Source organism: Helianthus annuus, chromosome 10, assembly GCF_002127325.2.
Source record: "Helianthus annuus cultivar XRQ/B chromosome 10, HanXRQr2.0-SUNRISE, whole genome shotgun sequence".
Lineage (NCBI taxonomy): Eukaryota > Viridiplantae > Streptophyta > Magnoliopsida > Asterales > Asteraceae > Helianthus > Helianthus annuus.
In genome coordinates, this window is record NC_035442.2 from 141421066 (window position 1) to 141493154 (window position 72089).

The 72089-nt window shown below is 38.5% G+C and overlaps 1 long non-coding RNA gene across 1 annotated transcript; it reads left to right on the plus strand.

Annotated features, from left to right (window-relative positions):
* Positions 1 to 28769: 28769 nt before the first annotated feature.
* LOC110882598 lies at positions 28770 to 37801 on the plus strand. Its single transcript, XR_002560140.1, has 3 exons — positions 28770 to 28897; positions 37113 to 37197; positions 37719 to 37801. It is a non-coding gene; the product is annotated as an uncharacterized LOC110882598 (long non-coding RNA).
* The last annotated feature ends 34288 nt before the right edge of the window (positions 37802 to 72089 follow it).

Below are 72089 nucleotides of genomic sequence, written 5' to 3' on the forward strand. Positions count from 1 at the left end.
GGAGCTTATGTTAAGGGGGAGTTTGTTAACACACTTCCTACATGATACGGGTAGTTTGTTGATACACTCTCTGCTTTCAATACGTGAAGACTTTGAAGATCCTCCGGCATTGAAGATTCGAAAGGACATCAGAGTTTTGAGAACTCGAAGACCAAGGACCATCGAAGTTCGAGACGAGTCTACAACTATAGAAGATAAAGACAAAGCTACAGCCAAGGGGGAGTTTGTTGATGCACTTGTGTCTGTACTTTGTCTGTATTCGGTCACGATGTAAACGATGTCCTTGTCAGTCCTGTAAGTTGACCAAGTCAACCGTCCTCCTGGTTTGACTTGGCCAAACAGTTAGAAAATGTTTGTAAATGTTCTGTGTCGAAGGATAGCTCATCGAAGGATAATATAGATCCTTCGATGGCCTAGAAAGATATGTTACGAAGGATAATATTAGACTTCGAAGGATATGAAATCTTTCGAAGTATATGTAGATCCTTCGAACACATTGTCATCGATAGATGATCCTTCGATAATCTATCGGATCCTTCGGACAGGACATGTTGAGCTGGGTATATAAATACCCATGTAGTGTGTTGTGTGACAGGGACTTGAGAGGCTTGTGAGATAGATGCACACATAGAGAGAGTTTGAGAGCATTCTATCAAAACACACACACACACACACTAGAGAGTTTGCAAGTTAGATTTGTAAACATTGTGCTTGTAACCGGAACCTTCATTCGTATTAATACAGTGGTGTTAATCGGTGAACCCGTGTGTGTTTGTGTTTATGCTTGTCTCATCCCGGTTTGCTTGCTAGCTTGGATTCCGCACTCGCTAGTGGGTTTGTATAACAAGGTTTAGGTTCGTCATCCTCCGAAGAAGGGACCTACAATTTGTACATTCAATAACTCGTTATTTCATATATACTAGGGTATTTTTCCGTGCATTGCATGTGACACCCCAGGAAAACCATGAAACCAACGCAACATAACTAGCTTCCTCAGTAACCACGAGCTAAATTTCGGGACGAAATTTTCTTAACAGGGGGAGAATGTGACAACCCTCAAAATTACATGTATTTCGTACAACTTATTAATGATAATTAAAGTGTTTGATGACTGTGTGGAATTACTTAACTGCTTTCTGATTTCTGTGTTATACTTACATGTGCTTGTTAACATACTAGTAGTGTACGGAAAAGTTACTAAATAGTCCGGTATGCTTTCCTTAGGGTTGAGAAATAAATGTGTCACAAAAAGTATTATAAAAGACACCTTATGGATTAATTAAGCACTTTAACGAAACAACACCCAACCGAACAACCGGACTTTACCCGGAACACAAAAATATTGTCAAACAAATTGTTTTTATTTTTCTGAGCTAGTCAGGGTCCCCGAACACCATAACACACTATATATTTAATAATACACCATAATGCACTAACTAAGCACTTGATTTCTAACTAAATTAACTAACAACCCATTGCAAATCAACTAAGCCAACCCCCCCCCCCATAACCGGTTATAGTAGTGGCCCTACCCACTTGATTTTTCTTCATTTGTTTAATGGATTTGTTATGTACATGAGGAACATATGGACCAAAGGATTTAACAATGTTGGAAGACTTCTTTATAAACCTTTAGACTTCCACATTCTTATCATTCACTCAAACCCAACAAACTTCTTTCTCCCTTCTTCTCTCTTGTTCGGCCGAACCCAAACCCAACCACCATCAACATCATTCAAGCTTCCACTTCCATTTAACTTGCATACAAAGGTGTTGAAGGCCATATAAAGAAGCTAGGAGCTTTCGGATCACCAAGGACCTTCTCTACTTGCTTTTATCCACCACTTTTCTTCACTTGAACTCTCCTAGCTTTGAGCTAGTGGTAAGTCTTTTAGATCTACTCATTTTACAATCTATGAAGGTGGTTAAAGTATGAATCATAATGATAAATGAGAAGAACATCAAGAAGACTAAAGAATATAAAGATGAAACTTAAACATAAGCTTTAAATATAAAGAAATCATGCTGTTGTAGTGTTGATATGCTTGTTGATCATTGTTTGTTAGTAGAAATGATGTGTGTCACCATGTAGTCTTGCTAGATCATGATTGAAAACATGATCTAGCAAGATGAGAAAGTAAGAATGTTGTAGGATGATGGAATCATCCACACATAAACTATGAACTTGAATAAATAAATGTTTTCTTGAAAAATTAAGATCAAAGTAGGATTACAATCTTGTAGATCTAAAGATCCATGAGTGGTTTCTCAAAAGAACCGAGTGAAAAGTATAAGTTTCATTAAATATTGGGCCTTACAAAACTAATCACATTTTTGGTGGATAAACAAGTGTAGAAACACTTGTGTAACTAGAAACTTTCCTGAAGAAATATTTTTAGAAAATATGGTGGAAGTTGTAAACACTTAAAGTCTTTAAAAATAAAGTTTTTAAAGAACTAATCACATTTTGGAAGGTAACAAGACTTACTAAGTATGCTAGTAAGTTACTACATATTTTCATAAATATTCAAGTTCATGAGTTTATAGTTTATGTTTGTTTTTGACAAGTTTGGTAAATAGAGATTGTATGTTGATGATTGAGAATTGTTTGAATGAATTTTTGAAAAGAAAATGATATGCTAGTAAGGATGGACACCTCCATTTACAAAGGAAACTCTGGCGAAATTTTCTAAAATCCCAACACTTAGAAAATATTTTTCTAAAACAAGTATTACAAGTATATTTATAACTTGTGTTGCGAATATAAACTTCGCCATAATTTTTGTAATAAAACACCAACTATCGGAGGTTGACTTTCGTAAATAAAATTTGATAAATATATATTTAAAATATATATTGTATACTAAAACTCTAGTGTGAATATTTGTTTATTTTACCGATATATTATTTTAGGGTAAAATAATATATAACTTAACAAAGTGCGTTGACGTTTAAATTGTGTGATATGTGATAAAAGTAATGGGTAGATAAACCATACGTGTTGTGCATGAGAAATTGATTGTTATCTGTACCTTATTAGGACGTGCTTGATTTCCTGATTATTAGAGTAACTAATCTAACCGAGCAAACCGAGGTGAGTGCTACAAAGCATGGTAAATTCCCGGTGGGAATGGGAATGGGTTCAGGAATAGGGATTCCTCGTCCTTTGGGACGCGTTCAGGAATGTGAATTCCTCGTCCTTGGGACGTACTTAGACTTACTGGACTAGAACTCTATCAGCGAAGTCCCTCCCTTTTTGTATCGACTTAATCCACGAGGCTATGGTGAGCGGGTCATTAGCTAATAGCGCTATTAGGTTTAACAAACCGCACACCGTGCTAGTCGGACAGGTGTGTACTAATGGACTATGGCACGTCGGTGATGATAGACACCGACGCTAGGGCACACTTAATCTTCGTTAGTAGTCGATATGATAAATGAGTCCGGTAGTTTAAATAATGGGGTAGCCCCCACGGCCGGAGTGCCGGGCTCGATAGCCAGGGAAGGTGGACATGGGATGGTTAACTAATAAACGTTTTCGAACTATGGGGTAACCCCCACGACTGGATAGCTGATTAAGGTTAAACTACGTTTTTGGAAACAACTCTAAAATGGACAACCAACCTGAACTCACTAAACTTTGTTGTTGACTTGTTGTTACATGCTTTGCAGGTCGCTAGATGCTATGGGGCTTGCACATGGAGGTGGTCGTTGTGGGATGCGAACGGATATGTCCCGTACTTAATAAATAAACTTTATGAACTTATGAAACTTATGTTTTGGGTCTCTAAACTTATGAACTACGAACTTATGATTTGGTTTAACGTCTTATCCTTCCGCTGTTTAAATTAAACATGGTTAACTTCCTTTTGGTCACCAATTGTATTGTGGTTGGTTATATTTACTTAAATACGTTGTTCAATATGATTGGTGGCTCGATCCTAGTCATGTCACGCCTCCAAGCGGTGATACTCCGCATGGTGGATTTTGGGGGTGTGACAGATTGGTATCAAAGCCATTGGTTATAGTGAACTTGGTTTTAAAAAGAGTAAAGCTTTTCGATAAAACCAGACTATAACCGGTACAGTGCTCAACGATCCACAACGACGCTTCGCTCTACGTGCAAGACTCGACACAATAAGTGGTATGATCTATGTTATATTGTCGATTAGATAGTTCACACTGTGCTTACTCTCTCCTGTCGTCCCATACTTACGCACTTTCGCGACACTTTTCTCACTTACGTTGCTTCGTTGTGAAGATCATGAACGGACGCGGAGGACGTATCAACCTAATCAAGCCCAGTTGACGGCTTTGATCAATGAACGAGTTGCTGAGGAACTCGCAGCTGTTCCTGCAGGAGGTATAACCTGCCATATCAACCCATCTTAGGACGTTTAGATCCTACCTTCGCAAACCAACCCTCGTGCTTAACCTTGTCTTTTACTCTTGCGCAACAGGTCAGCATGCTCAGCCTCCTGTGTGTACGTTCAAAACCTTCATGGATTGCCGACCTAGTACTTTCAGCGGCACAGAAGGACCTGTAGGTCTTCTTCACTGGTTCGAGAAGCTCGAGTCTGTTTTGGAGATGTGTGAGTGCCCTGAAGATCGTAGGGTGAAATTTGCTACTGGAATGCTGGAAGGTGCTGCGTTAACGTGGTGGAAAGCACAGGTTCAACTGCTTGGGTTGGCGGTTGCTAATGCCACCCCTTGGAATGACTTCAAGGAACTGATCAAAGAAGAGTACTGCTGTCGTGACGACATCCACAAGCTGGAGGTGGAATTTTTCAATTTGAAGATGACGGGGTCTGAGATCGAGGCATACACGAAGAGGTCAAACGAGCTGGCCATCTTGTGTCCTACAATGGTGGACCCTCCCATCAAACGTATTGAGCTGTACCTCAAGGGTCTTGTACCAGAGATTCAGAGTCACGTAACCTCAGCTAATCTTGGCACCATTCAACAAATCATCAAGTTGGCTCATCGTCTCACCGAACAGGCAGTTGAGCAAAACATGCTGCCCAAACGTATTAGCGCTACTTCTTCTTATGCTCCCAATGATAATAAGCGCAGGATGGAAATTTGGGCAAAGGATCTACTTCAGCTCAGTCCCAGCAGCAAAAGACAGATGAGTACAGGAGCCCTGGTCAGCAGCCTTCTGGAAATCAAGGGCAGGGTGGATACAAGGGGAATCACCCCAAATTTAATCGCTGCAACTTGGGCCATGTAATAAAGGCAACTGGTCACATTGCAAGGGATTGCAGGAGTCAGCGTCCAGCGAATCAGAACCGGCAGCATCAACAAGCCCCACCAAATCAACGCCAGCAGCAGCAACCACAAGGTAACAACAAATGGTGCTTTCAATGTGGTGCTGAGGGCCATTTCAAGAAAGACTGCCCCCGGCTAAATCAGAACCAGAACAACAACAATCAGGGGAACGGAAACGGCAATGGGGGGAAACAACAATGGTAATGGGGCAAGGGGTCGTGCGTTCGTGATTGGTCAGGGTCATGCAAGGAACGATCCCAACGTTGTGATGGGTAAGTTTCCTCTGGATGATTTCTTTGTTACTGTTTTATTTGATTCGGGTGCCGATACTAGCTACGTGTCCTTAAAAGTTAGCCAGATGCTTAAGCGTACTCCAACACTTCTGAACACCAAACACACGGTAGAAATAGCCAACGGTAAAAGTCTTGAAGCCACACACATAGTTAAGGACTGTAACCTCGTCCTAGCTGGTCAGACCTTCTCTATCGACCTTATTCCTATTGTTCTGGGTAGTTTTGACGTCATTATTGGGATGGATTGGTTATCCCAACACCAAGCGAAGATTATTTACAAGGAGAAAATCGTCTGTATCCCTCGTTCTGGTAAAGAACCCCTTGTGATTCATGGCGACAAGGGTGGTGCTGTTGTAGGCATCATCTCTTTCCTTAAGGCCCAGAAGTGTTTGCGAAAAGGCCACACCGCTATTCTAGCCCTCGTTTCTGATTCATCCGCGGAAGAAAGGACGATAGAAGACATACCTATTGTACGCGACTTTCCTGAGGTATTTCCCGAGGAATTACTTGGTCTTCCGCCTCATCGCCAAGTTGAGTTTCAAATCGAGCTAGCTCCTGGAGCAGCACCAGTAGCTCGAGCACCATATCGTCTAGCTCCATCCGAACTCGAAGAACTGTCTACGCAACTACGAGAACTCCTGGAAAAGGGTTTCATACGTCCTAGCTCTTCGCCTTGGGGAGCTCCAGTGTTATTCGTAAAGAAGAAAGACTGTACCTTCAGAATGTGTATTGACTACCGCGAACTCAACAAGGTGACTGTGAAGAATCCTTATCCTCTTCCACGAATTGATGACTTGTTCGACCAGTTGCAAGGGTCGAGTTATTACTCTAAGATTGATTTAAGATCGGGATACCATCAGCTGAGAGTCCGAGAGGAGGACGTCTCCAAAACAACATTCAGAACTCGTTACGGCCAGTACGAGTTTCTTGTTATGCCTTTCGGATTAACGAATGCACCAGCAGTCTTCATGGATCTCATGAACCGAGTGTGCAAACCTTACCTAGATATCTGTCATAGTCTTCATCGACGACATCCTGATCTATTCTAAGAGTCAGGAGGAACACGAGCAACATCTGAGGCTTATTCTGGAACTTCTTCAAAAAGAGCAGTTGTATGCCAAGTTTTCGAAATGTGACTTCTGGCTTCACGAAGTCCATTTTCTAGGCCACGTAGTAAACAAGGATGGGATTCATGTTGATCCATCCAAGGTTGACTCGATCAAGAACTGGCCTGCACCCCGTACACCAACAGAAATCCGCCAATTGGGTTTGGTAGGATATTACAGAAGGTTTATCAAAGATTTCTCCAAGATTACGCAACCTCTCACTTCACTGACTCAGAAAGGTGTCACCTATCGTCGGGGTGATGCACAGGAGTCTGCATTTCAACACTTGAAAGATAGACTTTGTAGCGCGCCTATCCTCTCATTGCCCGAAGGCACAGATGATTTTGTGGTTTACTGCGACGCTTCCATCCAAGGACTTGGTTGCATGTTGATGCAACGTGACAAGGTCATTGCTTACGCATCACGCCAAATTAAAGTTCACGAAAGGAACTACACTACGCACGACTTGGAATTGGGAGCAGTTGTTTTCGCGCTTAAGATATGGAGACATTACCTGTACGGTACCAAGTGCACCATTTACACCGATCACAGGAGTCTCGGGCATATCTTCAAGCAAAAGGAGCTAAACATGCGACAACGCCGATGGGTCGAGCTATTGAACGATTATGAATGCGCTATCAAATACCATCTGGGCAAGGCCAATGTTGTGGTCGACGCCCTCAGTCGGAAGGATACTATACCTAAGCGTGTACGTGCGTTACAACTTACCATCCAATCCAACCTTCCCGCTCAGATTCGCGATGCTCAGGTTGAAGCATTGAAAGCAGAGAACATCAGGGCTGAGTCCTTACGAGGATCGAGGCAACGACTAGAACAAAAGGAAAACGACGCCTACTATGTTAACGGACGCATCTGGGTTCCACTTTATGGAGACTTACGCGAGCTCGTGATGGATGAAGCACATAAGTCTCGTTATTCAGTACATGAAACCATCAGGCCCACTTCAACAACCAGAGATACCTAAATGGAAATGGGAGCAAATTTCCATGGATTTCGTTACTGGCCTGCCCAGATCTCAAGGCGGAAACGATACCATTTGGGTGATCGTGGATCGACTGACCAAGTCTGCACATTTTCTGGCTATCAAGGAAATGGATAAGTTTTCTACTCTAGCAGAAATTTACCTAAAGGAAGTGGTATCAAGGCACGGAGTGCCAACCTCCATCATTTCTGATCGTGACGCGCGTTTTACCTTTGAACTGTGGCAAGCTATGCACAAGTCTTTTGGCTCACGTTTAGATATGAGCACCGCTTATCATCCACATACGGATGGGAAATTTGAACGCACCATCCAAACCCTTGAAGACATGCTTAGGGCATGTGTAATCGATTTTGGTAATGGCTGGGAAAAGCACCTCCCTCTAGTGGAGTTTTCGTATAAAAACTGCTACCACACCAGCATCCAGGCCGCTCCATTCGAGGCATTGTATGGACAGAAGTGCCGATCACCTCTCTGTTGGGCAGAAGTTGATGACAGTCAAATCACTGGCCCAGAACTTGTAGTGGATACAACCGAGAAGATTGCTCAGATACGACAACGAATGGCGGCAGCTCGTGACCGTCAGAAAAGCTATGCTGATAAGTAAAGAAAGCCACTCGAGTTCCAGGTTGGGGAGCGGGTGCTACTCAAAGTCTCACCTTGGAAAGGTGTAGTTCGTTTTGGCAAACGAGGCAAGCTCAATCCTCGTTATGTCGGACTGTTCGAAATCATTGAGAAAATTGGCAAGGTGGCCTGCGGGTTGAATCTACCTGAAGAACTCAGCGGAGTTCACAATGTTTTCCATGTGTCGAATCTGAAGAAGTGTCTGTCAGATGAGACCCTCATAGTTCCCTTAAAGGAGCTCACTATCGACGACCAGCTGCGATTCGTCGAGGAACCAATAGAGATTACTGACCGAGATGTTAAGATTCTCAAGCGTACCAGGATACCTCTTGTCCGAGTCCGTTGGGATTCCCGTCGTGGCCCAGAGTACACCTAGGAACGAGAAGACCAAATGAAACTCAAGTATCCCCAGCTGTTTATGAAAAGTGCAACCACTACTGAGGCTGAAGCTACTGCAGAATTTCGGGACGAAATTCCAAATCAACGGGCGGATGATGTGACACCCTAGGAAAACCAGGAAACCAACGCCACATAACTAGCTTCCTCAGTAACCACGAGCTAAATTTCGGGACGAAATTTTCTTACAGGGGGAGAATGTGACAACCCTCAAAATTACATGTATCCTGTACAACTTATTAATGATAATTAAAGTGCTTGATGACTGTGTGGAATTACTTAACTGCTTTCTGATTTCTGTGTTATACTTACATGTGCTTGTTAACATACTAGTAGTGTACGGAAAAGTTACTAAATAGTCCTGTATGCTTTCCTTAGGGTTGAGAAATAAATGTGTCACAAAAAGTATTATAAAAGAACCCTTACGGATTAATTAAGCACTTTAATGGAACAACAACCAACCGAACAACCGGACTTTACCCGGAACACAAAAATATTGTCAAACACATTGTTTTTATTTTTCTGAGCTAGTCAGGGTCCCCAAACACCCTAACACACTATATATTTAATAATACACCATAATGCACTAACTAAGCACTTGATTTCTAACTAAATCAACTCACCACCCATTGCAAATCAACTAAGCCAACCCCCCCCCCCCCCCCCAAACCGGTTCTAGTAGTGGCCCCACCCACTTAATTTTTAGTCATTTGTTTAATGGATTTGTTATGTACATGAGGAACATATGGACCAAAGGATTTAACAATGTTGGAAGACTTCTTTATAAACCTTTAGAATTCCACATTCTTATCATTCACTCAAACCCAACAAACTTCTTTCTCCCTTCTTCTCTCTTGTTCGGCCGAACCCAAACCCAACCACCATCAACATCATTCAAGCTTCCACTTCCATTTTACTTGCATACAAAGGTGTTGAAGGCTATATAAAGAAGCTAGGAGCTTTCGGATCACCAAGGACCTTCTCTACTTGCTTTTATCCACCACTTTTCTTCACTTGAACTCTCCTAGCTTTGAGCTAGTGGTAAGTCTCTTAGATCTACTCATTTTACAATCTATGAAGGTGGTTAAAGTATGAATCATAATGATAAATGAGAAGAACATCAAGAAGACTAAAGAATATAAAGATGAAACTTAAACGTAAGCTTTAAATATAAAGAAATCATGTTGTTGTAGTGTTGATATGCTTGTTGATCATTGTTTGTTAGTAGAAATGATATGTGTCACCATGTAGTCTTGCTAGATCATGATTGAAAACATGATCTAGCAAGATGAGAAAGTAAGAATGTTGTAGGATGATGGAATCATCCACACATAAACTATGAACTTGAATAAATAAATGTTTTCTTGACAAATGAAGATTAAAGTAGGATTACAACCTTGTAGATCTAAAGATCCATGAGTGGTTTCTCAAAAGAACCAAGTGAAAAATATAAGTTCCATTAAATATTGTGCCTTACAAAACTAATCACATTTTTGGTGGATAAACAAGTGTAGAAACACTTGTGTAACTAGAAACTTTCATGAAGAAATATTTTTAGAAAATATGGTGGAAGTTGTAAACACTTAAAGTCTTTAAAAATAAAGTTTTTAAAGAACTAATCACATTTTGGAAGGTAACAAGACTTACTAAGTATGCTAGTAAGTTACTACATATTTTCATAAATATTCAAGTTCATGAGTTTATAGTTTATGTTTGTTTTTGACAAGTTTGGTAAATAGAGATTGTATGTTGATGATTGAGAATGGTTTGAATGAATTTTTGAAAAGAAAATGATATGCTAGTAAGCATGGACACCTCCATTTACAAAGGAAACTCTGACGAAATTTTCTAAAATCCCAACACTTAGAAAATATTTTTCTAAAACAAGTATTACAAGTATATTTATAACTTGTGTTGCGAATATAAACTTCGCCATAATTTTTGTAATAAAACACCAAGTATCGGAGGTTGACTTTCGTAAATAAAATTTGATAAATATATATTTAAAATATATATTGTATACTAAAACTCTAGTGTGAATATTTGTTTATTTTACCGATATATTATTTTAGGGTAAAATAATTTATAACTTAACAAAGTGCGTTGACGTTTAAATTGTGTGATATGTGATAAAAGTAATGGGTAGATAAACCATACGTGTTGTGCATGAGATATTGATTGTTATCTGTACCTTATTAGGACGTACTTGATTTCCTGATTATTAGAGTAACTAATCTAACCGAGCAAACCGAGGTGAGTTCACACTTTTCTACAAAGCATGGTAAAGTCCTGGTGGGAATGGGAATGGGTTCAGGAATAGGGATTCCTCGTCCTTTGGGACGCGTTTAGGAATGTGAATTCCTCGTCCTTGGGACGTACTTAGACTTACTGGACTAGAACTTTATCAGCGAAGTCCCTCCCTTTTTGTATCGACTTAATCGCCGAGGCTATGGCGAGCGGGTCATTAGTTAATAGCGCTATTAGGTTTAGCAAACCGCACACCGTGCCAGTCGGACGGGTGTGTACTAATGGACTATGGCACGTCGGTGATGATAGACACCGACGCTAGGGCACACTTAATCTTCGTTAGTAGTGGATATGATAAACGAGTCCGGTAGTTTAAATAATGGGGTAGCCCCCACGGCCGGAGTGCCGGGCTGGATAGCCAGGGAAGGTGGACATGGGATGGTTAACTAATAAACGTTTTCGAACTATGGGGTAACCCCCACGGCTGGATAGCTGATTAAGGTTAAACTACGTTTTGGGAAACAACTCTAAAATGGACAACCAACAGTTAACTCACTCAACTTTGTTGTTGACTCGTTGTTACATGCTTTGCAGGTCGCTAGATGCTATGGGGCTTGCACATGGAGGTGGTTGTTGTGGGATGCGAACAGATATGTCCCGTACTTAATAAATAAACTTTATGAACTTATGAAACTTATGTTTTGGGTCTCTAAACTTATGAACTACGAACTTATGATTTGGTTTAACGTCTTATCCTTCCGCTGTTTAAATTAAACATGGTTAACTTCCTTTTGGTCACCAATTGTATTGTGGTTGGTTATATTTACTTAAATACGTTGTTCAATATGATTGGTGGCTCGATCCTGGTCATGTCACGCCTCCAAGCGGTGATACTCCGCATGGTGGATTTTGGGGGTCTGACAGATTGGTATCAGAGCCATTGGTTATGGTGAACTTGGTTTTAAAAAGAGAAAGATTTTCGATAAAACCAGACTATAACCGGTACAGTGCTCAACGATCCACAACGACGCTTCGCTCCACGTGCAAGACTCGACACAATAGGTGGTATGATCTATGTTATATTGTCGGTTAGATAGTTCACACTGTGCATTATTTAACGTGATAATTGCTATTTGAACCTTGTGTGCTTACTCTCTCCTGTCGTCCCACACTTACGCACTTTCGCGACACTTTTCTCACATACGTTGCTTCGTTGTGAAGATCATGAACGGACGCGGAGGACGTATCAACCTAACTCAAGCCCAGTTGACGGCTTTGATCAATGAACGAGTTGCTGAGGCACTCGCAGCTGTTCCTGCAGGAGGTATAACCTGCCATATCAACCCATCTTAGGACGTTTAGACCCTACCTTCGCAAACCAACCCTCGTGCTTAACCTTGTCTTTTATTCTCGCGCAACAGGTCAGCATGCTCAGCCTCCTGTGTGTACGTTCAAAACCTTCATGGATTGCCGACCTAGTACTTTCAGCGGCACAGAAGGAGCTGTAGGTCTTCTTCACTGGTTCGAGAAGCTCGAGTCTGTTTTCGAGATGTGTGAGTGCCCTGAAGATCGTAGGGTTAAATTTGCTACTGGAACGCTGGAAGGTGCTACGTTAACCTGGTGGAAAGCACAGGTTCAACTGCTTGGGTTGGCGGTTGTTAATGCCACCCCATGGAATGACTTCAAGGAACTGATCAAAGAAGAGTACTCCAGTCGTGACGACATCCACAAGCTGGAGGTGGAATTTTTCAATTTGAAGATGACGGGGTCTGAGATCGAGGCATACACGAAGAGGTCAAACGAGCTGGCCATCTTGTGTCCTACAATGGTGGACCCTCCCATCAAACGTATTGAGCTGTACCTCAAGGGTCTTGTACCAGAGATTCAGAGTCACGTAACCTCAGCTAATCTTGGCACCATTCAACAAATCATCAAGTTGGCTCATCGTCTCACCGATCAGGCAGTTAAGCAAAACAGGCTGCCCAAACGTATTAGCGCTACTACTTCTGATGCTCCCAAAACGATAAAAACGAACAATGGTACCAACACCAATGTTATTCGAACGGTGTATGTTGGTTCAGATCGTCACAGTACTGGTACCGAGGTTCATTTATCTTCGCAAACAAAGTTGTATAAGTGAAAAATAATCGAAACCAGAAACCATAAAAATGAATACCGTTACCTATGTTTTTCAGTACGTTACGATAGCGATACACTTAGTTTATTGAAAGAATAAACAATAAAAATAAATATGAGTACTGACACAAATGTTGTTCGGTCAGTCTCAGTTTGATTAAATAAACTAGCATCACAATATCTGTTTTCAATAGAATTTATATCGCAATATTGAAAAGAATAAACACATAATGCAAGTAATTAAAAACTCAAATTAAATGATGTATAAAATATTATTAAATATAAATAAATACTTTAAAAAAATAAATTACTTTTTATCGTCGGTTTGGGTTCGATTTGGTACAATAAGACACACTATTCATTTTCAATAAAATTTAAATCTCAACAATGTTTAAATTTATATAAAAAAGAGTAAAATGCCCGGATAGTCCATATGGTTTTCTCCATTTTCACCTTTAGTCCCTACACTTCTAAAACTACAACTATAGTCCCCAACTTATGAAGATTCGTTCTCGGATAGTCCCTAGCGTGGATGGGGGTTAGTTTTTGGTCTTAAGTGGATGTCAAATGATTAAAATACCCTTACTAATAAAAATATCATTAATTATCTATTAAATTAATTATATAATATTAAAAGAAAGTAAGACCCACCCCCACCCCATCTCCCTTTTTCTGAACTCCCATCGTTCCCACACCACCATTCCACTTCCACGCCACCACCATAACACCACCCTGAGGTTGCCGGTAAACACACCATTATAACACCTCAACCGAGCTGTCACCACCTTAACCCGCCATCACCGGAGAAAATAAAACAAAGTAAGAGAAGATTAAATGATACTCGCGCAAGCCCAAAATCACAAATCTTCAATTCACAGTTGGAATTAGCAAGAATGGTTTTGGGTTTTAAATCTCGTTGAAACACGTTTGCTGCAAAGTTGAGTAAAATAAGAAATCTTTCAAAGTATATGTAATTATAGAAACGAGCACAAAGAGATGTGATGAGAAGTAAACCAACCAGTGTGAATATATTTCAGCAGTTTTCTCAATTACAAAATAACTAATATAGATTTCAATTAAGGGTTATTTAAAAACATCAATATTAAAGAAAATTAAACATGTCAAGTCCTAAAAAGATAAATGTTGCAAACAACGATTAAACAACTGTATCAGTTTGTGTGACCGTGATCTTTAACTTTGCAGCCAAATATCACAATTGCAACATATGTTATGCAAATAACACCAAACATTATAGCACAGATCATGGCCACCTCATATGGTAGGAGAAGTACGAACACAGCTGTAAAAAAAGATGCGACACACGTACATTTACAAAAGGTTGCCATAAAATTCCATAACCAGTTCTCTTTGGGATCTTCGTTTGCCTGCTTGTAGACTTCGTCGGTAACCAACCAATAGAAGATCGAAGGACACAACAATCCTACACTCGTGTAGAACAACAGAGAAAAATCCTTCTCCGTTCGAAGGACATACAAGCCTACTAGTATGGTTCCCATGCAATCTTAATAGATTTAACTTCATCTTTATAAGCAGACTTAAAGGATGGCTTAATGGATAAACTTACGGTACTGGAATCCGGTATTGTAATAACTAACGAACCCGACTCGGTAGGAGAAGCGAAGGAGTCGACCTCCTAACTGTTCTCCGGTTCTTCAGAAAACGTGTTACCTTTTCAAACCAGATCTTGCATTTGTTCTATGTCGGTGCCGGTGCCGGCAACCGAAACAGGAACAACAACAGGAGGGACTTGCACAATAGGTTGTTCACCTATTTGAGAAGCTTCTACACGTTCAATTTCGATCTCAAGTGAAACATAAGACTCTCCAGTTTGTTTGGTCATCTTTTGCAAGTGTGAGGAGTGACAGGGATGCGAATGAGGGAGAAGAAGTGATAATGAAATGATAATGTTATCTGTCTATTTATAGATGAAAATGATACCGTGGTTCCTTTTGTTTTTTTTTTTTTGTTTTTATTTTTTTTTTCTAAAGTCAACTCATTTAAAAGCAAGCTCATGGGTCGTTCCGGTTGGTTTGTGCTTTTCTGCAGTTTTCTTTTTTGTTGTTGATGTGCCCATTAGGTTCTTCCCAAAAAAGAAAAGATAACTACTTTTTGAGAGAGTTTGTCATATATTGATAAGGTTTTTCCTTTTAGTTAATCTCAAGCTATTTTGTGGTTTGACGGTTACATGTATAATAACATTGATTAATAAAAAGAAAAGTGAATTGCAATTTTTGTCCTTTATCTTTATACCCAATTTCAGGCGGTGTCATAACCCCCGACCACACCCTGGACGGGAGTCGTGAACAGTCAGGTGGTACCGGTGGTTATTTCGAAAATATTGCAGCGAAAATTTTCATCGGTACCGTGAGTTAGGAAAAATATCAGAGTTTAGAAACACCGAAATTTTATTTATAACAAATGGGAATAAAACTCATGTTTTACAAAGGTAGCTTTAATACTTAATACATGTTTAAAAACATTTTATCAACAGGAAATATTGGTGAGTTCATTCATTTGTATAAAAAGACACAATTTGTTATAATTTACAGCATTAAGAGTTTTTACATTTGTTTATCTATTACTCAAATCAGTATTTGTCACTCGGTGGCAGTTCCTATGACAGTGGTCATATTACTCATTGGCTAACTCGTTGTCCAATAGTGAAGATTATCAAGTAATGTATACAAAACCCCACATACCGGTAGTAATTTCATAATACAAAGACTTAATCACTGTAAGTATAACTGAAAAACATTTAGGGTTTTGAAAGCATTTTATAAAAAGAGAATGACTCATCTTGTTAGCATATAGTCTTGATTTAACAGGCCTCCTAGTTCTAAGTCCTCTGATAACTGAGCATCTACTTTTATAGTTTTGAATCTTCTGATAATTAACCATCTTGTTTGATAGTAAGTTTATAGTTCTAAGCTTTTGGATAGTTAAACATATAGTTTAATAGAGTAGGATACGTTAGTAGTGTAAAACCAAATCAAACATAACGACGGTCACGAGATCAAAACTATAACGCCAATTAACAAAGGATCGTCTTATTCAGGCAGCACTTTGACATACGTCATGCAGTTTACTGATTAATGGGACAGAGTATCATATTGGCGATCATTGGTTAGAACACCAACGTACAGAGAGAAGAGAAGAAGAAATGAACAAGGAAAAATGAATCCTAAGCTTCCTATTTATAGGTAAGGAGTATGTGTTACTTTCTAGGAAGTTTCATATATACTTTTCTAGGAAGTTTCATATAATTTTCTAGGAAGTTTCATATATACTTTTCTAGGAAGTTTCATATATTTTTCCTAGATAAGCCTTCCCTAGATAACTAGCTACCCATATACATTTTCCCCAGTTGTTATCTACCCATATATACCTATTTAGATGTTTATCCACCTTATATATATCTATTAGATGTTAAGTTATTTATTTAACCGCTTTGTTGTTAAACTTAGCTGTTAAACTGAGTTTACTTTAACTATTTAATCAAGTAACTTACTTAACCGATTAACTTACTTAGCCGATTAAGTTTACTTGGTTGTTTAGCGGATTAACTCACTTAGCTGTTTAACCAATTAACTTATGTAGCTGTTAAGTTACCTTAGCTATTAAGTTTACTTAACCACTAAGCTTTCTTACCTGCTAGGTTCTCTTAACCACTACATTTTCTAACCGCTAAGTTTTCTTGTTTAGTAGCCCCCTGATTATAAGTTCTAGTTTCTAGATAAACACATAATGCAACTCGTGTCAGTGTATTAACCCAATTCAAACTTTAATGATAATCACGAGATTAAAACCCCAAAGTAGTTAACAAAGTATAGCCTTATCCAGACAGCACTTTGACATCCTTTGATGGTTTTCAGATCGATCAGACAGGGTATCGTACCAGTGATCAGGGTATCACACACTTTTACATAGCTGAGATTCACAGTTAAGCAGTTCGGGAAAAGAAACAGCAAAACGAGAGAGTGAAAGAAAGAAAGAAAGAAAGAATTTGAACAGATTGAAAGCTTCAATTCACATCCAATTTATAGTTGCAGAACAACCACGTCGCGTCACGCAACCGTGTTCCTGGTTCACCTTCGCGTAGTGCGAAGGGGTAGCTAGGGTTTAGGTGTTAAGAGTTACCATGTAGGCATGCCACATGGCTGCCATGTGTCTCTTGTCGATCAATGAGGTGTCGCGTCACGCGACCTTACATTCCTATCCCCGTCGCGTAGCGCGACGAGGCCTAAACTTGGATTCCTTTGTTTCTCGTGCTGGTTCCCGTTGTACGCGTTTGGAGTCTCGGTTATGATTCATTATGGCGTTTTCGAGAGTTGTCACAGGCAGTTTCCTTTACCTTTAAAATTGATGTGTTTTGTACGTTTTGTTTTAAAATCATACAGCACTTGTCCTTTAACCAAAACCCAGTCACTTTTTTTCGTTAACTCAAATCCTATGGACCTCATACAAGGGTATTAACGTCTTTTAATCCTAATTATTTAATAATTAAAGAAAAAAATAAAACCAACCCACCAAGCACACCTATCTTTTCTCGGTCTAAAAACACAAACCCTCTCTCTCCTACCACTACCATCACCTACACAACCACCACCCATAACCATCACCATTCACCACCATGTTCAATTCCAAATCGACCATTAGTATGACCATGAAAACAGATCATAACATCAAGATAAACATCACAATAAAAAATCCATCAATCATTTCTCCATCAGAGGTCATAGTACACGCTCCAAGGCAACTATGGACCCAACGGATTGTCTGACTTTTTCAATCTGAATGTTATGACCTTTTCAAACAATGAATAGTAGGAGAAATGACCCTTTGATGAAGGTGAGATACGAGGAAGGGGCCGATGAGAATAAAATATAAGAGCAAGCCGCTGAAACTCCGAAGACGGTGTAAACTCTCCAAATTATCCAAACATGAATCCGATTCTGCCTCAATAAACAAAACTCCTCCATTACAATTAATCACGATCCTACCACTCTCATGTCTATCAAATCGTCCAACCATCAGATAGAAGATAGAATGAAACGAACACATCTGCAAGCGCCTATTTCACAACATTCGGATTGAAAAAGTCAGATGATATGTTGGGTCCATAGTTGCTTTGGAGCGTCTGCTATGGTCTCCGATGGAGAAATGATTGATGGATTTTTTATTGTGATGTTTATCTTGATGTTATGATCTGTTTTCATGGTCATACAGATGGTCGATTTGGAATTGAACATGGTGGTGAATGGTGATGTTTGTGGGTGGTGGTGGTTGTGCAGGTGATGGTGGTGATAGGAGAGAGAGGGTTTGTGTTTTTATACAGAGAAAAGGTAGGTGAGTGTGGTGGGTGGGTTGGTTTTATTTGTTTTTTCTTTAATTATTAAATAATTAGGATGAAAAGACATTAATACCCTTATATGGGGTCCACATGATTTGAGTTAACGAAAAAAATTAACCGGGTTATGGTTAAAGGAAAAATCGTGTAGGATTTTAAAACAAAAGGTACAAAACACATCAATTTTAAAGGTAGAGGACGCCGGCTGAAATTGGGTATAAAGATAAAGGACAAAATTTGCAATTCACTATTCTTTTAATTAATCTATGTAATTATACATGAAACTGTCAAACTACAAAATAGCTTGAGGTTAGCTAAAAAGAAAAACCTTATCAATACATGACAAACTCTCTAAAAAGCAGTTATCTTTTCTTTTAGGGTAGAAGCTAATGGGCACAACAACAACAAAAAAGAATACTGCAGAAAAGGATAGAGGGACTGGAACAACCAAGGAGCTTGCTTTTAAATGAATTGACTTTAGAAGAAAAATAAAAACAAATAAAACAAAAGAAACAACAATATCATTTTCAACTATAAATAGACAGAGAACATTACCATTTCATTATCACTTCTCTTCCCTCCTTCGCATCCCTATCACTCCTCACACTTGCAAAAAATGGCCAAACAAACCAGAGAGCCTTATGTTTCACTTGAGATCGAAAGTGAACATGGAGAAGCTTCTCAAACATGTGAACAACCTGTTGTGCAAGTCCCTCCTGTTGTTTTTCCTGTTTCGGTTGTTGGCACAGGCACCGACATAGAACAAATGCAAGATCTCGTGTGAAAAGGTAACACATTTTCTGAAGAACCAAAGAACAACTAGGAGGCCGACTCCCTCGCTTCTCCTACCAGGTCAGGTTCGTTCGTTATTAGAGTACCGGATTCCGGTACCGTAAGTTTATCCATTGAGCCATCCTTCAAGTCTGCTTATAAAGATGAAGTTAAATCTATTAAGATTGCATGGGGAGCCATACTAGTGTGCATGTATGTCCTTCGAACGGAGAAGGATTTTTCTACGTTGTTCTACACGAGTGTAGGATTGTTGTTTCTTTCGAGCTTTTGTTGGTTGGTTACTGATGAAGTCTACAAGCAGGCCAATAAAGATCCCAAAAAGGACTGGTTATGGAATTTTGTGGCAACCTTTTGTAAATGTACATGCACCACATCTTTTTTTTTTTACGGTTGTGTTCGTACTTCTCTTGCCATATGAGGTGGCCATGATTTGTGCTATAACGTTTGGTGTTATTTGCATAGCATATGCTGCAAATGTGATATTTAGCTGCAAAGTTAAAGATCACGGTCACACAAACTGATGCAGTTATTTAATGGTTGTTTGTAGCATTTATCATTTTAGGACTTGGCATGTGTAGTTTTCTTTAATTTTGATGTTTTTAAAGAAAACTTTATTGAAATCTATATTAGTTATTTTGTAATTGAGAAAAAATGCTGAAATATATTCACACTGGTTGGTTTAATTCTCATCACATCTTTTGTGCTCGTTTCTAGTAATTACATGTACTTTGAAAGATTACTTATTTTACTCAACTTTGCAGCAAACGTGTTTCATCAAGATTTAAAACCCAAAAACATTTTTGCTAATTCTAATTGTGAATTGAAGATTTGTGATTTTGGGCTTGCGCGGGTATCATTTAATCTTCTCTTACTTTGTTTTATTTTCTTCGGCGATGTCGTGTTGAGGTGGTGGTGGCTCGGTGGAGGTATTATAATGGTGTGTTTACCGACGATGGTAGGGTGGTCTTATGGTGGTGGTGTGGGGTGTGGGGGTGGTGGGGGAATGGTGGGAGTTGAGAAAAAGGGGAGATGGGATGGGGTGGGTCCCACTTTCTTTTAATATTATATAATTAATATGGTACCTGAGGAAAACCCACGGTCATCTTAACTTATTTTTTTCACTCCCTTGTAACTATTTATCAAATTTCGGGATGAAATTTCTTTCAACTTGGTGATGATGTGACAACCCGCAATTTTAGGTTAATGCTTTAACCTAACCACGGTTAACTTAGACGTACATTCGCACTGCATTTAACTAGGGTTAGTTAAATGAGTCTATAGTGCTAATTCAGGGAATTACCGGAACACACTACATTGGTAATTCGGGGGATTACCACAGCACACACATGATAATTCTCGAACATTGGTGACTAACATGAATAATAATTATAAACGGACGGTTTATACGAAACTTATACATTGCATGACAAATTCGTGAATTATATGCTTTAACTACAAGATGTTAGGTGCTTTGGGTAAAAGTTAGAAAGTTAAGGGTGCTTTGGGAACTCTAATAAGACTACTGCAACCCTAAACATTCCCCCATAATTATAATCACTGTACGACAGTCTCTCTCTAATCATTTCTGGCTACACAAATCACACACACAATCATCTACTCTCTGATCATTCAATCCATCAAGAACAACTCTAGATCGAATCTAAGGTAATCCTTTATGTTATACGTTGTTATCTTTGTTCCTTTGATTTCATGCAAACCCTAGACATCCAAACAACCATCTGTGGTTAATTGATTATGCCCGATGAATGTGACGTGAATGTGTAAATTGTTTATCAGATATTGTTGATACTACTGACATGCTAGAACTGCTAAACTGTTGATTTGGTTCGTAAAACAATTGAAATTAGGGTTTGATCGTAAACTGTTACATTGGGAAAACTGCGATTCTTGGTTATTTTGTATGTTGTATAACTATTATGAGTTTTGTACACTTGTCCGGGTTATACAATGGTCTCGAGTTTAGCATGATATCCGAGTTTAAATATTTTTGTTAATTCCGAGCTTCATTTGGAGTTCGAGTTCAATGATAGTTGCCCCGAGTTTATAAAAAGTATGAGTATATATGACATGTTATAATGTTCCGAATTTATTGATTAAGAGGTCTTCGAGGTTGAGAGATATTAAATGTTTTCGAGTTTATTTGTATAAAACGCTTGTCCGGGTTTAAATATATAGTTAAATGTTGTCCGGGTATAAATATATAGTTAAATGCTGTCCGGGTTTTATATAAAAGATCCAAGTGATCCCAAGTGTATGTATTTCAAAGGTATATATTCCGAGTTATATAAAAAGAAATGGGTCTGGGTTATTCATGAATAAAGGGGTCCGGGCTTAAGGGGGAGATGATTTTCGAACTTAATGAGTTATGGAGGTTCTGAATTTATATGTGACAGGCATGTTTGATCCGAGTTTATGTTTATGGGCATGGTTCCGAGTTTTATAACTTATTTATGAGTTTATATGGAATTCAAGGGGTCTGATTTTAGCAAATGTTATGGCCCGAGTTTATAGTTAGATAAGGGTACTGGGTTTCTATTTAATGGGCCGAGGTTAAACACTTGAAGGGTCCGAGTTTGTGAGAAACAAAATGAAGTCCAAGTTTTGTTATAAAGGAAGGAGAGTCTGAAATTAAGGAAAAGAATAAGGGGTCCGAGTTAATGTGAACTGATGTTCCAGGTTTAATAATATTCTAAGTGGTCCGACTTTAATAATAAAGAATCATGTAGCCCGAATTTGATATTAAAGCCGAGGTGTTGGGTGATGTAAGATTGATATTCTGAGTATGTGTGGGTGAAATATATTTTCCAAATTTAATACATGTACGCTGACTTGATATATATTCAGAATGTAATAATGTAATTCGAATTTATTTACAGGTTACATGCTCCGTGTAACGCCTCGCGTTTTGTAAACTTTCCGTATTTAGAAAGTTTGTCACATATTTCAGTTTTTGGAAACTTGTACTTCTTGTAATAGTACTTCGTTCGAATCATCGTAATTCTGAGACTTTGATCATAATAAAACTTAACCTTTTTATGTGAAATATATACATTTATTATTCACTTACACATTCAAATCATACACTTATACATTTGAACCTTATACATACTTGATCCTCGTTCTTCATTCTCGTAAAACACCTATTTATTTTGCAAGCAAACGGTCATAAAATACGTTTTTACGCTTTTTACATGCAATTACTTAATTTTATATTCGCAAGTCATAATCCATCCTTTTAAATGTAATTTATACTTAATCATATGTTAATATACCAGAAATAACCTAGTTTATACCTAATACTAAACTACAGGGACTAAACTGGCCAAAAGATGAAATTAAAACAAATTTGTCCAGAGACTCCACCTCGTGACACACGCCCTGACTTGTGCTACCTGTCGCAACCCGCGGACGGCATCAATCCGAGACAGCCCATCTTCCAGCTTGTAATTGGTCCATTTCTCATACTAAACTCCTAACTAATTGCATTTATGTAACACCTCGTAAAATCACGTCCAATGATGTATTGACACGTGTAATAAACCCTAATAAAGTCAAACGTTGAATTTGAGGGACAAATTTTGCGAAAAATCGAAAACTTTGATTTTGAAAGGACTAGAAGTGTTATCCTACCTAAAATAAGTTTCTGAATAACCTCTCTCGATAATTATATTCACAAATGAGCCACTTGTTGATCAAGTGTAGCCGTTTGCGTAATTAATTGAAAGTTTGCGCAATGAAGGGTTAAAAGCGTCAACATGTTAACTCTTACCTCTGAGTGACCTTTTAACAAACCGGGAGCTTCATGATATTTGATTATACTCTCGGGAATGCCAATTATTGGCCGTCTAAAGTTTTTATGTCTTTAAGTGACGTTACACGCAACTTTGCAAGTTTAAGGGGTTAAAAGCGTCAATATGTTTAATTATACCTCTGAATGACCTTTTTACGAACCCTAAGCATCTTTATGTTTAATAATTCACCCAAGAATGCCCAATATGGATTAGATAAGGTTTCAATGCTATTAAACAATGATATGCGCAAGTTTGCGCATTAGAGGGACTAATTGCGTCAAACTGCAAAAGTATATCGATTCGTATGGTATCGAAACTTCCGGAATATGATCATAAGTTAAAAATGCCCTAAATATCCTTTACATAGCTTAGAAATAGGCTTAGAGGTGTTTGGTGCGCAAAAATAAACTTATTTGATCAACAGGGACTAAAAGCGTCAAAAGGTGCACAAGTTTGCATTTTCGCGCATATCTTACGTTCTGAATATATTCGGACATCCAAAAATTTATGTAATCATTAAAATATTTTATTTTAGTGATTGGCTTGATAAAACTCCATTCGTCACGTAAATTGGTTTGTTTTTTGTGTCCGTTCGTGTTTCGTCATAATTAGCCAAACAACGCCCCGTACGGCCAAACGAACCGACATCCGACATATTTTTGAGCATGTTTTATGTTCCCTATGTTTAGGAATCACTGTAGAGCCTTGAAATGGCTTAACGGGCCTTAAATGTGTCAGAAATGACATTTAACAAGTACAGGGACTGAAACTGCACTTTCTGTAAGTCTGTTACTGATCTGAGTTAGTAGGCGGGCCGCGTAAGACTCTCTCTGAGTCTACGCGGGCCGTGTAAGCCCATCAGACCTGCAAAACTAGTTTTTCTTGATCAGCAGCTGGTTTCTAGTATTGCACTTGGTTTTTAAACAATCTAGGGGCTGTTTTGGGCACCCATAGATTACCAAAACAATCGGTAATACTTGTACGGTCCAGATTGAATCATGGGTTATGAGAAACGATCCTAATGGTTCTCAAAATCCTATATAAACCCACTTGTTCTTGCTCACATTTCACACTTGATCTGAATTGTTCTAAGTTAGAGCTTTTGTGCTTCATACCTGAGCATTCTAGATCAATTCCATCCGTGCTTGGACCCTTTGTAAGTGTCCTTTCGTGCTTAGCTCAATTGTTTGATTATTAAAGCCGAAAAGTCAAGCGTTTGCGATAAACGCTTTGACTTTTAAACGGTCAAGCCATTATTCGCAACGAACATGGCTACGTGATCGTAATTAGGTAGGTATTAAACCCTCAAAAGGGCACCTCCTAATTACCACGTTTGCTTAGTTAATTGTCGGGTCAAAGTAATTAAAATAAAAGTCAAACGAGTCGTTTTTAAACAAAATTCATAACTAATGATGTGAAGGCAATAAAATCAGTTTTGTAACTTTAATAACTTGGTAAATATTAATTGAACATGTTTAGGCATGTTCAACCCGACAATTCTGAGTTTTGGATCGGTTCGGAACCGAAAGTCGCAAAAGTAGACTTTTGCTTTGACTTTCAGTTCTGACCCGAATTAGCTTAGTTTAGATATGCCTTAGGATTCCTTTAGGACCATATTATAGGTTAGTATAACCCTCTGAGGTTATACAACTTGGTTCCATAGAAATCCTAGTTCAGTGCATGTTTCCCGTTAAATGCCTAAATGTTGACCATAATGCCCTTTTGATATTAAAACAAGATTTTTGAAAATGTGAGAGGAAAAAACCTTTATTACTGATTTATAAACATGTTCATAAAATTTCACATCAGTTCGTGGTCCAAAATGGGAGTTATGCGCAATAGCGTAAATTGAAAACTTTTTATTAATTAAACGGCATTTTCAGCATAAAGCCTATTTAAACCCAAATTTTGACATCAAACCTTTTACCTACTGATGTAATATAATATTTTGGGATTTTTGGAAATTTTTATTAAATTTTAAGATAATCATAACATAGAGTTCTCGCATAGGCTCGGTAATTGACGTTAACGCCCTTTTTGCTAATAAAATGAGTTTTATACATCCTTTTCATGTCAAACATTTTTCTACTGATTTTATATGATAAATAAGTTATTTTAAACTGCAAAGGCTGGTCAAAATCTCAGATATTCTTATTTAAACCGAATATCGTCAAATACCGACTTTTATGCGATTTAGGCGTATAGTATGGTTTAAAACCATATTAGGTACCTAAAGCTTGATACCTACTGATGTTATGAATAAATTTTTATACTTTAATAGTAAATAAAAGTTTTGAACTCAGATTTCCAAAATTAACCCTTAAAGCATATGTGAAATGACCAAAATGCCCCTACGGTGCATAGTTTGGCCATAAATGATAAGTTTCACATATGTGAGATATCTTACTGATATAACTTGATAAAATGAATATTTTTACTGATTATTTAGACCAGAAACTCAGATTATTATTTAACCTCTTTTATAAACATTAAAATGACCAAAATACCCCTACGGGGCATAAATTGGTTTTAAATTTGTTTTGGGGATAATGGAAGATATCCTACTGATATCACAACATATTTAAGGCATATTAACTTGTGAAACATGTTCATGACTCATTGGTTACCCGTTAAGCATTTTACGCGTTCGGTACGGTTTATGTAACTAGTTTACATGAATTAACCGAGACGGGTCAAACCTTATCATTTTTACTTCAAAATTCAGAATGTGTTTAGTTTACCCATATTATACAAGTCTCCATACTTGTCGGGTCTAAATCACATTCTAATCTGGTCTTCGCTTAATCTTGTGTTTTGAACCGTAAACCTTTCCTTAAAACTAACCGGTCTAAGTTGCAACTTAAATAAGACCCGTTAGGAATCTAATAGGTTAATAAAACCTTCGTTCCAGATTGAGAGCCCCAATAGAGGTACTTGTGCTTGCTGATTAGAATATACGGCTGAGTATAAATTGCATTTTAAGTTCAGGTAAATACTTTTAACTTATTTTCCGTTATACGGGCTTGGGATACGGTATTATAAAAATACCGCTTGGTCAGGTGTAGAAACCTTTTAATCGGAGATGATTAAATTGCATAATCCCGTTTTAATCAGTATTGCTTGATAACAAATAACATTGGGGGTTAATGATCGTTTCTTGGATATCCGTGGCTCATTTAAAAAGTCTAAATGGCCACAACTTAAGCACAAGGTGTAGGCATAACACCTCCTATTGCGTATGTAAAAGATATACTCACTCGTGAGGTAACTTCTTGTGAGTTATATTTGTGGTGTGTCGATTAATCTTGATCGATTTGTTTAATTCAGAGGCCCTAAATGTTGGACAAACATGTAAATCTGATACAAGGTTGTTATTAATATAATTCTCCCAAGTTATAAAAGAATTTTTGTGCCTTGTGCATTTAAATCAATTTTCATAAAGATTTTCAAAAGAGTCAGTTAATTGTATTTGCCAGTGTTAAACTGACGTATTTTCCATAAAGGTTAAGTGACAGGTACTGTACGTAAATTGGCTGGGAGCTCAGGTCGTCAATAGGGAATCTTGCAAGTTCTAAACGTCTAAAGTCTGTTTAACAGTGTTTATACTTCTGTTTTAAGATCCGCCTGTGGATCCATCTTACAATCCGTTTGTAATATTTGATGTTACTTTCGAATCGGTTTGTAATATATTTACTTTAGACTTCTGATGTGCATTGAACTGTGATTATTTGACTATGATGATATCAACTATGTCACGATACTCCCCACCGGGCCCACCGGTAATACGTGGAAATATCGGGGTGTGATAATTTAACACTCAACTAACTTGCATTTAACCCTAACCTAACCCTCCACACTATAAATACATGCCTTCCCCACCATCCTAACACTTTACACTCTTCCATTTCACTCCCAAATCCTTTTAATTCATCAAAATTCTCAAGTTTGGCAGATTCAATACTTGCTCAAAACAGCGAAGTTTTGAGCACTTTTTCTTTACTTTTCTTCATGTTTCTTGCTTCAATCTACTTGGATGACCTTCAAGGATGTTATCCAAGATTCACAAAGGTGTAATCACGAGACACATCACTTATATAAGGCTCCGAAGCCAGATTGTTTTCTGATTTATACAAACTTGTTGTAACTTTATTTTCTTCAACTTTTCTTGATCATTTCTTCTTCTACAAGGCTTAGAACACCTCTAGGAATGTTTCCATAGGTTTACCATGGTAAACCAAGGTGGAGCAAAACCATTTAGAGGTCCAAACTTTCTTTTTTGGAAGAAACTCGAATAACTTTTACATAACTTAACTTTTATGCTTGAATCTTATACCTAGCAACCACCTAAACCCATCAATAGTTGTGGAACTTGTTAGAGTCGATTCTTACAAGTTTAGAGGTAAAAACAACCTCTAAACTTTCTGATTTTTTAGGGTTCAATACAACCCACAAGTGTTGAAATCACATAAGTTTGCCATAGTTCATACGGTGAGACTTATATTAGATGCAAGTGTGAACATTGGATGCTTTGGCATTGCTAACTTGATTCCACACCTCACTTGATGATTTTAGTTGATATTACAAGTAAATTACTAGTATTAAAGTGACATAACCCCGTCTAGCCTCCGACACTTAGTTAACTCTTTCCATGTCATGGTGGTTCACCCGGGTTATAGATTACTTGGCTACTTGATATGTATTAGTTAGTTTCTTTTGTTTCTTGTTATTCATGACCCTCCGAACCACCCTTGTGATGGTTTTGTGTAGTGGTGAATCATATAATGAGGTTAAAGCCTCCATGCTTGACATACATGATATCTGTGATGGACTTAGTTTTAGGATATTATCATAACTATATAAACATGCAAATATATATATACATATATATATATATATACATATTTGGCCAAGTTTGCGATAATAATCGGTTAATGGCTATTCATCATGAACTTAGGCTAACTTACCTACGATTCTAAGCCACTTGTTATTGATTCTAATGGGCGATTTGGGACCCATGAAACCACACATAACATAGTGTCATAAACGAGTGCTAAGAACTAGATAATACTTTTGTATACATACTTTTTGTACTTTAAATTTCTAATTCCGAATCTAAACACTCCATAAACTCTAACACCGAACATATTCATTATCCTATTCTCATTAACTCGTCAATACACGGATAATCGGAAGGCGTTACAATTTTGTGAGTATACTCGATGCCCTTTTTACCGTTTTTACACTTTTTGGGTGCATCATGTTTACATATACAAAACACACTCAACATACATACTTTTATGAAATTGTACAACCAATCCAATACATGCTTACTAATATGTTATGCTTGATTCGTGTTTTCTGGGTGATTCTTATGTGATAAACTTTTCATCAACATGTATAGCGCTAAGGAGTAACACACCGCCCGTGAACATGAGGTCATGTTAAGTTTATTCATTCATGTAACACCCCAAAAACGGGTTTGGTACTTTAAACCCGGTAAATATAAGGAAACGGGTAAAGTACCGTAAATGGTAAAAAATAGCCCGTAAACAAAAATAACTAGGAATATATTTACCTAGTTATTAACAAGTAGATAAGTAATAAAAAAATATGGAATTGTAGTCTTAAAACAATTAAAACTAAACTTGAGGGACCAAAATTGTAACAAAGGAAACTTTATATTTAAAAAAAACAACACACAACACACACATGGTGTGTGTGTGGGGATCGATCATCAGGTGACCAAAAGGGGGTAAACCCTAGCTTATCAAACATCTTCAAAATTGAAAGGAAATTGGAGCTCAAACTCTTGAATAAACATGAATTAACGATCACCCAAGCTAGGGGATCGTAAGGTATGTCAATTTTTTTATGTTAATGAAGTTGTGAATTTTGGTTTACATTGCCATGTTTCGATTTATGTATGAATCGTAGAGGCTATGGCCAAATTGGTGAAGTATGATTGCTTAGGAACAAACCCTAAGTAGAAACTTGAAGTAAATTGTTATGATTTAGGTGTTTGGGTGAATTACCACACCTAGCTAAGTGGGTTTTGACTATATAGTGAAGATGATGGTATATGTGTGCTTAGAATCATCATAATTGGTAGTTTATGTAGGATCGAGATTCGACCTAAACGAGTCAATCAGAAGAGTTCTAATCCAAACCAAAGGTGGAATTCAGTGATTCGGACTTGATTACAGCTTGATTCACACTGGGATTCACTTTAACTATCTTGTATATTGATTTGAAAGCTTTACAGACCAATTGACACTTCGGCAGCACCTCTGCTCCGGAATCAGCAACGTTACAAATGAAATGACCAAGCTCACTATTTATAGGATTCCCATCCAGTTCGTGCGAACTGGCACTTCGTACGAACTGGATCTGCCAGTTCGTGTGAACTGGTCCAACAACCCTAAAATCCTATTTTCTAGACTACCGAACTCCATTCTATCCAATCTAGACACACGACTCGATACAAGACGAAGTCAACAGACATATGCACCAACAGACTCCCCCTTGGATGTTGACAAATTCTTCGATGTCGAGTCTTCAGTATGACAAGTCTTCAGTCTTGATCAGTCTTCACACTCTTTCTAAAGTATCTGCACTGTAAACCTTCAATCTCTATCTTCTTCCATCAGCTTCTATCTTTAACAAACTTTCAGGATCAGAAACTGGCTCTTACATCTTCAGACTCCCCTTTGCTAGCAGACTCCCCCTTAAGTTGTTCCGGGATCGCAGTCTGACATAGCTCTCGTTCTAGTATCGTATCCTGGCTCAAACTTTGCTCAGGCTTAGACTCGGGGATCTGCATACATCTCTACCCAAAACATAAGATTTTTATTTATAACAAATTTAATCTTTGCTTAACCGCTTGTAATCGAAACATTCAAGTTTGGTTTCAAATTAATGAACCATTTAATCATTTTGAAATCAAATCTCATTTCAAACAACCTCTCCCAACCCACTGTTGTTCATCATGTTTTGCACTCGGAATTTTGAAAATCAGCTTTACAACATCAGTTGTCGAAAATAAGATGAAATAAAATCTTTTTGATTTTTCAAAATTTATGCTAAAACACATTCTTTTTGGGTTTTTGATTTTAATAAAAAACAGTAAAGAAATATTTACAGACAATATTTTTTTTTTGTGATTTTATGTAAGAGGATCATATCAGATTATAAGACAAATCACTAACACCGTTAACCTTCAAACATTTTAAGTTCTAAACGATTCATGTAGATTGTCAGTATACTGATCCACTTAAATTTTCACACAAAGTTCAACTGTTTCGAGATATGAGATTAGTGTTTTAAACACTTAACTTATTCGCGTGTCCCACCTCAGAATATACTCCCGTATCCAGACTTCTATATTCAGTCTTACAGGTGAATGTACACTAATGATATCTGTAAACGGGTAATATGAGACCATGAGAGCTCAGGTTAGAACATCTGTTCAGACAAAGAGATGATGGCTCGTCTTTAGGTGTGTCCCGTTTGGGGATCTTTTCTTCAACAGCACATGATTAGCATTTTTCAATGTTTCATCATTTTTATGTTGAGGGTAGGCTTTATGATTAAAGTTGTGCAGGATATTATACGAGGACTAGGCTATTGCTCCCGCAAAATCAGAAGTCCTGGTATAATACCCCAGATATCATCACGCACAAAGACCTAGTATGTCAGAAATAGGTAATCTTTCAAACAAGATTTCAGGGGTTACCTATATATCCGAGAGATGTTCCCCACGAAATAAGTAAGCTATTTATATTTAGGTTTATATCTCGAAAACAATCTACTGAATGAGTAAAAACCTACTGGCATATCATCAGTGAGACCGTTTATCACATTTGACTTTCCAATTCTTTAGCATGTTGTGATAGTCCACTGATGTACTATCATTTCCTCTTTTTCACAACAAAACTCGTTTTAAATTTTTCGATGTTTTTGGATTTTTAGATTTTATCATGTTTTTGGCTTTTTCAAATTTTCGAATTTTTACTCCCCCTAAAATCAAAAATATGTTTCAATTTTTGATTTTCAAGGAAAATTTGAAAATAAACGCAATAAACTGTACAAATAAAGTGACAAACTGATGTGAATTGCTTCAATTCGCCATTCTCTTGGCTTAAACAATCTGAACTCCCCCTGACAACAAACTATTTTCCCATTATGATTTCAAAACACTTAAGTTTGTTTTAATCAAAATGGTTTTTCCGGAAAATTAGTTTTGTTGATTTCACTTATAGTATCGGGGTTTCATCACATTGTTCTTTTAACCACTTGTATGAAAGTTAAATCAAGTTCAACTTAATGACCTTGATTAACCACTTGTAAGCTCACTTTTCCTTTTCTTTCACCACTTGAAAAATCTAACATTTTTTAGGTTTTTCACAAAAAACATTTTTCAAGAAAGATGCCGATTCATGCTCCACGATTACCAACTTGGGAACTCCGGCAAGTCAGGATTTTAAGCAGAGAACGTTGTCACCCAAGCGTGACCAGCTTTGGGTGCATCCGAGTTATTTTCACTCGGTGGGTAACTCCTCCTCTTTGATTCATAAAAATCTTTTACCCATTTGGCCCTTCCATCAACCATCTTACCAAAGATATGTTTCACTTTTCCATTAAACGCTTTTTCGACATCAAATTCTTTCTTTTCAGCATAGAATTGATTCGAAATTTCTACTTTTCCATTTTTTGTTTAACATTTTCAGTCCGCAATGGTGGAAAGTTGACATCATCCAATGGTGGAACTGCATTTTCTCCTTTTAACTCAACTTGTGGCTCCTCTGACTTTGACGAGTCAGATTCATCGCCAGAACTAACGTTTGAATTTTTAACAACCCATTTTTGTTTGTTTAACTTTACTCTTCTTTTGTAAAAATGTTTCGAACTTTCACCATCTTCGAAAGTCGAATTTTTGAACTCTGTAAAACTCTTTGTTGGTTGTTTCTTTTTATCAACACATTTTTCTTTCAACTTTGAGTTAGAAGAAACTCCCTGTTTTGTGTTGGTTGGCTTTGAGCAATTCCAAGCAATGTGTCCAACCTTTTGACATTTGAAACAGGTTCGTCTTTCAACTCTTCGTTCAGATTCTTTCAACATATTCTTTTTACTTTCAGCGAGAAACTCCTTTTTTGATTGTCTCCAGAATGGTTTCTCATTTTCTTCTTCCGAACTTCCTCCTGAAACAAATTTAGTTTTAGGTTTATAATTTTTCTCATTTTTATGATTTTCTGGTGGAATAAAACCTAAACCTTTCTTTTTGAAATTACTGTTATGGTTTGGTTTCTTTTGATAACCAGAACCAGAATTGTAACCCTTTTTCTTGTTCAATCTTTGTTGAACTCTTGAAGTGTATTTTTTAGGTTTTTTAGTAAGATTTACATCTTTTATTTTAGAAATATTAATTTCTGTTAATTTGAAAACCTTGTTAATCATTTCAGTTTTGACACTTCTTATTGGAAATTCCTCATCAGAAAATAATTTGTCGGAATCATTCAAAGTATATGCTACTTTGAATGTTTCATCATTCAAATTATTTTGTGATAACAGAAAATCTTTATTGTAAACCCTTTTGACCGGTGATTTCGAGCTTTTCTCTGATGAACTCGACTTTTCAGAATTAGACTCAGACTTTGACTCTTCATCTTTATCCAACACCTGATCGACCACTTTCTTAATTATCTCAGACTCATGATCAGTGTCAGACGATGTGAATGTAACGTCAATGTTGTCTGGTAACTCATCAGTTGTTTCAGACTTTAACTTTATATTGACTGCCTTTTTTACTTCATCCGTAATAGACTTCCTGGGAGAATAACCTTCCCAGATCGGAGGCGGACACCTTTTATAATTTGTACTTTGTTTCTTACCACTATCCGTATCTTCCGACTTCTTATCTTGAAAAGCTTCAAAACCTGGAACAGTTGGATAAATTCTATCAATCAAGTAATCAGAACTTGAATAACTCTGCAACAATCGTCTGATTCTTTCGTTTTCAATCTTTTCAGTCTCCAATTCCTGCTTCAACTTTGCACACTCTTCAATATAATAATTGATGGCTTTCTGTTTAGTCATCACCGTTGAATTCAACTTTGTCAAAGCATCTTCTACTTCTAAGTTTGTCTTTTCTAACTGGCTAACTGTTCTATTCAGCACATCATAAGATTCTTTCACGTACTTAACATCAAACAATAATTTTTCTTTCATCTTGTCTAGCTTAATATACTTCTTATCTTTCTCTTCACAATGTTTGCATGATTCCAAACATTTTAGACAAGATTTTTCAACCTCTACAATCTTTTCAACTTCAACTATTTTCTCCACTTCAATTATTTTTTTCAACTTCAACGATTGTCTTCAAGCTTTATTAATATATTCTTCTTCGTCATCAGTGTCTGCATCACTTCCTAATTCCTTAAAAATCGGTATTCTTCTCGGACGGTTCTTAGACTTGATTGATTCTCCTGCAGAAGTTGAATCTTCAAAGATCTGAGCAACAAATGATATTTTATCTGAAGTTATGTTAGGATCATAATTATCCCAATTAAACTTTTCCCAAGAGAATCCTTCTGGAAGCCTTTCATCTTCTTGGTCTATCCAACCATAACAAGCTCTCTTCTTTCCATCTTCAATTTTAATAGTATTTGAGCTTGAGGATTGTTGTTGATATGGTTGTTGAGCAACCTGATGATAAATTGCTTTTCGATGATAATCGTTGTTTCCAAACGGATCTTGTCTTCTGGTTGCTTCTTTGTTTGTGCATTCTCGTTTAAAATGCCCCTTTTCTCGACAACGAAAACAAGTAACCTTTGATTTGTCAAAACCTAGCTGAGATGTAGCAGCATCACGAAGATCATCTCTACCGGTGATTTGTTTGAATTTTTCTGCTCTTCTTAAAACACTGGCTAAACACCACTTGATGTCCATCAACTCAAGTTCCTCATAATCAATCTGGTCATAATCTTCTTTGGTAAGCATCGGATTGCCGATTCGTCCAGCAACCAAGCTTTCATAAGACTCTAACACAGTAACAAGAGATGCCATGTGTTGCTTTGAAATATCTGGTGAGAAATTTTGACCATTTTGAATGTTTAATGTCACATTGCATTGCAAATTTGTTGAACTCTGATGTCGAGAACTTGGTGTTGAGAAATTTGGATCAAAACTTGAATAAGACGAAGAATATCCACCACTCTGAGTTGTAGTGCTAACATTTGTTCCGGAAGTACCATCAGCACTGAAAGCAGTTTGAATCTTCGGACTCGGATTAGTCTCAAATTTGTTTCCTCTATAGTATATACTAACATCTTGTTGAGCACTCGGATTCTTCATGATAGCAGTTTTCTGAACATCCAATTCATGTCCTTCAAGCTTCTGAATGAACTTACACAAATTCATATCTTCAGATTTTCGCACATGTTTTAAAATCAACAGATACGTTCCCCATTTATTCTGTGGTAATGCATCGGCTAGCTTATTAACCCATTCATCATCTTCTTTCTTGATGTCCAATCTTTTCATCTCCTAGACAAGATGACAATATCTTTCAATAGTCGTTCTTGTTGTTTCACCTTCAAAAGCTGTAAACATATCAAACGATTTTTTTTAGTAATGCACATTTATTTTTTATCATATCAGCACTTCCCTTAAACTTTTGAATTAACGCTAACCAAATTGATCTAGCAGTTCCCTCATGTTGAACCAACACGAAAATATCTTCTTTTATCGCTTGTTGCAGAAGACTAATCATCATCTTTTCACTGGTGTATCTTAATTTTTCATTCGCTGAAAATTCACTTAATGGTTTTTCATTGTCAAGATTATCTTTCGGTCTAACATATTCTTTCTCTATCGAAACCCATGCATCAAACTTATTTCCTTGCACCCAGTTTTCAAAACGATTCTGCCATCCTTTAAAATCCTCAATGTACATAAGCTTTGGTGACTTTTGGAAAGTTCCCGTTTCATTTTCGATTTCAACAGTTTCAGCAACTGTAACTGGGGCAGTTGGAGCAGTAGCAAAGGCGTTGTAAAACTCGTTTTCCATGTTTCGGTAAAAAGTTTTCAAATTCAGAAATTTCAAACAATCTGATTAACGCTCAAACGAACTGAATGTGCTTAACCCACCTCGTACAAACTGGATACTATCAACTCGTACGAAATGAACCTATTCCAAACGATCTGGATTGGATTTCGTGCGACTTGGCTGATCGAGTAGTGATATGACCTCAGAGATGAATCTTGACTTTCAATACGATCTCACATGCAAACTGATAACTTCACATGCAGCCTGTCAAGATGAACAGACATATTAAATCTATTGGACCGATGTAATGAACCAAACAATATCACGTGAGTTTTCTGATTGGACCTTGTTTTCTGATTGGGCCGATAATCACATGCAAAATGGATAATCAATTGCTATAATGACCGACAACCTACGTTCACAACTCAAATCTCATTGGGCCGATATATCATATAGTGGGCTAACACACATTAATCACTTTTATTCAATCAATTGCTAATTGGACCTCATAATAAGTGGCTGTAACATGTAGTCTTGATAACAACAAATGTATTGGGTCGAATAAGTATATTAATTGTGCTGACAAACAAATAGCACATGCAAACTGACACAATTTGATATAGTAGTTCACGTGATTTATTGTCCCAAATTCAAACGACCTGACAACTTTCCAAACCGTGCGAAATGGACTGAACAAAGCCAATCCGTGCGAACTGATCCAAATTACACACGACCTGGATTCAATACGTGCGAACTGAGGTCAAATATAACCAATCCGTGCGAACTGGAAGCTACTTTCACACGATCTGACTGAAACTCACACGAACTGGGGGTTTTTCACGCGATTTCGGACCAAAAATTCATGATTTTATCAAGTTTTAGTTCGAATTAAGTTTTGATTTCTTCCAGGATTGTTTAAAACTATGTTTTACGTGTTATATGTGAAAATAAAGTCATTTTAACCGTGAAATCTTTCATATTTGATGAAAACAAGTAGAAGAATGAGTAGAAATCAGAATTTTCGGGTGAAAACAATCTGAAATGGTAAGAACTCTTCCTCCTGAGCTCTGATACCACTTGTAGGATCGAGATTCGACCTAAACGAGTCAATCAGAAGAGTTCTAATCCAAACCAAAGGCGGAATTCAGTGATTCGGACTTGATTACAGCTTGATTCACACTAGGATTCACTTTAACTGTCTTGTATATTGATTTGAAAGCTTTACAGACCAATTGACACTTTGGCATCACCTCTGCTCCGGAATTAGCAATGTTACAAATGAAATGACCAAGCTCACTATTTATAGGATTCCCACTTCGCATGTACTGGACACTTCCAGTTCGTGTGAACTGGCACTTCGTACGAACTAGATCTGCCAGTTCGTGTGAACTGGTCCAACAACCCTAAAATCCTATTTTCTAGACTACCGAACTCCATTCTATCCAATCTAGACTCACGACTCGATACAAGACAAAGTCAACAGACATATGCACCAACAGTTTAAGCGAGAAACTTGAATGAATTGTAAGTTCAAGTGAAAGCTCATGCATGACTTGAAATGGGTTTTAAAAGTTATGATGAAATTCTTGACATTGAAGTTCTTGCATGAAGTGTAAGGATTTAAAGATAGATAAAGATAGAAAGAGATTTAGAATCATCCTATTAGTTATATTCAAGAAGAGAGTTCTTGAATAAGTGTTAAGATTGAACTAGTACATGTGTGTGAAATGGGTTTTTAATAAAAGTATGAACTTTATGGAACCAGATGATTATATGATGTTCATAAACTATGTGGATGAATGTAGTTAGTGGCCTAAAAATAGCGCCTATCGAATAGTCGAAGAAATGCCTAAGTGACTTCATCGAACTCAATTGTGCATTTCATACATTAAAAAGGGACAGTTGACTTTTGAAAGTCAAACTGACCTTAAAACATGACCGAATGATAATTTGATAGAAAATGCGTAAGGTGGAATAGTCGAGATTAATAATGACTAATCTAACCATCTTACGAATTATGATGATAGTTTGACGCTTGACAAGCTAGGTGGAGCTTGGGAAGGAAGCGGATCAAACAAGCTAAGCATGAAGAAAAGCAGAACCCGATGCAAGGTAAGTAAAGCTTACGCCCCTTTTATTGTTTACCAAATGTTTATTGTGAATATCGAATATGAATAGTAGTTTGCAAATGAAATAAGATGTTCCGGCACGATATAATGCGGGTCGGAACAAGTTAGAATGGCAAAAACCATAGATTATGGTAAAATGGGTAAATAAGGTAAACTTGGCGTGGGATGATGAACAAATATAAAGTTTTGAAACACTATGTTATGATGTAAACGTGGCGGGTAAAATGGTAAATTAGTAATCCGGGCATGGATTAACGAATAGATAAAAGATTTGAAAGGACACCTTTTTGGTGAAAATTTTAACGGGTCAAACAAATTGAGAAAATGTCTTTTAAGTAAATAAAACTCATAGTGCAAACAAGAATAGGTTCAAGGGGTGAGATGGTATTAAAAATACTATCATATGTTGAAAAATGGTCATTTCGAATAGATCGGTCAAATGGTGTGTTAATACCATTTGACATTAAGAATTGGTGACCACTTGTTGAGTTTTTGTGATTACAGGAAATAACATATGTTGCGTTGCTTTAACTAGAAAATTTAAAGCAAGAGGTATGTAAACGGGTCATTGCTATGACCCGAGCCAGATACACATAATTAGATTTATAGTTGAAAGTATTATTTTGGTAATTAATTAGTGGAAGTCTTTCGTCGTAAAATGAGAGACTAAAATTGACCAAAAAGCCTTTGATGGGTAAATTGGGCAGACGACCCATATGGGTTGTTTAGGAATTGCATTAAGATTATTAAATATAGGTAGATATCTTAATGTAGTAAAATGATGGGTAAAAGGAGAGAGTGAAATTTAAAGTTAATGATAAATCCCTCTAACGGGTCAAAATGAAGTTTTGCGCATAACTAAACCTTTAGTTGCATAATGTATGAAAGTTTTGAACTCACGAGTTAATGGTTTTGAGATAATGAATATCTCAAAAATTTACAATGATTTAAACAAAAGTGGTTTAATGAATCATGAAACGGGTCAAAAGTGTTAAAAAGGAGTTTCAAGCCGATAGCTTGAAATCTGAATTTTTGAAGTAGTTGAATATCAGGTTTTAACTCCATAAGATTGAGAATTAAATTTCGAACGTGTAGGAAAAAGAATCACGTAAAACGGATAAGTAGAATGAAAGTTATGGCATTTTGAAGTTTGATTTTTGGTTAAAACTAGAGCTGGGAAAAATGCAGGTCCAGAAAACGGACCTGCTAGAAATTGATCTCCCCCGCGGCACGCGAAGGGAGACCTTGACATGGGCGCTGTCGCAACCCCCGTCCCCTTATACAAACCCGGGAACGGGCGGCCGCGGCCAGTTTCGGTGGTATTCTGTTTTTGTCTAATTTGGCAGCGGAAATTTTCATAATATTAAACACATGGGATAAAACCCAAGTTTTCAGTACACACGTTTTCATAGGAATAAATCCTATTTTTATTTAAAAACATCTATTTCTTTTAGGTAACTTTATTGCCACTTTTTCAAGCCTTCAGTGCTGTCCAGCTGGCTTCTATTTGGCTTTAACATTTTGTTACCTGAAACGCGTTTAAAAACATTTTGTCAGTGGGAAATACTGGTGAGTGAATCCCAGTTTAATCAAGTTTTAGTAAAAACCATTGTACAGTATTGAGGGCGGTCTCGCAATTACATTTGTTTCCAAGTCATACCAATTACCACCCACGGTACTGTCGTTCCGATTTATGGTCATGTTACTCCTCGCAGGGCAGTAACGAATTTTGTATACAAAACCCCAAATTTACCGACTGTAATTGTATCCTTACAAATACTCAATAACTGTTTAATATATAATTAATTAAGTGAGGTTTTGTAAAAACAGTTTGCAAAAAGGAGATCACTCACATTACTGTCTTAGGTTTTCAGTAAGGACTTCCTGGGAATAATCTACAATTTACACAAATGCACACATGTTAATATAATAACCCATTTTAACATTAGCAATACCTTCCCCGAGACGGCATTCCAACGAGTACGTCGGGCAGAACCACGACGGCCGTTACGGAACCCTAGATCAATCGGGCAGAGTATCTAATACGTATCCAGGGGTTATGATACTTACAATGGAGCAGAACCTCATTATTTAGGGGGGTATTATGCCCGAGTATAGTGTATACTACTTGAAAATTGAGAGAAAGAAAAGAAATTTGAGCGAATTCGACTGAAGGCCCTTCGTCGCAATTTATAGGGCCTGATTTGGCTTTTCTCGCGGCCCGCGTAAAACGAGACCAGGGTCTACGCGGCCCGCGTAGTAGCCCGGGTAGGGTTTAGGTGATCTAGGTTATCAGCTAGCTTCGACGTGTGTTGGGCCACGTGGCGGCCCAGGGTTTCGCCAGCTTTCACCTTGTCGCGACCCGCGTAAGGGTTGAGGGGTGGCTTACGCGGCCCCGTCTCAAGCCCAAAATTCCATTTTTTAATTAATTTTAATAATAATTAAGGTATTCAGGGCCCGTTTTCGCGTATGGGAGGTATTTTAGGGCATATTATAATATTTTAAAATATATTAGGGTGTCGAAAAATATTACGAGGGTGTAGGAAGTGATAAGATGTACCAGGATTTAAGGAAAAAATTCTGGTGGTTAGGAATGAAGAAGGATATAGCAGCTTATGTTTCTAAACGTTTAACTTGTTCCCAAGTTAAAGCTTAACATCAGAAACCCTCAGGATTGCTGCAACAACTAGAAATGCCCGTGTGGAAATGGGAATTGATAACCATGGATTTTGTTACCAAATTACCCAAAACAAGGAAAGGTAATGATACAATCTGAGTGATTGTAGATAGGCTAACCAAGTCAGCTCATTTTCTACCAATGAAGGAAACTTTCAGCATGGAACAACTAGCTAAATTGTATGTAAATGAAATAGTTTCATTACATGGAATTCCTTTATCAATTGTTTCTGATAGGGATAGCCATTTTACCTCTCATTTTTGGGCAAGTTTCCAAAAAGCAATGGGAACCAAGCTGAATCTAAGCACAGCCTATCATCCTCAAACGGACGGACAAAGCGAAAGGACAATTCAGACAATGGAAGATATGCTTAGAGCTTGTGTAATTGATTTCGGAGGTAATTGGGACGATCACTTACCTTTAATAGAATTTTCTTATAATAACAGTTATCACACAAGTATCAATGATGTACCATTCGAAACACTTTATGGATGAAAGTGCCGAACCCTAGTTTGTTGGGCAGAAATCGTGGAAAAGCAACTATCTGGACCTGAGATAGTACAGGAAACAACCGACAAAATCATTCAAGTCAAGGAACGACTAAAAGCAGCACGTGATCGACAAAATAGCTATGCTGATAACAGACGTAAGCCGTTAGAATTCCAGGTAGGTGACAAGGTATAGTTAAGAGTCTCTCCTTGGAAAGGAGTGGTAAGATTCATCAAAAGAGGGAAGCTAAGTCCCAGGTATGTTGGACCTTTTGAGATTAAGAATAGGACCTATAGCCTATCAGCTACAACTGCCAGAGGAAATGGCAGGAATACATGATGTATTTCATGTATCTAATCTCAAGAAATGCTTAGCTGATGAATCATTAGTGGTGCCTCTTAAGGATATAGAGGTAAATGAATAACTCAAATTTGTAGAAAGGCCTTTGCAGATTGAAGACAGGAAAGTCAAGAACCTCAAACATAAAAGGTTAGTTCTGGTCAAAGTGAAGTGGGACTCCAAAACAGGACCAGAATACACGTGGGAGCTCGAATCAGAAATGCAAAGGATATATCCACACCTGTTCCAGTAGATCTCGAGGACGAGCTCTAAAACAAGGTGGGGAGGATATAACAACCCTAAATCGTATACTTGGACTTATGGGCTTCTTCTAATGTACGATGACGTAGGTTTCCTAATTTAGGTATCCACATTCTCTTTTTATGGAATCTCCAAATTCCATCTGTTCCTTGTTCTAATTCCTTAGTCATTCCTTTTAATTTTTCAGTATCATCCTTGATTACTAATTCTTGTGTTTTTCTAATTTGATCATTTAAATCTACTTGTAGATTTAATTTAAGAGAACGTACCCTTTTTGGCTTCTCATGATACTTTCGACTTAAAGCATCTGCCACTACATTGGCTTTTCCTGCATGATACTGAATATTACAATCATAATCACTAAGTATCTCCATCCAGCGTCTTTGTCTCATATTCAACTCTTTTTGCCCAAAAATATACCTTAAACTCTTATGATCAGTGAATATGGTAAACTTACTACCATAAAGGTAATGTCTCCAAATCTTAAGGGCAAAAATTATAGCTCCTAATTCCAAATCATGGGTTGAATAATTCTCTTCATGATTCTTAAGTTGTCTAGATGCGTAAGCTATAACCTTTTGGCGTTGCATTAATACACATCCATAACCTAACTTAGAAGTGTCACAATAGACAACAAAGTCTTCAGTTCCTTCTGGTAATGCTAGTATGGGTGCGTTGGTTAATCTTTGCTTAAGAATTCTAAAAGCTTCTTCCTGTTTTGGTCCCCATTCAAACTTAATGGATTTACAGGTTAACTTGGTTAAGGGAATGGCTATTCTAGAAAAATCTCGAATAATCTTTTATAATAAGCGGCCAATCCTAAGAAACTTCTAACATCGGTTGGTGATTCAGGGGTTTTCCATTTGGTAATCGCCTCGATCTTTGTTGGATCCACATGAATTCCTTCATGGTTAACTAAGTGTCCAAGAAACTGTACTTGTTCTAACCAAAACTCGCACTTTGAAAACTTAGCATAAAGCTTTTCCTTTCTTAATAGACTTAAAAGTGCGTGCAAATGCTTTGCATGATCCTCTTTACTTTTAGAGTAAATTAGAATATCATCTATAAAAACAATTATGAATTTATCCAAATATGGCTTACATATTCGGTTCATCATGACCATAAATGCGGCTGGAGTATTGGTTAAACCAAATGGCATGACAGTAAATTCATAATGGCCATACCTTGTTCTGAATGCGGTTTTAGGAATGTCCTCTTCCTGTACCTTTAATTGATGATATCCTGACCTTAGATCGATTTTAGAGAAAAATCGAGCTCCTTGCAGTTGATCGAACAGATTATCGATCCTTGGATGGGTACTGATTCTTAATCGTGACCTTGTTCAATTCACGGTAGTCAATGCACATACGCATTGATCCGTTCTTCTTTTTGACGAATAAAATCGGTGCTCCCCATGGCGATGAGCTTGGCTGTATGAATCCTTTCTCCAACAATTTGTCTAATTGTTTCTTCAGTTCCTGTATTTCAGCTGGTGCCAAGCGGTAAGGTGCTTTGGCAATTGGTGTCGTTCCTGGTAACAGATGGATTCTGAATTCAACTTCTCTGTCTGGTGGTAGCCCTGGCAATACTTCTGGAAATATATCTGAAAACTGAGACACTACTGGAATGTCTTTTAGTTCTTTTCCTTTAGTGTTAGTGATTATGGAAATCAAATACACTATAGATCCTTTTCTTATATAACTTGCAGTTTTCATCACAGAGATGAATTTTGTGGATCTAGATGGCTTATCTCCTTTAATTGTAATCTTTACACCTTTTGGTGAATTTACTTGGATTGACTTTTGATCACATAAAATACTGGCTTTATTGGCTATTAGCCAATCCATTCCTAATACAATATAAATCCTGCCAGATTCATTGGGTAAAGGTTTGCAATAAACTTTTGATTTAAAAACTCTATTTTTGCTCCCTGCAAGATTTCAGTAATCCTAACCGTTTCTCCATTTGCTGTCTCTACTAGACATTCTTGTGAGAATTTAGTTAATGATTGATTTAGAAGTTTGCAAAATGAAGTATTGATAAAACTTTGGTTTGCACCAGAGTCAAATAATACTTTAGCAAAAATATTATTAACTAAAAATGTACCGGCTATGACGTCGGAATCATCTTGGCTTCATCTGCAGTCAGAACAAATGCTCTAGCATTTTTAGTGTTCTTATTGTTCGTAGGTGGAGCTAATTTCAGAGAATTTGGCTTGATGTAACCTTTTTCTCCACAGTTGAAGCACAGTCCATTAGTAGGTTTCCTTCTGCAGTCTTCTTTCTTGTGCCCTGGTACTTTGCAGAAATTGCAGTAAATGGAGCATTTTCCTGAATGCTTCTTTTTGCAGGCTTTGCAGTATGGTGTAGAGGTAGAACCTACATTCCTACGATTGGAATTCCCATAACGGAATTCTTGAGTAAGTCTTTGGGTTAGGTTTCTCCTCTGGTCTTCTTCTCTACTACGGATTAATTCATCTGTCAAGGTATTTGCTAGTTCTACAGCTTCTTCTATGGTTTGGGGTCTAGCTGCCTTGGCTACATGTCTAATTTCTCCAATTAATCCCCAGATGTATCGGGAGATTAATTCCGGTTCAGGTGATGCAAGGGTTGGTACTATTCTAGCATATTCAAAAAATGTAGTAGTGTAACCCTTATTATCTACCCCGGTCATTCTAAGGTTCAGAAACTTATTTGCTATCTGTTCCTTTTCATTGGGAGGGCAGAATTTCCTATCTGCCATATGTTTAAACTCCTCCCATTCCATGTTATATACCCTATCACTTCCTCTTGACTGGAGGATAGTGTTCCACCACTCTAATGCTGAGTTCTTAAACAGGTTGGAAGCAAACATTATCTTGTCTTCTTCAGCACATTTGCTTATTTTTAAAATAGCCTCAGCCTTTTCTATCCAGCGTAGAGCTGCAATGGGTCCTTCATTGCCCGAGAATTCTATTGGTTTGCAGGACCAAAATTCTTTATAAGAACAACCATACGGCATGGTTCTTCTTCTTTTGGGAATGGGCACTTGAAGTACGGGTCCATTGTTCACGCTGTGTTCAGGTTCAGTTGGTCGCTTACTGCTATGCTTACTTTTATTATCAGCTTCTCTAACAGTTTGGATAATAAATGGCATTGCATCTATGATTCCTTGTGCCACTATGTGTTGGATGGCACTATTATGCACTTGGTTTCCATTGTTATTGTTGTTCAGATTCTCATTATTCAGATTATCGTTATTTGGGTGGTTATCACTCTGGTTTTCCTGGTTCACTTCGTTGTCCATCTGAATTTTAAACACTTACCACGAATTAATATCACAAAATAATATTTGAATATAGCCAATCACATGTCACGCACTTTGGTCAAAAGCGTCGATCATTGCGACTTTACTCTATTCATATAATATGCATCTATTACACACCAGTACTGAAATTAAAATTACAATATCGACTGAAATTTAAAGTTACACTAATAGTAATAGGCATCCGTAGTTTTTTTTTCATACACATACACACATATTTTTTTATTATATTATATTATTATTATTATAACCTTCTCCCTCCTCACTTCTACGGATATGGATTCATCCAGAAATCCATATTGCGCTCGTCGTACTTCCAGACGAGTCGCTCTCCCACTTGTCTCATCCTTTCACTATTCTCTAGAATTTCCTCACCAAACGTCCTAAGTTCTTGTACGTTTTCTGCACTCATTGGGGGTGCAGGTTCTAGGACTGGGTTCGGAATCTGGGGTGCGGGTTCCTGGTATGGGGGTGTAGGGGCCTGGTATGGGTAAGGATTTTCTAGAATCTCCCTAATGAATACATCATTATCGTAATAGGGATCTAGAGGGTCTAACCCTGGGTAGGCTCCTAGGTTTTGCATGGGCATGTCTTCGTGTACCGGGTAACGTTGCACATAGTCCCTATTATCGTCCCACCATGGGTCGTAATTTGGGTCTAAGGGATTTGGTGCGGGTACCCTAGGTATTTCCTCCTGGTTGAAATCATGCATTTCTACTTGATTTTCAGGGTTTTCTATCTCCATTGGTTGATCAGGAATTGGTGGTTGTGGTTGGGGTGCTAACATTTGTTCCAGGTTAGGGTCAGCTATAGTTGTTGCTAAGATGTGAATGTTGGTTATTCCCCTATTAAGCATATCCTGGGCATAGGCATCGGTTTCTCTTTTGGCTGCGGCTAGTGCTCTCTGGTCTTGTAACTTTTTCATACGCTTTCTACGCTCATGTGCTCCCCTACTAAACCATCCCCTCTTTTTCTGAGGAAATGGCTCTTCAGATTGAGCCTTAAATACGAATATTCCTTCTTCCGTATCAGCAGAGTACCCCGAGAGGGCAGGCTGAGAAGAGGCACCTTCGCTTCTAGGCGAACCAGACAATTGACGGTACAGGTCAGATGGTCCTTGGTCGCTCATACTGTAAACTAACAAATAGTCAAATAACACATAACAAGAAAATAATTTTATGCACGTATTTCCGTAATTTATTTCCTAACAATTTGAATTTTGGTGTCAGCAGAACACTTATGTGGCTGAATCAGTGGCTTAGCTCTGATACCACATTCTGTCGCAACCCCCGCCCCCTTATACAAACCCGGGAACGGGCGGCCGTGGCCAGTTTCGGTGGCATTCTGTTTTTGTCGAATTTGGCAGCGGAAATTTTCATAATATTAAACACATGGGATAAAACCCAAGTTTTCAGTACACACATTTTCATAGGAATAAATCCTATTTTTATTTAAAAACATCTATTTCTTTTAGGTAACTTTATTGCCAATTTTTCAAGCCTTCAGTGCTGTCCAGCTGGCTTCTATTTGGCTTTCACATTTTGTTACCTGAAATGCGTTTAAAAACATTTTGTCAGTGAGAAATACTGGTGAGTGAATCCCAGTTCAATCAAGTTTTAGTAAAAACCATTGTACAGTATTGAGGGCGGTCTCGCAATTACATTTGTTTCCAAGTCATACCAATTACCACCCACGGTACTGTCGTTCCGACTTATGCTCATGTTACTCCTCGCAAGGCAGTAACAAATATTGTATACAAAACCCCAAATTTACCGACTATAATTGTTTCCTTACAAATACTCAATAACTGTTTAATATATAATTAATTAAGTGAGGTTTTGTAAAAACAGTTTGCAAAAAGGAAATTACTCACATTGCTGTCTTAGGTTTTCAGTAAGGACTTCCTGGGAATAATCTATAATTTACACAAATGCACACGTGTTAGTATAATAACCCATTTTAACATTAGCAATACCCTCCCCGAGACGGCATTCCAACGACTACGTCGGGCAGAACCACGACGGCCGTTACGGAACCCTAGATCAATCGGGCAGAGTATCTAATACGTATCCAGGGGTTATGATACTTACAACGGAGCAGAACCTCGTTATTTAGGGGGGTATTATGCCCGAGTATAGTGTATACTACTTGAAAATTGAGAGAAGAAAAGAAATTTGAGCGAATTCAACTGAAGGCCCTCCGTCGTAGTTTATAAGGCCTGATTTGGCTTTTCTCGCGGCCCGCGTAAAACGAGACCAGGGCCTACGTGGCCCGCGTAATAGCCCGGGTAGGGTTTAGGTGATCCGGGTCATCAGCTAGCTTCGACGTGTGTTGGGCCACGTGGCGGCCCAGGGTTTCGCCAGCTTTCACCTTGTCGCGGCCCGCGTACGGGTTGAGGGGTGGCTTACGCGGCCTGCCTCAAACCCAAAATCCATTTTTTAATTAATTTTCATAATAATTAAGGTATTCAGGGCCCGTTTTCGCGTATGAGGGGTATTTTAGGGCATATTATAATATTTTAAAATATATTAGGGTGTCGAAATGTATTACGAGGGTGTCGGTTTAGGGTTGTTATAGGCGCGACTCACAATAAGCGTCGCGGCACGCGACAAAACCAAGAGACCCTCTCGCGTGGTGCGAGAGGCAAAATTCTGAAATTTTTTTTTTTTTTTTTGATTATGGGACTTGTTTATACTCGTTTATAAGATATCAAAACTAACTTTTAAGTTGGTTTTTGATATTAGGTGATTGTAGCAAGCATCCGGATGACTATCAAGCAATCAAGTGAACCAAACACATGTCAAATGAAGCTTCTGCAATGACTTTACTTTACTTTGTTTTTGTTTTAAGTGAACTATGTAAACACTTGGAACTATATTTTGAATACTTTAAACACGTATAAATTTTAACTTGGCAAAGTTTTTTAGAAAGTCACATTTTTCGTATAAAATGCGTAATTAAGGTTATAATCATGTTAAATTGAGACGGATCATACAATTCATTATACTTGCGGTAATCAGAGGGTCGACTTGTAAATCACATGCCAGTTTATACGTTAATCTTGATAACTAGGTTTGCCATGTGGATTTTCACTTTCATTTTTATACTTATATGCTAGTACTCAAACTTGTATACCTCGCCAATACTTTTTGTATTGAACTATACTGTTAAACATGTTGCAGGATTATGATGATGACGATGCATGGAGCTTAGTAGGATGCCTAGAAACACATTCTAAACTTTAAATACTTGTTGTAATGTAATTTGTTTTATTTCAATTTGTTGTATTCTATTTCGAACCATGTAATTGAATCCTCTAGCAATGAAATGAAATTTATCATTAAATACTTGTCACATTAGTGTTATGAAGTCTTTTGCAATCTCGTTTTTCGTCTCACTCCGATGTTTCCGCCATTGATTGGGGTGTGACACTCCGAGTTTGAATGCCTTCCATGTGTATTCCGTGGTTTCATGGTTATAATGGGTCCAAGTTTAGTTAGTGGGTTCGTATTAGATATAAGAGTTGCATGCTTTCGATAAAACCAATTACCTATAAAATCCTTTTATGTTTAAATTGTGATACAAATTTAGAATGATACCTCACATGTATAAATGTGTAAGAGCTACTATTACATAAACTACATACACTCATGTTTTGTAAAGCTAATGGTCATCCGAGTTTCTTAATATCTCACTGATGTCACCAACTAGAGAACCTACCGTGTGTTACTGTTATTTCATGTTAACTTGTCAACTTGATTACACTAAACACGTGGTTGTTTGGAAACTTAGGGTATTGCAAACCCTACTCATATACTTACTTACATGACATTGTACATTAGGTCGCGTGTAACGAACCTAACATATTATGAACGCTAGAAGTACGTTAACACATACCGAGCAAACTAAGGTGAGTTCACTACTCTTTCACAAGCATGCGTCCAGGTGGGGGGAATTATTATTATTCCTGGGAGGAATACTTTTTAAATGTTGTAGTTTAAATTCGATGTTGGTTAATAAACTCAAACTCTATCATGAAAGTCCCTACTTACTATAGAGCTAGTTGCCTGGGAGGAAATAGGGTATTAGTTAAATAGCGTTATTAGGTTTGACAAACCTCACACCGTGCTGGGAGCCGGGCGTGAACTAAGGACCTTAAACACTTATGATCAATGCTGATAGACATTGATGAGGGCACAACAAACATGACAGTCACTCGGTATCGAGTTTATTATTCTTGACATGTTTTTAAACTAAACACTTACATGATTCACGTTACACAAAACTGTGAACTCCCCAACTTTATGTTGACACACTTTTCTGCATGCTTGCAGGTCGTTAGGTACTTCATGCTTTGAAATTTGCAGTCTGGGGAGTCGGAAGTGTCATGGGGCGTGCTATTTGATGAAACAATTAATACTTTGCATGTTTAAAACAATTTGATTTTGGGTTGTCTTGAAACAAATACAATTGCTTCTGCTGAACATATACTTTGTTGAGACGTTTATTTTTGAAATGCACTATCCATGTTGGACATGATGTATGTGTCTAATACTATTTGCTATTAGTTTGACATGATTAGTGGCTAGATCCTGGTAAGTCACATACCCCGCTGTGAAATCCGTATGTGGCAATTTGGGGATGTGACAGTTAATTAAATATATAATCAATGATATTTTTATTAGTAAGGGTATTTTAATCATTTGACATCCACTTAACACCAAAAACTAACCACCATCCACATTAGGGACTATCCGAGAACGAATTTGCAAAAGTTGAGGACTATAGCTGTAATTTTAGAATTATAGAGACTATAGGTGAAAATGGGGAAAATCACAGGGACTATCCGGGCATTTTACTCATAAAAAAGTTAACGTACATAAATTATTAGAAAAAAAAATTCAAATAAAATGATCAATAAAATTATAAAAAATAAAAACAAATGCCTATAAATTTAGATCACTATTCATGGGACTCCTATAAAAATAATATAAATATAATAACTAATTTAACTACACAAATAATGTCATATTTATTCATCATTAAGACTAGAGATGATGTTTGTTAAAAGATTGATCACATTCAAGAACCTAAATACCCAAAGCAAACATGAAATACGCTTGAAATCTTGTTCACGAAGAAAAACAAGGCGCGATTACAACTAGTCAAAGGCGAACTAATGATGGTGCCCCAATGCGATCTTCCGATTTCATGATACTTTCGAAAAATTAAAAACATATCTCGTGAAATTGGAGAACTCGATCCACAGTCGCGGATTAATGATGCTCGTATGAAGCGGATACTCATCCATGGTTTAAGACTGGGGTTTTGCAGCTTCGTTACGCTATCCAAGGGTAGGCGACCCAACCAAGTTCGAGAATATCCTTGCCAAACTAGAAGCCTTGGCATAATTGTTAGTAGGGGTGTCAATTAAAAAATGAGACTGAAGCCTAATATCTTAAGAGCAAGGAAAATAATTGAGATACCAAAAATCAGAACTGTAATGACAAGAAAGGCAAGGATAAGTACCGGGATAAAAGTAACCGACTCAAGAGGAAAGAAGGGAACAGAAAGGGCCGAGACGACCAAAGAGAAAACTTTTAAGAAAAATCATCGGACGAAGATAATTGAGAAAAAAAATCAATGAATCGACCAAAATGATTTCCATATAGGTACCATAGTTGTGGACGTAAATGGCATATGGCCAAAGACTGTCAACAACTTAAGGGGGAAGGAAATGCGATTATGGTGGCGAAGAAGAACCATTGGATGTCGAGGTGTACATGGTTGAGGTTCAAGAAGAATATGTTGTTACACTCACCACCGAATTAATACTGAATGTGTTAGATGGATGGTTCAATGTAGACTCTAGTTGGTTGACTATTCAGGAAGTAGCGTCCAATCAATTCAGGGTAACTAAATGAGAAAGGTGTTTTTAAAAGAATCATCTACTGTTATTCTGAATCTAAATGAGAAAGGTGTTTTTAAAAGAAGTTAGTACGGATGATCAAAACTTGGCTATAAATGAAGTAGACTACCGAGAAACCGCATAGATTGAACTGCAAAAGGTGAAAAATTCATTTTATATGGCTTATCGTGGTGAAGAAAACAATTCAATTGTATGATTCGAAAAAACATCTCGATGTTTTGGTTGGAGATGTTGAACATGTGAATTTATCTCCAACCTTTGATCTGATAATCGTGGAGGGTGATTTGAAAAGGTTGTATAACAACCCTCCAAAATATTTTCCGACACCCTAATATATATTAAAATACCCCGATATGTCTTAAAATACACCCCATACGCGAAAACGGACCCCAAATACCTTTATATAATTAAAAATAAAATAAAAACAAATTTTCAGGGTCTCTCGCGGGGCGCGTAGCCCTTGGCTATTGCCTACGTGGGCCGCGGCAGCAAGGAGTCAGGGCGAGCCCGAGAGCCGCCACGTGTTCCAGTCGTGTTGTGCCTAGTAATCGAATCAGCAACCCTAGGGCCTATCCTAGGGAGCCTCGCGGGCCGCGTAGCCCTTAGCTACGTCTTACGCGGGCCGCGTAAAACTCAAAATCTGGCCCTATAAATGGAGACCTCTAGTCTTCAGTCGAATTCGTTCATCTCTCGAGCTCTCTCTCCAATTTTTGAATAGCAATTATAATTTTCAGGTATAATACCCCCTAAATAATGAAATTCTGCTCCGTTGTAAGTATCATAACCCTGGTTACGTATTAGATACGCTGCCCGATTGATCCAGGGTTCCGTAACGGCTGTCGTGGTTCTGCCCGACGTAGTCGTTGGAATGCCGTCTCGGGGAGGGTATCATTAATATAAATATTGGGTTATTATACTAACACGTGTGCATTTGTGTAAATTATAGATAATCACTAGGATACTCTTACAGAAAACCTAAGACAGAAATGTGAGTAATCTTCTTTTTGCAAATTGTTTTTACAAAACCTCACACGATTAATAATATATTAAACAGTTATTGAGTATTTGTATTCTACAATTATCGTCGGTATGTTGGGGTTTTGTATACAAAATTTGTTACTGCCTTGCGAGGAGTAACATGACCACAAGTCAGGTTGACAGTACCGTGGGTGGTAATTGAATAGATGGAAACAAATATAATTGCGCGACCGCCCTCAATACTATACAATGGTCTTTATTAAATTTGATTAAACTGGGATTCACTCACCAGTATTTCCCACTGACAAAACGTTTTTAAACGCGTTTCATGTAACAAAATGTGAAAGCCAAATAGAAGCCAGCTGGACAGCACTGAAGGCTTGGAAAAGTGGCAATAAAGTTACCTGAAAATAAAGAGATGTTTTTATTAAATAAAATAGGGTTTATCCCTATGAAATTGTGTGTACTTGAAACTTAGGATTTTCCCATGTATTTAATATATTAACAGCGTGGTATTTTACTCTGATAAAATATTTCCTAACTACGGTCCTGATGTAATTTCCGCTGCCAAAATGGATAAAACACGGATACCACCCAAACTGGTCGCGGCCGCCCGTTCCCGGGTTTTGTTAGGGGACGGGGGTTGCGACAGAAGGTGGTATCAGAGCTAAGCCACTGATTTAGCCACAGAAGTGTTCTGCTGACACCAAGATATTATTCCAAGTGTTAGGAAATAAATTACGAAACTACGTGCATAATTGCATCTTATTGTTGTGTGTTATTTGACTATTTGTTAGTTTACAGTATGAGCGACCAAGGACCATCCGACGCGTACCGTCAATTGTCCGGTTCGCCTAGAAGCGAAGGCGCCTTTTCACAGCCTGCCCTCTCAGGGTATTCTGCTGATAATGAAGAAGGAATATTCGTGTTTAAGGCTCAGTCTGAAGAGCCATTCCCTCCTAAAAAGAGAGGATGGTTCAGTAGGGGAATACATGAGCATAGGAAACGAATGAAAAAGTTGCAACAATAGAGAGCCCTAGCAGCCGCTAAAAGAGAAACAGATGCCCATGCCCAGGATATGATTAATAGGGGTTTAGCCAATTTCCATATCCTAGCAACCACAGCTGCCGACGCTAACCTGGAGCAACTGATAGCACCCCAACCCTTACTCCCAGCTCAGCCAATGGAAATAGAAAACCCAGAGAATCTAGTTGAAATGCATGATTTTAACCCGGAGGAGATACCTAGGGTACCAGCACCTAATCCCTTAGACCCAGATTACGACCCATGGTGGGATGACAATAGGGATTATGTGCAACGATACCCAATAGCAGAAAATGAACCCATGCCGAATCTAGCAGCCTACCCAGGTTTAGACCCTCTAGATCCCTACTATGATAACGATGTATTCATTAGGGAAATTTTAGAGAATCCTTACCCGTACCAGGAACCCGCACCCCAATTCCCAAACCCAGCCCCAGCACCTGCACCCCCAATGAGTGCAGAAAATGTGCAAGAGCTCTGAACTTTTGGAGAAGAGATTTTAGAGAGTAGCGAGAGAATGAGACAGGTAGGAGAGCGACTCGTCTGGAAGTACGACGAGCGCAATATGAATTTCTGGATGAATCCATATCCATATCCGTGAAGGTGATGGTGATGGTGGAGGTAGTAGTAGTAGTAGTAGTAATAATAATAATAATAATAATAATAATAATAATAATAATAATAATAATAATAATAATATACTAATATATGATATGTGTGTATGAAAAAAAAGACTACGGATGCCTACTATTAGTAGTGTAATTTTTATTTTAAGCTGTATTGTAATTTTAATTTCCAGCATCGGTTTGTATTAGATGCATATTATATATATAAAAAGAGTAAGTCGCAATGCTCGACGTTTTTGATCAACATGCGTGTTGTGTGTTTGGTTGTGTTAAATATTATCTTGTGATATTAATATGTGGTAAATGTTTAAAATTCAGATGGACAACGAAGTGAACCAGGAAAACTAGAATGGTAATAACCAGAACGACCATAACCCGAATAATGAGAATCCGAACAACAATAACAATGGAAACCAAGTGGATAATAGTGTCATCCATCACATAGTGGCACATGGAATTATAGATGCGATGTCATTTATTATTCATACTGTTAAGGAAGCGGATAATAAAAATAAGCATAGCAGTAAGCGACCAACTGAACCTGAACATACCGTGAAAAGTGGACCTTTACTTCAAGCGCCCATTCCAAAAAGAAGAAGAACCATGCCTTATGGTTGTTCTTACAAGAAATTCTGGTCCTTCAAACCAATAGAATTCTCGGGCAATGAAGGACCCATTGCAGCTCTACGCTGGATAGAAAAGACTGAGTCAGTCTTGAAAATAAGCAAATGTGCGGAAGAGGATAAGATAATGTTTGCTTCTAATTTATTTAAGAACTCAGCCTTAGAGTGATGGAACACTATCCTCCAGTCTAGGGGAAGTGATAGGGCTTACAATATGGAATGGGAGGAATTTAAAAGCATGGTAGAAAGGAAATTCTGCCTCCCAATGAAAAAAAACAGATAGCAAATAAGTTCTTAAACCTTAGGATGACTGGAGTGGATAGTAAGGGATACACTACATTATTCTTTGAATATGCTAGAATAGTGCCAACCCTTGCATCACCAGAACCAGTGTTAATCTCCCGTTACATCTGGGGATTAATCGATGAGATTAGGCATGTAGTCAAGGCAGCTAGACCCCAAACCATAGAAGAAGCTGTAGAACTAGCAAATACCTTGACAGATGAGTTAGTTCGTACACGAGAAGAAGATCAGAGGAGAAACCTAGCTCAAAGCCTTACTCAGGAATTTCGCTATGGTAATTCCAACTGTAGGAATGTAGGTTCTACCTCTGCACCCTACTGCAAGGCTTGCACAAAGAAGCATTCGGGAAAATGCTCCACTTACTGCAATTTCTACAAGATACCAGGACACAAGGAAGAAGATTGCAGGAGAAAACTGAATAACGGGATGTGCTTCAACTGTGGAGAAAAAGGTCACATCAAGCCATATTGTCTGAAACTAGTTCCAGCCATGGGCAACAAGAACACTAAAAATGCTAGAGCATTTGTTCTGATGGCAGATGAAGCCAAGATGATTTCGGACGTGATAGTCGGTACATTTTTAGTTAATGATGTTTTTGCTAAAGTATTATTTGACTCTGGTGCAAACCAAAGTTTTATTAATACTTCATTTTGCAAAATTCTCAATCAACCATTAACTGAACTCTCACAAGAATGTCTAGTAGAGACAGCAAATGGAGAGACCATTAAGATTTGTGAAATCTTGCAGGGAGCAAGAATAGAATTTTTAAACCAAAAGTTTATTGCAAACCTTTACCCAATGAATCTGACAGGATTTGATGTTGTATTAGGAATGGACTGGTTAATAGCCAATAAAGCCAGTATTTTATGTGATCAAAAGTCAATTCAAGTAAATTCACCAAGGGGTGAAAAGATCACAATTAAAGGAGATAAGCCATCTAGATCCACAAAATTCATCTATGTGATGAAAACAACAAGTTATATAAGAAAAGGATCATTAGTGTATTTCATTTCCATAATCAATAACACTAAAGGAAAAGAACTGAAAGATATTCCAGTAGTATCTCAGTTTTCAGATGTGTTTCCAGAAGAATTACCAGGACTACCCCCGGACAGGGAAGTCGAATTCAGAATCCATCTGCTACTAGCGATAGCACCGATTGCCAAAGCACCTTACCATTTGGCACCCGCAGAAATGCAGGAACTGAAGAAACAGTTAGATGAATTGAGCCAACTCACTAATCATTCTAATGGTTGTGTGGTTCAAGATTCGGATTCTATCTACGAGGTTCACCGATTTCGGGTTGAACATTAAACCACCGTTCCGAACCGTTCACCGGTCGGGCTTGGGTGATTCCCGTCCGAACAGGAGAAACAAGTATGAACGAAGGTTCCATTATTCAGCTCGTTGTCAAAATATCTCGATATAACGTCAAACAATCAGAACACCCAAGTGTTAGACGAACAGGCCGACCAGGTCAGGATGCTGACCGATCGAACAGGCCAGCCGATCGGCTAGCACGTGGCCCCACACCTTGACAATTTCATGAAGTATAGTATTGAGCGAGGTAATGTTCGATCGAGCGAGCTGTTTGACAACATTACTCATCGGATCATGAGATACTATGCTTCAACCCTTAATCGATTTTGCAACTCGTTCGACGTATTGGAGTGCCACCCGATCGAACATATGTCCGATCAGGTGATATCCTGCTGAGGACCATTTCTGAAGTACCTAACCGATCGGTTAAGCCAGCCGATCGAACGGACCATTCGATCGATCGACCTGAAAGGTAAGGACACTTTAGTGTTCTCAAATACTACAACGAAAACTTCAAAAGGACAAGCCATCATACACAAACACATCCTACTCAAAGGAAGAAACAATCCACTCGAACAGACCAACCGATCAAGCCTACCGGCCGATCGAATAGGTTGTCCGAACGGACTGTCTAACCGAACGAACCACCCGTTCGATCGAACCTATTGTTCGATCGACCAGGCTGTTCGACCCACTTGCACTTGTTTCCATTCTACGTGTTACTCATTGTTATGCTATCGAACTATTCAGGCTAACCCTACTCTCAAGCGCTCCCTTCAATCCATCAATCAATTGTTGTGAGTATACTCGAACCCTTTTTGCTATAGCACTTTTGGGTGTTACATACGTTACTTATCTAAACCACAATCGAACACACTACTCAATTACTTTAAAACGCTAATCGTTATGCATGTATTACGTGACTAAATGAATGCTTGTTGATTGTGTTTACACGTGGAATGTTGTCTACCTGCCTTAACGACGTAGTACTATAGTTTGGACTCAGCACCCGTTCACACGGGGGTTGTTAAGGACAATTACTTGCATGGATTACGGTGGTAATCATGTATTGCGAAGTGTCTCGGACAGTCAACCCGCAGTCATTGGTATCGATAGATCCATGTCGATAATTAACATGCTTCGTTTTCCTCTGTGTACGTGCTGGTTATGCGTAAACTATTTCGAACTCTATATGCTATATCAAACTTGTATGCTCACCTTTACATTTTATGTATTGACTTTATTTTAACGTATGTGACAGGCAATTAGGATGCTTATCTGCTAGGAAGGCGAGCTAGGAATAAGCGTCTAGAGCATAGTTGTCTGTAGATCTTGCAGATCGAGTCTCTAGAAGCATTTGAACAATATTTATATTATTTATTTAAATCTGAGTTGTCGGAACAGAAAATTTGACTAGATGCTTTTCTGTAATAACTCGTTTTACTACTTGGTATATGGTATAGGACGTATTATTTAAACTAAATAGTAATGATAGTTGTTGTGGAAACTTCTGGATAATCTGTTTCGCTCAATGCCATGCCCCGATGATTCCGCCATAGGTTGGGGTGTGACAGATTGGTATCAGAGCCATAACTATAGGGAATTAGGCAAGACACGACCTAGTTCGGGTCGTCTTAGAGACATAGACTATAGTTAGGAACCAACAGACCAAGCTTACGTGCTATATCCTGTTACCCTTCGCTATCACTGCACTCGAATTTTCAAATAGAGTCAAGCGATTTAGTCGAGATTAGGTGTGGAAGCCGCAAACTCTCGACTGAATTGCTTGGCCAATACTGATTTTATCAATTTATCGATGATTTCCTCATTATTTTCAATAACGAACGAGGAGAATTATACCAAATCAGTAGTGAAATCCATATTTTGATGAATAATCTCCTCAATTTTACTAAAACAAGGAAGAAGTTGCTAAGCTAGGGGTGAAACCCTAACCTTGACAACTTGTTCCGGGTTTTATTTATCTCACCAAAGCCTCGATGGACTCCAACGACCTGAACTCACGAGTATGTCCTAAGGAATGCGTGTTGAATGCCCAAGAATCGAGGCAGAAGCACGAACCTGAAAGTCGAAATGTGACGACAAGTCTAATGTGAATAGTCGAATCGCTTTGGGTAGTCGATGTCTAGTAGCCGCAGACCATGCAATTCCCGCTTTTTGTGTTTTTGAGTCGGCAGTTGTCACTCTGATGATTCGTTGATTTTATATGTTTTAAGTGTGTATTACCTGTTTATGTGTTTAATTTTGATGTTCGCTCAATTTTTGCTATCACTTCAATCGACACACACGACTCGCATTGCTAATCTATCTCAATACGCTAACAAGTCGCTGCAAATCTAGACGACATTATAATACGATATACGCTTATACTATACTCGACATGTTATACGATTATACTATACTATTCGACACGCTATACGACTATACGATGCTACTCGAAAATGCTAATCGCGACCGAACATACGAACAACACGCGAGCTTTGAATGATAGGTTTCTGTATTCTGACTGCATCTGTGATTAAATGCCTATGTGCTTATGTGCTTCTGTGATTCTGTGCTCTATGTGCTTCTGTGATTACGTGACTCTGTGGTTACGTGCCTATGTGTTTATGTGATATGTGTTTCGACGTGTTCTTGAGCTTTAGAAAGTAGTAGACGTGTGAGGTGAGATTCGATCTGTTGTGTCTGAGACCTACGACGATGTCTGTTGCAGACCATGTCGTCATCTGGACACCGAACCCCACTTACCTGCCAGGAAAAGAGAGACAAGCGTCTCGCTGCTATCATCGCCAAGCAAGTGGCAAAAGCTGTGAGCGAGGTGTATGAAAACGTCAGCAAATCGTCTGAAGAGTCGCGAACCGATGCTCCTAAAGATGCCAACAAGACCGTTTTCAGCTTCAAACAGTTTACGGCATGCGGACCCAAAGAGTTTACCGGAGAAGATGGCCCTACCACCATGTTTCAATGGTTTGATTCAGTTGAAGTCACTCTGCGCCAAAGCGGCTGTCCTGAAAATCTCCGTACCCTAAATGCAACCGGCGTTTTCCAGTCCCGAGCTCTAGACTGGTGGACGGCCAAACGAAACAAACGCGGGAATGATGCAGCTTATGAGCTGACTTGGGAAGAGCTGAAGGCCATCATGATGGACGAATTCTGCCCTCCCCATGAACGCCAAAAGCTGGAGGACGAGTTTTGGAACATTAAACAGAAGGACGGAGACAACGCTGCTTTAACTGCTCGCTTCAAGCAGCTTAGCATTATCTGTCCCGATCAAGTCAAGACGCTAGACATGGCCATCAAGAAGTACATTCTAGCTCTACCTGATTGTGTTGCCAACTTTGTTCATGCCGCCAAGACATCATCAATTGGGGAGACCTACTTGTTTGCCGCCGAGATCAATGACAAGCGGGTAAAGTCTGGTTTCTGGGATAAGCCATCCAAGTCTCTGCATCAGGCTACTACTGCACCAACCACCGACTCCACTGCTCAACCATCCAAGTCATCACGCCGAAAGAAGAAGCACAACAATAACAGCAGCTCCAGCAACAAGAATTGTGCTGTCACAACAACTGCTGCCCCTCTGCAAGCCGTACCGGCTCAGCAGCAGTCTCATCACCGACCAGCTCCAGTGACCAATGCACCGCCAGCAAAGCGTGCTTACACAGGTCCCCACCCGCTCTGCCCGACATGCTCATATCATCATCCGGTGGGAATCGTCTGTCGTTTCTGCGCTCACTGCAATCTCTACGGTCATTTCACTACGAACTGTCGCTATGGTCCCCGTAACACCGCAGCTCCTGCCGCCGCTCATCAAGCTCTACTCCCAGCCCCTCAAGGCCAACCCGCAGCTCAAGCACCCGCGGTCAATGCTCGAGTCTGCTTTGCATGTGGTGATCCTAACCACTTTGTAAACATGTGCCCGAATAGGGTGGTGAAACAAGAGCCCTAGCAGCAGCAGCAGCAGCCTCAGCAGCAGCAACAAGCAGCCCATGCCAGAACCTTCAACATCAATGCTCGTCAAGCTCAGGCTGACAACAACGTGGTTAATGGTACGTTCCTTGTGAATGGTATTTATGCATCATGTTTGTTTGATACTGGAACCGATAAATGCTTTGTGTCGTTTGAATTCGAGAAGCTCCTTAGTCGTAAGCGCTCTTATCTCCCCTCGTCATTCGAAGTTGAAGTCGCTACTGGAAGAACTGTCGCCGTTGACTCTATGCTCCGTGATTGTACTCTCGAGCTCAACAATCATATCTTTCCAATCGACCTTATTCCGATGCAGCTCGGAAGTTTCGACGTCATAGTAGGCATGGACTTTCTTCGTGAAAACCATGCTGAAGTTATGTGTTTTGATAAGATGATTCGATTCTCGCTCGCGAATGGTGATCTCTTATGTGTATACGGTGAAACTGCTTCGAAAGGTCTCAAGCTCATGTCGTGTATCCAAGCTAGCAGGTATCTCCGCAAGGAATACAGAGCTTTATTGGCCAACATTGTAGTAGCGGAGAAGGAAAAGAAAAAGAAGGCCGAAGTCAAAGACGTTCCAGTGGTCTGTGAATTTCCTCAGGTATTCCCTGACGATCTTCCTGGACTCCCGCCAAGTCGTGATATCGACTTTTGCATCGACCTCATTCCTGGAGCTAACCCTGTTGCTAAAGCCCCTTATCGACTCGCGCCATCCGAAATGAGGGAACTTTCGAACCAACTCCAGGAGTTACTTGAAAAAGGCTTTATTCGCCCGAGCACCTCTCCTTGGCGCGCGTCAGTCCTCTTCGTTAAAAAGAAGGATGGGTCGTTCAGGATGTGCATCGACTATCGGGAGTTGAATAAGTTAACCATCAAGAACCGATACCCTTTACCTCGAATCGATGACTTATTTGATCAGCTGCAAGGTGCTAAGTGTTTCTCGAAGATCGATCTATGCTCAAGCTATCATCAATTGCGCATTCAAGAGGAAGACATCCCCAAAACCGCTTTTCGCACTCGTTACGGCCATTATGAATTCGTTGTTATGCCTTTTGGTTTAACCAACGCACCCGCGGTTTTTATGGATCTGATGAATCGCGTGTGTAAGCCGTTCCTAGACCGTTTCGTAATCATGTTCATCGACGATGTCTTGATCTATTCTAAGTCGAAGACCGAACACACGCAACATCTACGTTTGGTTCTCGAGCTACTCCAGGGGAACCAACTCTATGCCAAGTTCTCCAAGTGTGAATTCTGGCTGGAGGAGGTTCAGTTTCTGGGTCACATTGTTAATAGCCAAGGTATTCATGTCGATCCTACGAAGATTGAAGCAGTTAAGAGCTGGATTACGCCTAAGAACCCGTCTGAAGTTCGTTCTTTTCTCGGACTAGCGGGCTATTATCAACGATTTATCGAGGGATTCTCTAAGATCGTTGTGCCGCTTACCGCCCTCACTCATAAAGACAAGTCTTTTGTTTGGGGAACTGAACAAGAGTCTGCCTTTCAAACCCTCAAGCATATGCTTTGCAATGCTCCTGTTCTCACGTTGCCCGACGGAAACAACGATTTCATTGTCTATTGTGATGCTTCCAACCTTGGTCTTGGCTGTGTTCTCATGCAACGGGACAAGGTTATAGCTTACGCATCTCGTCAGCTCAAAATCCACGAGAAGAACTATAGAACCCATGATCTCGAGCTGGACGCAGTTGTTTTTGCATTGAAGATTTGGTGACACTACCTGTATGGTACCAAGTGTACGATCTTCACCGATCACAGGAGTTTACAACACATCTTTAATCAGAAAGAACTTAACATGCGTCAACGCCGATGGGTAGAACTTCTTAACGATTACGACTGTGAGATTCGTTATCACCCGGGCAAGGCAAACGTTGTTGCAAACGCACTCAGCAGACGGAGTTATTTGCTCAGTATTCGTAATACCCAAGCCCAGCATGATCTCGAAACCCTCATCCGCGAAGCCCAGCATGCGTGTTTTAACGAGCGCACTTTGAAGAAAGAGAGAATCTATCACGATGGAGCTCAGCTTGTAAGCAAAGCAGATGGGATCTTCTATTATCTGGACCGAATTTGGATCCCTAAGCGGACCGATTTGCGAAAGACTATAATGAACGAAGCCTACAAATCCCGATATTCTATTCATCCCGATGCTGATAAAATGTACCAGGACCTTCGTTACAAGTACTGGTGGCCGGGTATGAAGCGGGATATCGCTCTTTATGTTGGAAGTTGCCTGACTTGTGCAAGAGTTAAGGCTGAACATCAACGACCTTCTGGCTTACTCGAACAACCTCCAATCCCTATATGGAAGTGGGAGAGTATAGCTATGGATTTCATAACCAAACTTCCGCCCACGCCATCAGGTCACGACAACATTTGGGTTATAGTTGATCGTCTGACCAAATCAGCCCACTTTTTGCCAATACGGGAAGACTACAAGGTAGAACGACTAGCCCGAATCTACACCAACGAGATCATTTGTAATCATGGTACGCCTCGTGACATCATTTCAGACCGTGATGCCCGATTTACCTCGCGATTGTGGGAAACGTTTCAAGCGGCTCTCGGTACGACGCTTAACCTGAGTACCATATTCCATCCTCAAACCGATGGACAGACTGAAAGAACGATCCGTACACTTGTAGACATGCTCCACGCGTGTGTCATAGACTTCGGTGGTAGTTGGAACAAATACATTCTGTTAGTCGAATTCTCATACAACAACAGCTATCATGCCAGCATACAAATGGCACCATTCGAGGCTTTATATGGAAGGAGATGTCGATCGCCTATTGTATGGCACGAGATCGGTCACTCGCAATTAACCGGCCCCGAGTTACTACAAGAAACGACTGACAAAATCCTCTAGATTCGAGACAATTTGTCGAAAGCCAGGGATAGACAGAAAAGTTACGCCGATAGAAGACGTAAGCCCCTTGAATTTGACGTTGGCGACTACGTACTCCTAAAGGTATCACCTTGGAAGGGTGTGGTCAGATTCGGCAAGAAAGGGAAACTAGCGCCTCGATATGTTGGACCTTCTAAGATTCTGGAAAGGATCGGCAAAGTCGCCTACAGACTCGAACTACCGGAGGAACTTAGTAACGTCCACCCGACTTTCCATGTGTCAAACCTCCGAAAATGCCTAGCTGATCATGATCTGATTGTACCTCTCGATGACCTTCAGGTCAACGAAACACTACACTTCGTGGAAAAGCCTGTCGAAATCATGGATCGCCAAACCAAGCAACTCAGGCGCTCGCGCAACCCTATCGTGAAAGTCCGATGGGAAGGCAAACGAGGCGCGAAGTTCATTTAGGAACTCGAAAGCGACATGAAGGCCAAGTACCCGCAGTTGTTTAAATAAATATCTGAAGCGAGAAATTGGTAATATTAATCACGGTGCTGTGCAGCTTCGAGCCTAATTTCGGGACGGAATTCCCTAAACAAGGGGAGGCTGTAACACCCCGTGTTTTCGAATGTCAAAGTCAAAGTCAAAGTCCAAGTCAAGTTTGACTTCTTTGACTATAGTTAGTCTATTTTATGTTTTATTTGTATTATGTGGAGTAAGTGTTGTCTATCAAAGGAATCGAGGTAATCGAATGTTTAATCAACGCGAAACGCTTTACGACTATGAATAGTAGGAAGTAACAATGCGATAAAGTTAATCAATCAATAATCAAGCTAATCGAATCATCAATCGAACTCGAAACTCGAATTATGCGAAGTTGGTGTTATTATACGTGTGTGTGAGCCTTATGTGTTACTTGTGCGTGTTTACTTTATGTTATGTGTGGTGATCAATCGAATCAATCAAATCGAAACTCGAAACTCAATCGAACTTAATCGAAATCGAAATCGAATATGGAATGTAGATGCTTGTATGTAGATATAGTGGTTGGGATTAAAAGTAATTTGAATAGGAAACTCTATCGTATTCATATCGTCTTCAATCGAAATATCAGAAATCGTCGCACCAAACGCTCAAAACAGGCTGTGGATCGATCAGGCTTCTAGTCGATCGAACGGCCCAGCCGATTAGACAGACTGTCCGATCGAGCAGGCTGTCCGATCGGGATGCCTGGCCGATCGGCCAGCCCTTTGCCTTTTTGGAAGCCTATAAATAGGCCTGTCATTGTCATTCTTTACACTTTTGGAAGCCCTCTGACCGACCAGCTCGTGCTCCCCTTCTTTTCTCATATTTCTTCCGATTTCGGTAAGTTTTCATCCTAAATCTTGTACTTTCTTGATCAATACATGCTCCTACACCTTTCTATCTTTCAAATCTTGATTTCTAACCGTGAAATCATCAAGATCTAAGCATTCTAGAATGATGTCATCATGGTGTTCTTCAAGAACTTCATGTTTTGGCCTCAATCCACCAAGAATCACTTGGATCTAGCCGATTTCCACATAAAAACACTAAGATCTATCACATATCTAAACATTTACATGATGTGAAGGATTGAAAGAATGATTTTCAACCTTCTTTCAACTCTTTTACACTCAATGCCTTCAAACCGGTAGAAACGGAGCTTGAGCCAACTCACTAATCATTCTAATGGTTGTGTGGTTCAAGATTCGGATTCTATCTACGAGGTTCACCGATTTCGGGTTGAACGTTAAACCACCGTTCCGAACCGTTCACCGGCCGGGCTTGGGTGATTCCTGTCCGAACAGGAGAAACAAGTAAGAACGAAGGTTCCATTGTTCAGCTCATTGTCAAAATACCTCGATATAACGTCAAACAATCAGAACAGCCAAGTGTTAGACGAACAGGCCGACCAGGTCAGGATGCTGACCGATCGAACAGGCTGTTCGAACGAACAGCCCAACCAATCGGACATGTCAGCCGATCGACCAGGCCAGCCGATCGGCTAGCACGTGGCCCCACACCTACGTGCCCCACACCTTGACAATTTCATGAAGTATAGTATTGAGTGAGGTACTGTTCGATCGAACGAGCTGTTTGACAACATTACTCATCGGATCATGAGATACTATGCTTCAAACCTTAATCGATTTTGCAACTCGTTCGACGTATTTGTAACGCCCCTAAAACCGAAATGTCTAAATTACCAGTATGTTTCCATGTTGAATGGTATAAGGCGGTTTAACTAACCTTTATTAAGTAATCTATTTAAAATATATAAAGTATAAGTTATGTAGTAGGGATTTAGTTGTGACAAAAAGGGAATTATAGAAAACATGAGGGACTAAAATGGGTGAATGGGTTTAAGTTTATAAGGAAAATAAAAAAAAAAAAAAGAAAATCTCACACACCAGGTGTGTGTGTACGTGAGATTGAGCAGGAGAAGGGGGAGAAGGGTGTAAACCCTAACTCTCAAGAATTCATCAAATTAAAGAGGGAATCCAGCCTAATTCTATTGCATGTACAAGGATTCTTGATCATCTAGCCTTACAAATCACTTGGTAAGTTGTAATTCATGATTTGGTGATTTTGATATGAAGTGGGTTATGATCGATCCGCGAATTTCCATGAAATTGAGCATGAATATATGTTAGAATTATCATATGGAAGGTGAATTATACAAGATTAGATGTTAATTGATGTTTGAAGATGAAACCCGTTTGGGTTAGTAAAAGTAGCGACATGGGTATGTCACCCATGTCCAATCTTTGTTTAAATTCTTGATATATTATGTTGTATGTGACTCATCCTTGCTAGTTAGGTTGAATATGGCATGGAGTTAGTTTGATGTTTTGTTATGTTGATAATTGAAAGTGAGAACCTAGAAGACTCTGCATGAATTAGTTGTACATTGTGCTTAGAAAGTGGTATGCCCACCAAGTGTTTGATGAAATGTCTAAGTGAAGTTAGGATGTGAGATTTTAGGAAGTGGCTTGACATATATGAATAACTTATGGTAATGATGTAATTAGTAGTATACTAACTTAATGAAGGTGCTTTAGATGGAACTAGTACAAGAATTCGGGTGGAATATATGTGTTGGTCAAAATTATGCATTAGGAGCTTGTACCTTGTGCTTGAATGGTGTAATGCTCACCTTGTATTAGATGTGCTTGAATCAAGGTAATTAAGAGCGAAGGTGTATGATATGTGAAAATATATTTAAGCAAATGTGTATGCGAGTATGATTATGTGATCATGTGGTTGTAAGTACTTTAGCATCATAAGTACGAAATGTACATAGTGTCGTATGGTAGGTGCTAAATTAATATGTGTTTTATGCGTTAACGTGATGGATTGCATGAGTCTAAAAAGATGTGGTTTTTGGATGTATGCCTTATGTTTATTAGACTTGACCATGAAAGTCAAATGTGAGTTACGCTTTTGATATGATCATTTAGATGTGAAATCGTGTACACTAACAAGGATGTGATTGCGGTAACATGAAAGCATTAGGGATCATGTGGACGTGGACTCAAGCACGAAAGACTAACGGGTCAAGATGAGGCAAGCAAGCGGGTATGAACACGGATGCACAAGGTAAGTGATTCCGTAATCACTTCTTAGTTGTTTATGTAATGTTATATGCATTTTAATTACATGTGATAATTGAGGTCAAATAGGAATGAATTGTATGATGTCGATGAATGTATTAAACGGATCTTAGTTTTGATCCGAGCAAGGTAGGTGTGATTAAGAAATTGTAGCAAGGTAGTGGAATTGGTTACTTATGTAAGAAATTCCTTTGTTATTAAGGATAGAGCATAGTTGACTAAAATGCCCTTGATAGGTATATCGGGCAAACGACCATAGAAGTCGTTTAGAAACGAGCTATTTCGATTAGAGTAATGTATTGGACAAGTATGAAAGCGAATTATAGGGTTTTGTATGTCATGGTTCATTTAATGTGCAAATACCCATAACGGGTCAACAATAAGCTTTTGAGCGAAAATGGGTTAAGAGGATGCAAGACGTCCGATAATTTAATCTTTTATGTTAGGTGCCAATGAAACTATTAAAGATCATATGAGATTGAGGTCAAATAAACAGATTATGATGTTAAATGCACGAACGGGTCAAATAGTTAGAAAATGGTAATATGTCAAATGCACGCAAGTTAAGAATTTCCTTAATCCGGAGGTAGGATTTTAAGTTAATATGATAGAATATGAATTTACAAGCATGTAGGAAGAAACGGTAGGTTAAACGGGTAAACGGTTCAAAAGTTATGCGCGTTTTAGTGCGTACGGACGACGAAACGGAACTGCAGAAAAACTGCAATTTCTAGAGGGCGTCGCCGACGGGTATGGGGGCGTCGCCGACGGGCTCCAGAAAGTGAAGTTTTGTGCTGACGGGTTAATTACCTGCCTACGGGTTTTTGGGCTACGGGTGAATGCAAGGCCCGTCGCCGACGGCCCTAGGTGCGTCGGCGACGGCCTCCCCAAGTCCCAAAAGCTAAATTCTGGTTATTTAAGTTGACTTATGTGTCGTAGGCTTCGGTTTGTTATCCGTGGACTACGACGGACTTTCCGAACATGATTTTTACGTTCCTTAGATGTTTATGGGCTTTAAACCTAAGTCTAAGACCCATGTAAACATTGTATGATTACGTAAAGATGTAGAAAAGGTATGTTCGTATGTAGTTGTGTATGTATGTATGTGTAAAGACATGTATGAGTGTATGCACGTAAGTAAGGTTGTAGGAAAGGTATGTATGTATGCAGATGTGTATGTATGTTGTATGTAAGTACGTATGTATGCATGAGCTGATATGTTAGAATTTTAACGTTACTAATTATTCGTTTGAGGTCGGTATGCAATGCAGGAATGAGTACCTCGGATTCTTATGAAATTTAAGCCGAATCCGGAACAAGAGAAGGAGAAGGGTTATTCGAATGGATCAAGTTACATTATCGAACGTTATTCAATCCTTAATTATTTGAGATTAATGTTATATGATGTTGTCATTGACTAATGGCTAAGTTGTATGTGATGCCCACAGGTACTACACGGACTTCTTCTGCTGCTAAGGAAGTGAAGCGGACATAGATCGAGTCAAGAGCAAGGATTGTACGGATAGATCGGTCACATAGTTGAAGTATATAATGTCTAGAAATCTAAATTTTAGTACGAATGTTGTGAACCCTTTTATAGAACGTTTAACATTTTTAGAATTTGGAACCTTCGTGATAGTCATGTCGTTAATAAGGAAAGAAATTTTAAAGCTCTTTTTCCGCTGCGTTATTTTTGAGGTTAAACGTGTTAGGGCGTAACAAGTTGGTATCAGAGCCCTGGGTTGAGAGAATCAAGTAAGAGGAAGTAAATACTTGAACTCAAACCGGTGTGCTCTCGTGACCAAGAACCCGTACAATCCAAGACTCGATCAAGGCCTAAAGACAAAAGCGAACGTAAGTATGTATTAGATTATGTATTTGAAGGAAACTAATAGTATGTTATGTGAAGGGTAAGCGCAATTGCTTGGAAGGGATGTTCCGTGAATGCGGTCTAGGACCGGCATCAAGGCAGGTATTAAGTTGAATTGATTTCAGGTACGTAAACCTGATGGGTGGGCATGTGAAATGGTATAATTAAGCAAGTGAAAGAAATTTTTTTTTTTTTTTAAAACAAGATATAATAAGGACATGGTAAATAAGTTTTGAAAATGTTGCACGTGCCGGAGCTTAATTCTTCGGACATAAGGTGGCGATTACGCGAAGACACGAAACTAGTACGTGGAATGTGTACCTGGCCAGTACACAAGAAACGTATGACGTTCGTGAGACCGTGACAATTGTTACAGGTGTGTCCGCTAGAATTAGGCAGCAGGTAGGTGTGTGGGTGAAATGGGTAGTAAGACTCTCTGAGGATTGAGAGTACTATGTAAAAGTGAAAAATGTGGATGATAAGAACGAGGAATGTTGAATCCGTAAGAAAGTACGGATCAACAATATATGAATGCAATGCTTGAATCCGCGAGACGGATTCAAGGAATGAAAGATACGAATGCAATGCTTGAATCCGCGAGACGGATTCAAGGAATGAAAGATACGAATGCAATGCTTGAATCCGCGAGATGGATTCAAGGAATGAAAGATACGAATGCAATGCTTGAATCCACGAGACGGATTCAAGGAATGAAAGATACGAATGCAATGCTTGAATCCGCGAGACGGATTCAAGGAATGAAAGATACGAATGCAATGCTTGGATCTGCGAGACGGATTCAAGGAATGAAAGGTATGAATGTAATGCTTGAATCCGCGAGACGGATTCAAGGAATCAAATATGCGAATGCAATGCTTGAATCCATGAGACGGGTTCAAGGAATGAAAGGCATGAACAAAATAATTGAATCCGCGAGACGGCTTCAGAGATTGAAGGAGGTGAATGCAATGTTGAATTCGTGAGACGGATTCAAAACATGAAAGGTACGAATGGTATAAGTAAGGTGTTCGAATCCGCGAAACGGATTTAAGGTATAAAGAACTAAAGCTAGTCTACTTGAGAAGAAGTCAATAGTCTGACCATAACTATGTCACACAAGTCATATAAGTAAACGTAAAGCAAATGAACAAAAGTATGATGGGAGTGAAAATATCTGAAGGTGTAAGTAATTACGAACCGGACAAGTAAATGTTTCTTAAGTAATAGGATTCAAACTATGCTTATATTTTCATATATTTATATATATATATATATATATATATATATATATATATATATATATATATATATAAATGTATTTATGCAAATGCGTTGTATGCAAGAATGGTAGAAATATCAAATGGGACATACGGGTCAGATGGCGATCGCCAATTGAACTCGGTAGTTAATGATTTGAGTTGTTAAGTTTTATACTCAAAGATGAGCTTGAAGAATAGAGACGCAATGTCACTAGTCGGAAAGGAATGATCATCGTAAGGCATGGATAACAAATCAATGGAATTTACTTCCGTCAGGTATGTTCGTAATGATTGTCGAGTGGTATTGAACTTAAATGCTCGTAACTGTGGAAATTCTGATAGAATATAAAAGACGACAAGTGTCATTAAGAAATGCTAATTTTGATGCTCGGCTTGTTGGCCATGTTCATTTGAACAAGACATTGTAGAAAAGATACGCATGGCATAAATAACAATAGTAACCATGGAAATAATGCTTAGTCTTCGTGATTTAAGTACGGATAATTAAGTTTAAGAAGGGTGATTTTAGTCGTAATAATAAGTCCTTGAATGATTATAGTATACGTATGGTAATATATCGACCCCTCCTATGAGCTTAAAGGCAATCGGAAGTAATGATAGTAATGGAATGTTTAGGATGGCTCATAGTGAACAAAATGAAAGATAGCATATGATGTATGAGTAGCATGAAATAAATCGATTTATTTCGATTAGCAAACATATGAATGTAATATGCTTAAATAGGAAGTTAGAAACAAACCGCAAACTTAGGTTTGTGCGATTAATAATTGTGTACAATTGGAATAAATTCGATGAATAAAACGCTAGTGATGATATGTGCTAAGAGCTAGTATTATAAAGTAAAAGACACTAATAAGAGCTCTGGAGCAGATCTTAACATAAATATAATTACGAAAGTAATTTACTTAATTTAAGAGCATAGGGACAATGTGTATAATTATGTTTATGCATGAATACAACGTTTGCCAAGATCCCGAATGCGTTTATGTTGTAGTAAGTATTGTGGATGAACAACTTGAAAAGGTAAGAGTAGAATTGGTATAGTTGAATGAGAAAGGTTCCGGGGACGAAACCTCCTTTAAGGGGGGTAGACTTGTAACGCCCCTAAAACCGAAATGTCTAAATTACCAGTATGTTTCCATGTTGAATGGTATAAGGCGGTTTAACTAACCTTTATTAAGTAATCTATTTAAAATATATAAAGTATAAGTTATGTAGTAGGGATTTAGTTGTGACAAAAAGGGAATTATAGAAAACATGAGGGACTAAAATGGGTGAATGGGTTTAAGTTTATAAGGAAAATAAAAAAAAAAAGAAAATCTCACACACCAGGTGTGTGTGTACGTGAGATTGAGAGGAGAAGGGGGAGAAGGGTGTAAACCCTAACTCTCAAGAATTCATCAAATTAAAGAGGGAATCCAGCCTAATTCTATTGCATGTACAAGGATTCTTGATCATCTAGCCTTACAAATCACTTGGTAAGTTGTAATTCATGATTTGGTGATTTTGATATGAAGTGGGTTATGATCGATCCGCGAATTTCCATGAAATTGAGCATGAATATATGTTAGAATTATCATATGGAAGGTGAATTATACAAGATTAGATGTTAATTGATGTTTGAAGATGAAACCCGTTTGGGTTAGTAAAAGTAGCGACATGGGTATGTCACCCATGTCCAATCTTTGTTTAAATTCTTGATATATTATGTTGTATGTGACTCATCCTTGCTAGTTAGGTTGAATATGGCATGGAGTTAGTTTGATGTTTTGTTATGTTGATAATTGAAAGTGAGAACCTAGAAGACTCTGCATGAATTAGTTGTACATTGTGCTTAGAAAGTGGTATGCCCACCAAGTGTTTGATGAAATGTCTAAGTGAAGTTAGGATGTGAGATTTTAGGAAGTGGCTTGACATATATGAATAACTTATGGTAATGATGTAATTAGTAGTATACTAACTTAATGAAGGTGCTTTAGATGGAACTAGTACAAGAATTCGGGTGGAATATATGTGTTGGTCAAAATTATGCATTAGAAGCTTGTACCTTGTGCTTGAATGGTGTAATGCTCACCTTGTATTAGATGTGCTTGAATCAAGGTAATTAAGAGCGAAGGTGTATGATATGTGAAAATATATTTAAGCAAATGTGTATGCGAGTATGATTATGTGATCATGTGGTTGTAAGTACTTTAGCATCATAAGTACGAAATGTACATAGTGTCGTATGGTAGGTGCTAAATTAATATGTGTTTTATGCGTTAACGTGATGGATTGCATGAGTCTAAAAAGATGTGGTTTTTGGATGTATGCCTTATGTTTATTAGACTTGACCATGAAAGTCAAATGTGAGTTACGCTTTTGATATGATCATTTAGATGTGAAATCGTGTACACTAACAAGGATGTGATTGCGGTAACATGAAAGCATTAGGGATCATGTGGACGTGGACTCAAGCACGAAAGACTAACGGGTCAAGATGAGGCAAGCAAGCGGGTATGAACACGGATCCACAAGGTAAGTGATTCCGTAATCACTTCTTAGTTGTTTATGTAATGTTATATGCATTTTAATTACATGTGATAATTGAGGTCAAATAGGAATGAATTGTATGATGTCGATGAATGTATTAAACGGATCTTAGTTTTGATCCGAGCAAGGTAGGTGTGATTAAGAAATTGTAGCAAGGTAGTGGAATTGGTTACTTATGTAAGAAATTCCTTTGTTATTAAGGATAGAGCATAGTTGACTAAAATGCCCTTGATAGGTATATCGGGCAAACGACCATAGAAGTCGTTTAGAAACGAGCTATTTCGATTAGAGTAATGTCTTGGACAAGTATGAAAGCGAATTATAGGGTTTTGTATGTCATGGTTCATTTAATGTGCAAATACCCATAACGGGTCAACAATAAGCTTTTGAGCGAAAATGGGTTAAGAGGATGCAAGACGTCCGATAATTTAATCTTTTATGTTAGGTGCCAATGAAACTATTAAAGATCATATGAGATTGAGGTCAAATAAACAGATTATGATGTTAAATGCACGAACGGGTCAAATAGTTAGAAAATGGTAATATGTCAAATGCGCGCAAGTTAAGAATTTCCTTAATCCGGAGGTAGGATTTTAAGTTAATATGATAGAATATGAATTTACAAGCATGTAGGAAGAAACGGTAGGTTAAACGGGTAAACGGTTCAAAAGTTATGCGCGTTTTAGTGCGTACGGACGACGAAACGGAACTGCAGAAAAACTGCAATTTCTAGAGGGCGTCGCCGACGGGTATGGGGGCGTCGCCGACGGGCTCCAGAAAGTGAAGTTTTGTGCTGACGGGTTAATTACCTGC